We start from the raw sequence: 71533 nt of genomic DNA on the forward strand, positions 1-71533 counted from the left end.
AGCCCGGCAGTTTAAGACCAGCCTGGGAAAGATGGTGAGACCTAATCTCTACAAAAAAAGAATTGCCAGTATGGTGACATGCACCTGTAGTCCCAGCTATGTGGGACGCTGAGGTGGGAAGATAGCTTGATCTTAGGAATTTGAAGTGGCAGTCACCTGTGATCACTGCAGACTGGGTGACAAAGTGAGAATCCCATCTCTTAAAAAAAAGGAAAAGAAAGAGAAAGATAAGGAAGGAAGGAAGGAAACAAAAGACCTGAACAGCCACCTCAGCAAAGAAGATACAAAGATGGCAAATAAGCATATAAAAAGATCCTCCACATCATATGTCATTAGGAAACTGCAAATTAAAACAATAGTGAGATGCAGCTGCATACTTATTAGAATGGCCAAAATCCAAAATATTGATAACACCAAATGCTGCCATGGGTAAGGAGCAATAGGAACTCTCACTCACTGCTGGTGGCAATGCGAAATGGCACAGCCATTTCGGAAGACAATTTGGTGGTTTCTTTCAAAACTAAACATACTCTTACTATTCAATCCAGTAGTTGTGTTCCTTGGTATTTACCCAAATGAGTTAAAAACTTTTATATCCACACAAAAACCTGCACATGACTGTTTATAGCAACTTTTTCATACTTTCCAAACCTTGGAAGCAAGCAATATGTTCTTCAGTAGGTACTTAGATAAACGAACTGTGGAATATCCAGACAATGGCATATTAGTCAGCTTAAAAAAGAAATAAGCTACCAAGCCATGAAAAGACACGAAGAAAACTTATATGTGTATTACTGAGAGAAGCCAATCTGAAAGGCTATGTACCATGTAACTCCAATTATATAACATTATGAAAAAGACAAAACAATGGAAAGAGGAAAGAGATTCGAGACTGCCAGGGGCAAGTGGGAAGGGAAGGATGAATAGGTAGAGTACAGATGATTTTTAGAGCAGTGAAGGTATTGTATATGATACTTTAACAGTGGATATGCGTCATTATGCATTTGTCAAAACCCATAGAATGTACAACACTAACAATGAAACCTAATGTAAACGACAGACATTGGGTAATAATGACGTGTCAATGTAGGTTCTGTTGTAACAAATGTACCATTCTGGTGGGAGATGTTGATAATGGGAAGCCTGTGCACATCTGGAGGCAGGTAGAACATGGGAGCACTGTGTTTCCACTAAGCTTTACCATGAACCTAAAACTACTCTAAAAAATGAAGTCAGGGCCAGGCGCGGTGGCCCACGCCTGTAATCCCCGCACTTTGGGAGGCTGAGGTGAGTGGATCACAAGGTCAAGAGAACGAGACCACCCTGGTCAACATGGTGAAACCCCGTCTCTACTAAAAATACAAAAAATTAGCTGGGCATGGTGGCACGTGCCTGTAATCCCAGCTACTCAGGAGTCTGAGGCAGGAGAATTGCCTGAACCCAGGAGGCGGAGGTTGCGGTGAGCCGAGATCGCACCATTGCAAAAACAATATAAAAACCCTATTATATCGACAAAAAATAAAGTTGGATACTATCCAAGGTTAGTAAATGTGTGGAAAAACACGCACATAGAGGTGCTGGAGGTACAAATTGGTATAAAGTTTTTAGATAGATACCCTGAAGTCTACACAGATATATGTTTAAAGATTATCACTGCAGCACTATTTGTGTGAGCAAAAAGCAAGAAACAAACTAGATGTCCACTGACAGGAAACTGGCACTCTGACATTATGACAATATTGGGTATTGAGGTTCAATACCAATTTTGACTTTGGTATTCAATTTCTGATTTTTTTTTTTTTTTTTTTTGAGACAGTCTTGCTCAGTCGCCCAGGCTGGAGTACAGTGGTGCAATCTTGGTTTACTGCCACCTCCACCTTCTGGTTCAAGAGATTCTTGTGCCTCAGCCTCCCTTGTAGCTGGCATTACAGAAATATGCCACCATACCCAGCTAATTTTTGTGTTTTTAATAGAGACAGGGTATCACCATGTTGGCCAGGCTGGTCTCAAACTCCTGGCCTCAAGTGATCCAACCACATCCCAAAAGTGCTGGGATTAGAGGCGTGAGCCACTGTGCCCAGCCAATTTCTGATTTTTGACCTATGTTATCCCTCTGGAAGACCATCTAGATAAATGCCCACTTCAGAATCTTTTTTGACATTCTTAAACTTGCATGTTATTGTGAAACTGTAAGTACCACATCATACCTAGGCAGCCTGACAATGTCAGGAAACCAACAAGTTCTGTCATTCAGAATTATTGTGACTATCTATGACAATCTATGGAAGCACGCTACAAAAAAGTCAAACTGGAAATCTCACATTTTGTTTTGAAGTTCTATCCTTTCCCTCCCCATCCTCCTTCTCCCAGGCCCCTAGGGCATGTTCTTCCTTGGTGTCTCCCAACTCTCTCCTCTTCCCCTGCACCCTCTGTCTATCTAATATTCTTGTGTTGTCTGATTTCTTGCCAAGAAAGTATGCCCCAGCAAGAATTACTCTACAGGTGCCAGTGTTTCCAAACGACTTCTCCACACTTCCATTCAAACCCCTTCCTCTTCATCTTAGAGTCTAGACCATTTCTATTGGCACCATCAGCAACACCTGGAGGTCTGTTAAGAAGGCAGAATCTCAGGCCCCACCCCAAGTAACTGAAGCTGAGTCAGATTTCCAGGTGATTCACATGCTCATCAAAGTTGAAGCAGCTGCCATCCTAGACAGTTCTCAGTTAGATGTTGACCTGATTATTTGGTTGAAGCAATTCACCACAAAAGCAATAATTTTCAACCCTGGTTGAATTTAGAATCCCCTGATGCTCTTTAAAAGATGCTGATGCCTGGGCCCATCCCTAGACTAATTAAATCGGAATTTGAATGAGGTGAGGTTTATTCATCTGTATTTTTTAAAATACCACAAGTAAGCTCAGAGTTCAACAGAAGGTTTCCAAGATGCCGCCCAAAGGAAAAAGTGGTTCTGGAAAAGTGGGGAAATGGGGAGCAGCCTCTGGGAGTGACAGTGCTGACAAGAAGGTTCAAGGTCCCAAAGGTGGTGGCAATGCAGTAAAGGTCAGACACATTCTGTGAAAAACATGGCAAAATCATGGAAGTCCGGGATGAGATTCAATGAAGTGGCCGCACAATATACTGAAGATAAAGCCAGGCGAAGGGGAGACTTGGGCTGGATGACCAGAGGGTCCACGGTGGGAACATTTCAAGAAGCAGCATTTGCCTTGCCTGTAAGTGGGATGGATAAGCCTGTGTTTACAGACCCATCAGTTAAGACAAAATTTGGATATCACATTATTATGGTTGAAGGAAGAAAATAAAATCATATGAAAGACTGAAAAAAAAATACCACGGGTAAGTGTAATGTAAAGTAAGGGTTCAAAGCCACTGCTTTGAAGATATTAAACATTTTAAGAGGATATTTAGAAACATAAGCAAAACTGCTTTAAGTTAAAAGAAGAAACTGTAAAATCCTATAATGGTTTCCCATAATATGCAGGAGAAATTTCAAATTTCTCACATTAACACCCAAGGCCTTTTCTGATTCTGAATCCTGTTCACCTCTGTAGCCCATCTCCCACCCCCTGACACCCCACACCCTCGGGATGTCACAAACAGAACTTGCATTCTCTCAAACAAATCCTGCTTTGTTTGTTTTTGACACGGGTTCTTACTCTGTCACCTAGGCTAGAGTCTAGTAGTACAATCATAGCTTACTGCAGCCTCAAATTCCTGGGCTCAAGCAATCCTCCAGCCTGAGACTCCCAAGTAGCTGTGACCACAGGTGCACACCACATCAGCAGATCCTGCTCTTTCATACCCTCCTGATTTGGGCCATATTCTCTCTTTTTTTTTTTAATAATCTTTCTCCATTTATTTGACTTATCAAAGACTTGACTCAAGCCTCTGCCTCTGCAAGGCCTTCCTTGTTCCCCTATCTTTGGGAGGAAGAGATATATATGTTTTCAGAATTAAATTTTAGGCTGGGCACAGTGGCTCATGCCTATATTCCCAGCACTTTGGAACGCCAAGGCCAGTGGATCACCTGAGGCCAGGAGTTCAAGACCAGCCTGGCCAATATAGTGAAATGCCATCTCCTAAAAATACAAAAAGTAACCAGGTGTGGTGGTATGCACCTGTAGTTCTAGCTATTCAGGAGACTGAGGCAGGAGAATCACCTGAACCTGGGAGGCAGAGGTTACAGTGAGCCGAGATTATGCCACTGCACTCCAGCCTGGGTGACAAAGCAAGACTCCATCTAGAAAAACAGAACAAAACAAAACAAAATTAAATTTTAAGGTTTTCTTTTGCTTAAGCCTTCTTGCTATTGGCAATGTTAGTCACAACTCAAACCCAGGCTCTCAAGCAAGCTTAGGCTTTTGTCTCCATAAGCTGCTCTGTCTAATAACCACAATGAGAAAATGTTAAACATTAGAATGTACTCATTCAGAGACGGTCCTTGAATGTTTAAACTTCATTTATTTAAACTCCAGCAAATGCAAAGGCCAGTGCCCCTGGGCATAAGAAATAATCAATTTTGCCTTCTACAAAATTGTGTTTTCCTAACATTAGGAAAAGAAAGCCTCTCTTTTACTGGAAAAGAACTTTTGGTACATCATGTAATTCTTACTCATTTGAAATGTAATCTAAAACAGGGATTGCTTTTTCCCCACTTTTAATAGATTTTTAGAAATGCCATGAAATGAACATTTGTTTTTCCATTTATTTCTCTATATTAAGAATGTCCATCCTAGACTAGAAGGTGAAGAAAATTCTGGATTTACTTTTCATGTTTCAGTAACTCACTTTAGAATATGTAAACTTTGGGGTAAATTAAAATGAAAAGTTTAAAGGCAGCTGCAAAATGTCCAAACCTTCTCTTGCATGATTAGTATATCAACTTGTAAAAACGGAACTTAACCCGCCCCAACTGATAAGGCAACTGGACTTGGTAACCCACCTTGGTCAACCTCCAGACTCCAGACCCTAAGACCCACTGCCCGCTTGCAAAAAACCGCTCTAAACAGTAACATCTGTAACTTTCCACTTGCCTACCCCAAACCTATAAAACCAACTCCTATCCCACTCCTATCCTTACGCTGACTCCCTTTTCGGACTCAGCCCACACCTGGGTGAATAAACAGCCATGTTGTTCACACAAAGCCTGTTTGAGGGGTCTCTTCATTCAGACTGGGCATGTTTTAACAGGAAGGGGCTCCAAAGCAGAAAGAGGGAACCCTCCACGTCAGGTAATATCCAGTTACATGCAATAGCTGGAGAAGTCAGTGTCTGATTTGCATAGGGCTCAGGGGATTGGTTTGACCAGGCATGTCATTCATGTAACCCTAGATATAGCTGGCCCTCCCACCCTAGCTTTTAATATGCAAATATAGGGCGCCATGATGTTCTACACAGATAAGGACAGGGCAGCTATGCTGCCCGGTGGATCCAGTTTCTAACGGCTTACTTGCATATTACAGATTGCCGGCGTGACCATGTTGGGTGGACCCAGTTCCTAATAACTGTATTTGCATATCAAAGGTTGCCAGCCTGACTTTAAGAGCTGCGGCTTTACAAGAAATTTTCTGGAGGTGCTTTAAAAAATGAAAACTTCCCAGGGACCACTTTTCCTCTCTATCTGCCTAAAATAATCTCTTAATAACTCCTACAACATAACCTTTTGAAAGACATGAGTAAATACCAATGGTCTGCATTTCTTCTCTTAAATATCCTGCTCTCTAAATTCTTCCTGTCCTATCTGCTCAGAACTGGTTCAAGAAAGACAAAAAATATTATTCTATTTAAGGGGGGGAAAAATGTCAGGACTTAGCACTAGAAAGTCCACAATTGGCAGATTATTTCATTTGTTCCCTAAACATAGATTTATTGAGCAACTTCTACTTGTCAGATTGAAAGATAGATTCTTCTGGGCTGGGCGTGGTGGCTCACGCCTGTAATCTCAGCACTCTGGGGGGCCGAGAAAGGTGGATCACTTGTGCTTAGGAGTTGGAGACTGGCCTGGACATCATGGTGAAACCCGGTCTCTACTAAAATCACAAAAGTTAGCTGGGCATGGTGATGCACCTGTGATCCCAGGTACTCAGGAGGCTGAGTCATGAGAATCGCTTGAACCCAGGAGGTGGAGGTTGCAGTGAGCCGAGATCGCACCACTGTCCTCCAGCCTGGGCAACAGAGTCAGACCTTATCTCAAAAAAAAAAAAAAAAAAAAAAAAAAATCCTGGCGAGGTAGCTCACATCTGTAATCTCAGCACTTTGAGAGGCCGAGTCAAGGGCAGATCACGAGGTCAGGAGGTCAAGAGCATCCTGGCCAACATGGTGAAACACCAACTCTACTAAAAATACAAAAATTAGCTGGGTGTGGTGGTGGGCACCCATAATCCCAGCTACTTGGGAGGCTGAGGCACAAGAATCGCTTGAACCCAGGAGGTGGAGGTTGCAGTGAGCCGAGATCACGCCACTGCACCTTAAACATGTCCAATACCACCTTAAACAGAGCCGTTGACTGCCCACACGCCCTCACACCAAAGTGACTCCTCCCTCAGTCCTTCCCTTTTAGTAAACTGCATCGTTTGCTTGATCAAAACTCTCAGACTTATAGATTGTGTTTAGCTGCACATAATAGAAGCCAAATAACCAGAGAGCTGTCATTTTTTTTTTTTTTTGGCAAAAGAGTGAGACTCCATTTCAAAAAAAAAAAAAAGAAAGAAACAGAGATTAGGCTCTTCTGTAACCAAAATTCAACTCCCGTCAGTGTCACCAATGTCACAGATGATCTCACCGTTCCAAATCTAGTGGTCGAGTCTTTGTTTTCATGATACTCCACCTCTCAATGGATTTCTCTCTTCTCCACATGCTATCTTCTCTAGGCTTCTGAAGCGCTACACTCTCCTGCTTTTCCCTGGCCATGCCTCTTTTGTATCATTTATGGGCTCTTCCTTTTCCTTATAGCAAACCATCAGATGTTTCTTCTTCTCTATCCACATACTCATCTGGAGTGACCTCCTCTAATCCTGTGGCTTAAGACCATGTAGATATGAATGACTCCCAATCTATCTCCAGTCCCCCATTTACCCTGAGGTCCGGACCAGATCCTATATCCAGCTTCCCATTTGAAACCCCACCAGGATGTCCAATACCACCTTACACAGAGCTGTTGATCTGCCCACACGCCCTCACACCAAAGTGACTCCTCCCTCAGTCCTTCCCTTTTAGTAAAGTGCATCATTTGCTTGATCAAAACTCTCAACCTTATAGATTGTGTTTGTAATTGAAGCCAGATAACCAGAGAGCTGTCATTTTTTTTTTTTTTTTTCACATAATGAGAGAACCAGAAGCAGGCAAGTAAGGCTCTGCAGTGGCTCCTCAATGACAACAACGCCCAGGCTCCTTTTATCTTTTTTCTCCACTGTCCTCATGGTTGCAAGATGGCAGTTCCACCTCCAGCCTCACATCCACCTCCAACAACAAAAAAAAGAAGGAAGGAATCAACAAGGTGCGAGACAAAGAGCTATGGCTCCTTGTCTACAACAGCAAAACATTCCCAGAAATCCCTAGCAGCCTTCTGCTTGTCTCACATTGTCCAGAACTGTGTTACAAGCCCCACACCAGCTGTTAGAGAGGCTAGGAAATATGGCTTTTTAATCAGGCACATTGCCACCCTGCACAAACCAGGGTTCTGATACATGGAAGAAAGGATGAAGAGATATCAGATGGGCAAACAGCAGCAGCTGCTTTATCATCCTGGACTTCTCTCTTTTCCTCACACTTAACTAACAATCCATCAGTAAGTCCTATCAGTCCCAGCTCCAAAATACTTAACCAATTCGACTGCTTCTCTTCATCTCCACTGCTGAATTGCTGGCCAGATACACCATCATCTCTTACCCAGACCACAGCAACAGCCTCCTCGCTGGCTGCCCGCCATGACTGCTGCCTCTACAGTCCTTTCTTTACACAGTAGCTAGGATAATCATTTACACGTGTAAATATAATCATGGCACTCCCTTTCTTAAAATTCTCCAGAGGAGCTTTCATGTTTGGGTTCCCCCAGAAGGAGACCCTGAGATGAGGGTTCTTGTGGAAGTCATTTATTTGAGAGATGCACAAAACACAGGGAAGGACTGAGGGAGGAGTCACTTCGGTGTGAGGCCCACCTCAGCCTCCCAAAGTGCTGGGATTACAGGGGTGAGCCACCACGCCCGTCCATAACCTCTTAATATAGGCAAATTTCAAGTAGGGCATATGAGATTAGAATATTTATGTAAAGTCAGTATTTTAAGGAACACATAATTCAATAGTAGCAATTAATTACTAATATATGCACTGTATATTATAGCTACAAATGACATTACTGGGTCTATAGATCTAAAGGGTATAAATGAACATTAAGCATATAACTTCAGATATATTTGTGCCTTTAGATGAGCTTATTACTTATCTTTAGTTTCCTTTCTTCTTCAATTGTTCTACAAAGTAATCATTACAAGCAACTGTCAGAGCTGCCACCATGACCACGAATTCATTAAAATCCACTTTGTTGTCCTTATTGGCGTCCAGGTCCTGCATTATCTTATCAACCAACTGGGGATCCTTTTGGCACTAAAACGAGAAAGGAAATTTCTAACTCCCAGGCTCTGAGGTTCATGATGATAAGTGAAATTGCATCTTCCTTTTATTTACATTAAATTCCTAATTTCCATGTATAGCATCTAAAGACACTTCTAAGAGCCTATTGACAGGTAGGTGTAAACCAGCCACAAACTCTAAATGAGTCTAGTTCCCTGCCCCAGGTCTGTATAATCCTGGCTCCGACCTAGAAACCAAGAAAAGCAAACAGCAGCTAATCCAAGTGAGTGACTGATGCTAAAAACACTTACAGGACATCACAGGTTGAGAGCCACATAGGAGGGTATGAACCTAAAGGCTGTCCTGGAATCTGCACCTCATCTGCCCTCAACTGAATGCAGCAGCAAAGGCCTGACTCACCGAGAGGAATTCCATGAGCTCTTGTTGCAGGAGCAGTTTCAGTTCCCCTTTGCTGAGCTTGAATCTGTCCCCTTCCTTAGAAGAATAGAGATGGAAGGTTCTAATCATGGTGTCCATGGCCGTCTCGAGCTGGGTGGGCATGTCGGCAGCAGAACCGAGCACTCCAGAAGCAGGCCACCAAACTCAGGGAGAAGACACTTGTTCAAAACAAACAGATGAGGAAACACCAATACTTTCATTAAAATAGAATATTACAATCCCCCGAGTCAGCCCGCTGCACAAGTGATGGTTGTCAAAAACATAATAGTCTTTCATTAAGGAGTGTCCCACCCATGCTAGGGCAAGCTGCAAATAAATGCTTTGCAGGTGAATTGTTTCTCCTCTCTAATCCCTATGCCCCCAATAGGTAGCAGCTTCAGCATATTTTGTAAGACAAGCAGATAACAGGTACAGACTCACACTAAAATACAGAATTTGGCTGGGCACAGTGGCTCACGCCTGTAATCTCAGCACTTTGGGAGGCCGAGGTGGGCGGATCACCTGAGGTCAGGAGTTCAAAACCAGCCTGACTAACATGGAGAAACCAGTCTCTACCAAAAATACAAAATTAGCCGATCGTGGTGGCACATGCCTGTAATCCAAGCTACTCGGGAGGCTGAGTCAGGAGAATCGCTTGAACCTGGGAGGTGGAGGTTGCCATGAGTTGAGATCGCTCCATGGCACTCCAGCCTGGGCAACAAGAGCAAGACTCCATCTCAAACAACAACAAATATATATATATACACACACACATATATATATACATATATATATATACACACACACACATATAAAGAGAGAGAGAATTTAAAAATAAATAAAAATAAGAAGGAAAATATCTAACTTTATACCTGTTCAACAGATATACAGCTCTGTCAATGGTTGTTTACCAATAAACTATAAGCATTTATACCTGGAGGAGGGGAGGAAGTCCTCCCCAGCACACCTGTTTCCAAGATGAAACTTGCCAGTGACAAAAGATTCAAATGAAGGTGCCTCTGCTCTATATTTAATCACCAGAATGAACAGGTGTGAGCTGCTGCCCCAAGGGTCATTGAAAAAGGCTGGTACTCACTGGATGAATTAGATGAGAGGGAAAGAGAAGGCAAGAGGAAGACTTCCCTTATCTCTCATTAGGGGAGTGTGGTAGAAATGCAGTTAGTTGCTAGGAAGTTGATGACAGGGAAGAACTCTAAAAATAGAGGAGCAAAAAAGAAACACTGTTTCCAACCTGGAGACACCTCAAGAAAGCCAATAGCAAGGACATGGGAGTAAACTCACAGTAGATTAAATTAACCCAAAGGGCAGTTTCAAAAAAAAATAAAAAAGAGGAAGTACTCCATGCACTGATGTAGAAAGGTAAAAAGCAGTGCTTCCCACTATGAAAAAGAAATAATACATGTGTGTGCCCTTGCAGTTACCCAAGGAGTCACTGAAAGGAAACAAAGTATGATACTTGTTGGGAGCTCCCAAAATTCTGGAATTAAGGGGAAAGGGCAGAACAGACTGGTTGGGAGTTAAGACTTCCCAGTGTATACCATTTTAACTGGTTTTAATGTTTTCGGTTATAGGAATGTTATTACCTAATTTTTAAAAATTGAAATAAACCCCAGAGCAGCTGTGCATGCAGGAATCCACCACAGATTTCCAAGTGAGAGAGACTTAATAAAGAAAGAGACCATGTAAAAACCAAAGCCAGATATTGGCCATTGTGATTTTAAATGCTGCCTGTTCTCTGAGGACTGAAACTTAATTATATGGAAGGCAAGCCAGCATCTCCTTTTTATTTCCCTTCAACAAACCAGTCACTACGTAACCTCGACCATCCCATCTGCCCCTGGCCTTGCTGCCGGAGCACTCCACTGCAATCTCCCTGCAAGGCCCCCAGGAGGTGTTCACTGTATGCCTAACATGCAGTTTTCAAACAGATTTTAGGCTGGGCAGAGTGGCTCAAGCCTGTAATCCTAGCACTTTGGGATGCCGAGGCAAGCGGATGGTGAAACCCTGTTTCTACTAAAAATACAAAAATTAACTTGATGGAGGTGTGTGCCTGTAGTCCCAGCTACTCAGGAGGCTGAAGCAGGAGAATCGCTTGAACCCGGGAGGTTGCAATGGGCTGAGATCACACCACTGCACTCCATCCTGGGTGACAGAGTGAGACTCCGTCTAAAAAAAAGAAAATTAAACTAGTTTTTGTTGTCAAAGTAATAATGTATATGGGAAAGCAATCTTTTGAATACTTGAGAGTATGAAATAGTAAAATTCTCTCTCACCATTCTTACCCTAGTAGTTACCCTTTTGTTAATTTTTTCTGCGTGGAGGCAGTATCATGGTGTCTAAAAGCATGAACAGACTGGCTTTAACTCTCACCTCTGCCATAACTAGTGGTGTGATCCTGTGCTGGTCAGTTAGCACCCTATGCCACAGTGTCCCCATCAGTCTAAATGGGGATAACCATAGCACCTACTCAGAATGCAAAAAACAAACTCTATACAATATTTATTTTCTTTATGTATTTATTCTTATTATTACTGAGGCAGGATCTGACTCTGGTTGCCCAGGCTGGAGTGCAGTGGTACCATCACAGCTCACTGCAGCCTCCATCTCCTGGGCTCAGATGATTCTTCCATCTCAGCCTCCCAAGTAGCTGGGACTACAGGTTCATGCCACCATGCCCGGCTAACTTTTATTTTTATTTTATTTTTACATGTAGTAGAGATGGGGTTTTGCCATGTTGCCCAGGCTGGTCTTGAACTCCTGAGCTCAAGCAATCTACCCACCTTGGCCTCCCAAAATGCTGGGATTACAGGCATGAGCCACCACACACCCAGACTTATTTTCTTTTTAAAGACTGAGTCTTGCTCTGTCATCCATGCTGGAATGCAGTGGCACAATCATGGCTCACTGCACCTCAACCTCCTGGGCTCAAGCGATCCTCCTGCTTCAGCCTCTTGAGTATCTGGGACAGCAGGCATGTTTTACCGTGCCTGACTAATTTTTTTTTTTTTTTTTTTGGTAGATATGGGGTCTCCCTATGTTTCCCAGGCTGGTCTTAAACTCCTGACCTCAAGTGATCCTTCTGCCTGGCCTCCCAAAGTGCTAGGAGTATAGGCTTTAGCCATCTCACATTGCCTCTGTGAAATACTTAAACAGGTTTCTTTTGAGCTAGTGTGAGTGACCATGGCCTAGGGAACTGTCTCAAGAGGTCCTGAGAAAGTGTGCCCAAGGTGGCAGGTTACAGTTCAGTTTATTATTATTTATTTATTTTTGAGATGGAGTCTCACTGTGTCACCCAGACTGGAGTGCAGTGGTGTAATAATGGCTCACTGCAGCCTCCAACTTCCAGTCTCAAGCAACCCTCCCACCTCAGCCTCCTGAATAGCTGAGACCGCAGGGGCACACCACCATTCCTGGTTAATTTAAAAAAAATTTTTTTTAGAGATGAGGTCTCACTATGCTCCCCGGGCTGGTCTGAAACTTTTGGGGTCAAAGTGATCCTCCTCCTTTGGCCTCCCAAAGTGCTGAGAGTATGGGCATATGGGCATGAGCTACTGTACCTGGCCAAAATTTGATTTTATACATTAAGTTGCAGGTGAAGTCATAAATCAATACATGAAAGGTATACATTGGTTTGACTCAAAAGGCAGGGGGTGGGGCTTATAGATCATAAGTGGATTCAAAGATTTTCTGATTGGCAATTTGTTGAAAGTGTGAAGCATTGTCTAAAGACTTGAAGTCAGAAGAAAGAAATTCTTGGGTTAAGATAAAGGGGGTTGTGGAAGCCAAGGTTCTTGTTAGATAGATGAAACCGCCAGGTAGCAGCCTTCTGAGAGAATAAATGATAAATGTTTCTTTTTGGACCTTAAAAATTGTCAAATTCTTAATTAATCTCTCCTAGATCTGGGAAAGGCCTAGCTACGTTAATGGAGATTCTCTATAGATGCAAAATTTCCCCCATAAAAGACGGCTTTACAAGACCATTTCAAAATATGTCAGAGAAATCTATTTTGGGGTAAAACATTTTTATTTCCTTCCTGGTCTGCTATCTGTCATGTGATGCTACGAGAGTGAGGTTGGAATTTGGTATCTTACTGTCATGAAGAGTCTGTTTCATCAGTCTTATGATCTCCATTTTAATGTTGATGCTGGTCAGTTGTGCCTAAACTCCAAAAGGAAAGAGGTATCATGAGGCCTGTCTGACCTCCCTTCCCATCAAGGCCTGGAATTCAGTTGTTCAGGTTTCTCCAGGGTCCCCTGGGCCAAGAGAGGTTCTGTTGAAGAGCTTAGGATTTTATTTTACTTATTTTATTTTTTGTAGAAATGGGGTCTTGCTATGTTGCCCTTGCTGGTCACAAACTTCTGGCCTCAAGCAATCCTTCCACCTCAGCCTCCCAAAGTGTTGGGATTATAGATGTGATTCAGTGCACCCGGCCTCCTCCTCATTTTTTAATGCACTTTCCCCTCTTCAGCTCTTAAATGTTGTTCCCCCTGTGGTCTCAGCTACTCCTATAATTTCAGTCTCTCTCGAGATTATATTTCTTGATCCAGATCTCTCTGCTAAGCTCCAGAACCATCTATCCAACAGGCTGCCGGACCGCATTTCTACCTGAATGTCCCACAAGCTTTTCAAACTCAATTTGGACTGTTCACTAAAGAAAGAAAATATCAAGCTTTTAGAAAGTTAAAACTACTTGTACTCAGAAATCTTACTGAGGACTCTAGACCAAGGTCTACAGCGTGGGAGCAGCCCTTCAGAGGGGTTCTGTGCGACTGCTCCAGGAAGGTCTTTAGACAGTGCTTAACACTTTCAACAAATTGCCAATCAGAACATCTTTGAATCTACTTATGATGAGCTCCAGCACAGTAGCTCAGCCCATGGCTTCTATACAGGCCTTAGGGATTCACTACATACAAAGTGACAAACTTGCAGAAGTTACATTAAAGCAGAATCACATCAAGGTTTGTGTGTAAGACTACATCTGGTTATAGATTACAGAGGCATCATCCCTAACCCTGTCAGACGTTATGTTATGTATAGGAAAAGGCACGAACTCAGCTTATTTATCTATTAAGGAAGGTGGTGACTCAGCCAAGACACGGGACTGTGTTCCGTATCCTGTTTTGTCTTCAAACCATTTTTTCTGCAGAGTCAGGGGCTTGTGAAATTACACTGGCAAGCAGAAACCAGCAAATACGTCTTTTTACATTTGCTCCTTTGTCTCACGGGACTTTAGCAAACCTTATCCCCTCACTCATCTCAAACATCCAGTTCCTTGGTCACACCAGCTTCTGTCATAATTCTTTTTTTTGAAGACAGAGTCTCCCTCTGTTGCCCAGGGTAGAGTGCAGCGGCAGGATCTTAGCTCACTGCAATCTCCACCTCCCAGGTTCAAGCAATTCTCCTGCCTCAGCCTCCTGAGTAGCTGGGATTACAAGTGTGCGCCACCACACTGGGCTACTTATTTTGTGTATTTTTAGTACAGACGGGATTTCACCATTTTGGCCAGGCTGGTCTTGAACTCCTGGCCTCAAGTGATCTGCCTGCCTCAGCCTCCCGAAGTGCTGGAATTACAGGTGTGAGCCACTGCACCCAGCCACAGTTCTTAAATACCAACTAAACTGGTCCACCTCTCTCCACCATTCTTCACCTCCTTCAGGGCCTCATAATTTTTGGTCTCTATTACTGCAGTGGCTTCCTTACCGCTCTCTCTAATTTCCACCATCCCCCTCCATTCTTACCTCTATTCTGCTGTCAAAGAAGCTGATCTTAACACGAATCACCACCCATGCTCCTGACCATTCAAAGGCCTGGCCCTGCCTGCAAACTGACCACGGTGTTGGGAGCTCCTGTTCTTCCATGCCTTTGCAGGTTCTGAGCCCACCGCGTGTAGTGTTAATTCTATCTACTCCTTTAAGATGAGTTCAAATGTCATCTCCTCTTGGACATTTTCCTGCACTCTTCCCAACTACCCACCCACATCCCCCATCTCTGATAGGTGCCTTCTCTGTCTGCTCCTATTCCCTACCTCATCTTTGTCTTTTTCATCATTGCATTTACCATACATTTCCAATATCATGTTTCTTTGTTTGCCCTATGTTCCCACCCTCCAAACGTCCAATGAGTTCCTTGATGTCAGGGTTGGTATCCGGTTCATCTTTGCATTTCACAGCATTTCACACAGGAGCAGACACAGGGAAGTGCTCAGAAATCCTCACTAATGGATGGATTCATGAACAAGTCAGAGAGGGAAATGTAAGATTTCCCAACAGTTGAGCCTTGTCTAGTTTGACTGCCAAATAATTATTTGACTGCCTTTATTCCACATAAAAATTTGCTTCATCAAAGAGAGAAAGAGAAACATACAGACAGACAATAATCATGTCAATTAATATAAAGAGTTTGAGCCAGATGTGGTGGCTTATGCCTGAAATCCCAGCATTTTGGGAGGCCAAGGCAGGCGGATCACTTGAGGTCAGGAGTTCGAAACCAGCCTGGCCAACATAGTGAAACCCCATCTCTCCTAAAAATACAAAAATCAGCTAGGTATGGTGGCATGCATGTAGTCCCAGCTACTTGGGAGTCTGGGCCAGGAGAGTCGCTTGAATTCAGGAGGCAGAGGTTGCCGTGAGCCCAGATCTCACCACTGCGCTCCAGCCTGGGTGTTGCAGCAAGACTCTGTCTCCAAAAAAAAAAAAAAAAAGGGAATTGGAATTTGGAATTAAATATCATTGGGCTAAGTTGTTGAAGTTACAGAAGTTATAGAGGCACTAAAATCAGTAAATCTTACAGAGTACATAGGTTTCAGCAGTATTATATTTGAACCATATTTAACCACAAAATAATTTACTCAGAGAACTCAATTGGCAGGTGAAACTCTTAATAGAATAGACATTGAAAATTGAAATGCTGTAATTTGATTCAAGAGATGAGAATGCGGCCTCTAAATCTTGTGCTCTTCTTGGAGTTTAAAAGCAAGGTAATTTTCTCTTTGTTTCTGCTGGGCTTTGGCGGAGCTAAATATATCCTTTGGTACATGCTGCCCCTTAGTGTCAGGCCCTAGGACTGCATCTGGCAGCCCTCTAATTCCCAGAATGCGCTTGAAATCCCGTTCATAAAGCCCCTTCTTTTGGGGCTTATCGTTATATAACCCAGCCTCAGCCTCTGCCCTGCAGAAGCCTTTCAGGAACAAAGGAGAAATGTCGAAAGGCTCAACAAGAATCTGTCAGGATAGAGACACAAATTTACAGGTGACATAAAATCCTGGAGGTGGGGGGGGGGGGACACACCTATTTATAGCACAGAAGGGTTGTCCTGTACACCTTGCTTGCTCTATTAATTATTTCCATTGTACTTTGTAATTTTGATCTGAGTTATAGCCCTTAGGGCTGAAAGGTCTGAGATAGTGTGCAAAGAATGGGGAAATGATCAAATTTGGGGGGAGCGTAAAAGAACTGTGGCCGGGTACAGTGGCTCATGCCTATAATCCCAGCATTCTGGGAGGCCGAGGCAGGCGGATCACTTGAGGTCAGTAGTTCGAGACCAGCCTGGCCAACATAGTGAAACTCCATCTCTGCTAAAAATACAAAAATTAGCTGAGTGTGGTGGTGCTCACCTGTAATCCCAGCTACTCAGGAGGCTGAGGCAGGAAGATTGCTTGGACCTGGGAGGCGGAGGTTGCAATGAGCCACTGCACTCCAACCTGGGATACAGAGGCACACCCTGTGTCAAAAAAATAAGGAGTAAAGCTATTTGTAAGTGAGGCATTGGTCATGGGGCCTGAAAGACAGGAAGTATGTGAAGAAGAGGCATTCTGCCAACGAGGACCCGGCAGACACCCTCCTCAGACTGACGACACCCCACGGTATCTGACCCAGGAACTGCTCTGGGGCCAAGACTACAGTCATACAGGAGGCTAAGTCGCTTCCTCCTAAAGTCTCCCGAGTTTGTCTTTTTATGTAACTAAATTCAAATGTTCTATCATTTTCCTAGCAATGGCATATGGAATCTGTTATGAGAGGTGGGAGGGAGGGATGTCAGAAGGGTGTGAGGACACTTTTGAGGGTGGTGAGTATGTTTATTATCTTAACTATGGTGATGGTGTCACCAGTGTATACAGATGTCAGACTTATCGAAGTGTAGATTTTCAATATGTGCAGTTTATTGTGTGTCAGTTGTAACTCAAAGGTATTCAGAAAAAGAACAAAGCTTTCCTAGAAGGGTGCAACTATGTTGCAGCAGAGCTGAGACTCCAATCCATGCTTGTCTGACAAAAAGATAACATCATGCAGCCATTTAAAATTAGAATTATAAAGACTACAAAAATATTTCAGGAAAATAGTAAGTGAAAAGAGCAAAGTAGAAATTACACATATGCTGTAATGGACAAATTTTGTGTACCTAAAGAGGGAAAATGAAATAGTCCTGTGTTACTTAATGACAGAAATACATTCTGAGAAATTCGTCATTAGGTGATTTTGTCATTGTGTAAACACCTTAGAGTATACTTACACACACCTAGATGGTAAGCCTAGGCCATACACATCTAGGTCATATGGCACAGCCTATCGCTCCTAGGCTATAAACCTGTACAGCATGTAACTGTGCTGAAAACCGCAGGCAACTGTAATGCAATGGTATTTGTGTAGCTAAATATCATTTTCCTAGCAATGGCATATGGAATCTGTCACAGTAAAAATATGGTATAAAAGATTTTTCAAAGGCCGGGCATGGTGGCTCACACCTGTAATCCCAGCACTTTGGGAGGCCGAGACAGGTAGATCACCTGAGGTCAGGAGTTCAAGATCAGCCTGACCAACATGGAGACACCCCATCTCTACTAAAAATACAAAATTAGCTGGGAGTGGTGGTGCATGCCTGTAATCCCAGATACTTAGGAGGCTGAGGCAGGAGAATTGTTTGAACCAGGAGGCGGAGGTTGCAGTGAGCTGACACTTACCATGAGTGGAGCCTGCAGGACTGGAAGTTGCTCTGTGTGAGTTGGTGAGAAATGTGAAGGTCCAGGGCACTACTATACACTACTACACACTACTACACACTTCATAAGGAGGCTACGCTGAATTTATTTTATAATGCTTTTCATGGCCAGGCGTGGTGGCTCACATCTGTAATCCTAGCAATTAGGTAGGCTGAGGCAAGTGGATTGTTTGAACTCAGAATTTGAAGACCAGCCTGGGCAACATGGAAAAGCCCTGTTTCTACTAAAAATACAAAAATTAGCCAGGCATGGTGGCACATGCCTGTAGTCCCAGCTACAGGGGAGGCTAAGTGGGGGAAGATCGCTTTAGCCTGGGAGGTGGAGGTTGCAGTGAGTCAAGATCACTACACTGCACTCTAGCCTGGGCAAAAGAGCAAGACCCTGTATCAAAAACAAACAAACATTTTTCTTTCTTCAAAATAAATTAACCTTACCTTACTGTTAACTTTTTTTTTTCTTTTTTTCTTTGAGATGGAATCTCACTCTACTGCCTAGGCTGGAGTGCAGTGGTGCAATCTTGGCTCACTACAACCTCTGCCTCCAGGGTTCCAGTGATTCTTCTGCTCAGCTTCCTGAGTAGCTGAGATTACAGGTGCCCACCACCACACCTGACTAAATTTTTTGTATTTTTAGTAGAGATGAGGTTTCACCATGTTGGCCAGACTGGTCTCAAACTCCTGATCTCAAGTGATCTGCCCTCCTCAGTCTCCCAAAGTGCTGGGCTAATAGGTATGAGACACCACACCTAGCCTACATTTTAACTTTATAAGCTTTAAAATTTACATATATTTTTGAGACAGAGTCTCACTCTATTGTCCAGGCTGGAGTGGAGTGGTGTAATCTTGACTCATGGCAACCTCTGCTGCCCAGATTCAAGCAATTCTCCTGCCTCAGCCTCCCAAGTAGCTGGGATTACAGGCATCTGCCACCGTGCTCCACTAATTTTTGTACTTTTAGTAGAGACGGGGTTTCACCATCTTGGCTAGGCTGGTCTTGAACTTCTGACCTCATGATCTACCTGCCTTGGCCTCCCAAATTGCTGGGATTACAGGCGTGTGCTATTGCACCCAGTCTGTAAGCTTTAAAAATTTTTAAACTTTTTGACACTTTTGTAATAACACTTGAAAGACAAACACATTGTACAGCTGTACAAAAATTTTTTATTTATATTTTTATTCTATAAGTTTTTTCTATTTTTAATTTTTTTTTTTACTTTGTTAGGTTTTTCATTAAAAACTAGGTCACAGGTCGGGCATGGTAGCTCACACCTGTAATTCCAGCACTTTGGGAGGCCAAGGCAGGTGGATCACCTGAGTTCAAGGGTTCAAGACCAGCCTGGCCAACATGGAGAAACCCTGTCTCTACTAAAAATACAAAAAATTAGTTGAGCATGGTGGCATGCACCCGTAATCACAGCTACTTGGGAGGCTGAGGCAGGAGAATCATTTGAACCCGGGAGGTGGGAGGTTGCAGTGAGCCAAGATTGCACCACTGCACTCCAGCCTGGGCAACAAGAGTGAAACTACATCTCAAAAACAAACAAACAAATCTAGGACACAAACACACACATTAGTCTACACAGGGTCAGAATCATCATTGCTGTATTCCATCTCTACATCTTGTCCCACTGGAAGGTCTCAGGGATAATAACACTGTGGAACTGTCATCTGTGATAACAATGCCTTCTGAAATACCTTCTGAAGGGCCTGCCCAAAGCCCCGAACATGTAAATAATATGTTGTGTTATGACAGTATGACGGGTGTGACTTCACTAAGCAAGAGGAATTTTCAGCTCTATTATAATCTTTTTTTTTAAGACAGAGTCTTACTCTGTTGCCCAGACTGGAGTGCAATGGCATGATCTCGGCTCACTGCAACCTCCGCCTCCCAGGCTCTAAGCGATTCTCCTGCCTTAGCCTCCTGAGTAGCTGGGATTACAGGCACATGCCACCACACCCGGCTAATTTTTGTATTTTTAGTAGAGATGGGATTTCACCATGTTGGCCAAGCTGGTCTCGAACTCCTGACCTAAGGTGATACACTTGCCTCAGCCTCCCAAAGTGCTGGGATTACAGGCATAAGCCCCCGCACCCGGCCTGCTCTATTATAATTCTATGGGGCCATTGCCATATATGTGATTGGTCCATCATTGAGCAAAACAGCATTATGGGCACATGGCCATAGTTTTAATCATTGTTTCATAGAATTATGGATGATTTAGAAATTCTTTAATGCTGCTGACAAATTGCATTTTCAGTTAAAACATTAATTGTAGTAATACAATACTTAAAACTGTAACCTATCTCCATATTAAGCACTGTCTTTTAAGTATAACGTTGAATAAAGATTTAGCATATAAAATTCTAGACTTAAGTATCCGGTTTATAAGGCTTCTTTCACATACTTAGAGCAACCATTTGCCTTGTGCTGGAGTCTTCAAGAGAAAATATAATTGAGGACACATGCTCAAAATATTATTGAAAATGCATTACAAATTATTATTAAATGCTAAGCAACCATAAGTTATATGATATAATGGGCCTCCTTTTTCACAAATGTACAATGACAGCTTTGGACTAAATGACCTTGACATTCCCTTTCCTTTAAACAATTTTTTTGATGCTAAAATGTATTTAAGGCTCACTGTGTGTGAGCGCTCGTGTGTGTGCACACTGGAGTGTGTGCGCCACCTCCTCCAGCAAGACAATTCAGACAGTGAAGTAGATAGAGGTCAAAGGTCCCTGGAGGAAGCTGGAGGAGAGCCTTGACTACACTCTGTTCCTCCTGGCCCCTACCGTCCAGAAAAACAGGTTTAGAGAATTCGCCCCACATTTCTGCCAGGAAAGTCAGATGTCTCTGCTCCAGGAACTACAGAACTCGTTCTCTCTTCTTAAATGGTATCGCCTACTATGACCAGATAGAAGGTCTTGACTGTGAGTTGTCCAGGTTCATGGCATGTTGAACAAAGAATGGAGCAAAACACGCAAAGCAAAAAAGAAGCAACGAAAGACAAAACAACAAAAGAACAGAGTAGCGAAGGCACGGATTTCTTAATGAAGCAAAAGTACAATTCACAGAGCAGGAATGGGCTTGAGCAAGTGGCTTGAGAGCCCCTTTATTGTAATGCTCAGGGTTTTTGTTGTTGTTTCGTGATGGAGTCACAAGTCTCACTCTATCACCCAGGCTGGAGTACAGTGGCTCCATCTAGGCTTACTGCAACCTCCGCCTCCTGGGTTCAAGCCACACCCATTACCAGCAGTAAGACCAACACAAGTTTCCAGTGGTAGCTGGCATTCAAAATGGCCTCCAGGCTGGGTGCAAGGGCTCCCACCTGTAATCCCAACACTTTGGGAGGCCAAGGCCGGTAGATCACTTGAAGTCAGGAGTTTGAGACCAGCCTGGCCAACATGGTGAAACTCTATCTCCGCTAAAAATAAAAAAATTAGTTGGGCATGGTGGCGCAGGGTCCTGTAATCTCAGCTACTCAGGAGACTGAGGCAGGGGAATCACTTGAACCCAGGGGGCGAAGGTTGCAGTGAGCTGAGATTGCACCACTTCACTCCAGCCTGGGCAAAAGAGCAAGTCTCTGTCTCAAAAAAAAAAAAAAAAAAAAATCCTGGCTTCTGCCTTGCTTCCTCTTGGATCACTCACTCTGGAGGCAATCAGCTGCCACGTTGTAAGGATATTCAAGAAGCCCTCCGGAGAGATCTATAGGACAAAGAACTGAGGCCTCAAGATGATAACCAGCACCGACTGAGAAGGCACATAATGAACCACCTTAGGGGTGAATCCTCAGCCAGGGTCAAGCCTTCGGCCGACTGCAGCACAACCTCGTGAGAACCAAAAGCCAGAACCATAACCAAACAGCTCCTGATTTCTTGTCCCACAGCTGTATGAAACAATAAATGTTTGTTGTTGTTTTTCCTTAAATTTAGGGATAAATTGTTATGTAACAATAGATAATTAATATAGCTTGTTAGTTAAAAGTTTGGAATTCTTTTTACATGACTCTTCAGAAAAATAGTGCAATGTAAACAGATACATTTCCTCTATTAGAATGTTTCAGAAATTAAAATGTAATGAAATCATCATGCGTGGCCTCTCAAAGAGCACACATGCCAAGCTCTTACAGGAGACTGCGCTGTTTCCTATTTTCTATAGCACCTTTCATTACAACCCAGGAAATGAAAATTTATGGAAACAATGAGTTTTCAGCAAATGACCTCCTTGAATATCTTAGCATAATTAATAATAGACTTTTAACAAATCACAGTTTAAACAAAAATTGTTTCTGATTCTGAAGCATCACCTGATATCTCAAAGCATTATTCTGTCATTCTTCAGCATCAGCTGAGCTATGTCTGCTTGGAAGATATCTGATTATTTCCATAATTCACTGAAAATCATTAGCGCTTACTAGTCACGAGTCCGTTTCTGTGATATGCAACATAGAACTCCAAAAGTCTCCCACTAGCTCCTTGTGAGCCTCCCACCAGCAGCTGAGAGGGCAGGGCCATCTCAGAATCTCCAGGAGAAAGGTTTCTTCTCCTTGCTCTATCTCTAGCTCCCTTCAATAAATGGCAACTCTAAAAGTTTTCTGTCTTTGATGCAAGCCCATATTTACCCTCTGTTTTCGGCCGCAAATGAGGTGAAAGTTGCTGGAGTCGAGGTAGCATCTATATTGGCTACGGGGGCAATGGCTGCAGAGTCAAGCAGAATTAACTGTGGCCTCCAGTGCTTGGTGGCCACAGTGGGAGAAGTCTTCTCATCTAGCCAATTCTGTTCTGCAGTTTTGGATATCATTCCTGGAAGAGTCACCTGAAGCTCTCAAAAGAGTTCTGTGAGCCACCCGGAGTTCTTTCTCCACTTCAGCATCTACAGTCAACTTTCATTGCCTGTATAGTTAAGAGCCCTGCCTGAGATACCTTATTTAAGACTGATTTCTGCTAAGCTGGTTGAATCTCCAGGGAGCCCTGCCCTGGTCCAGAAAACCAGCAGATTCTCCACGACGATTGGCCTTGAAAGACTGGATTTGCCAGATACAGGTTAGGTTACAAACCCAATTTACTCAAAGTCACAGAGTCACAGAGGCTAATGATGGTTGCATCATTCTAGACAGACAGTTTCCCTGGAATTAGGAGTTCACCTCCCTGTGATGAAGGTTTCTCACTTTCAAGCAGAACTGGATGTGGTTCTGGGGGTAAAGATCCTGCATTATTTACTTTTCTTGGGAGCTTTAATACTACCTGTCTCCAAAAGACCTGGATTCTAGAAAGAGTATTCTCTTATTTTCATTGTGCTAACTTCTTCTTTTGTCAGCAGTTCAGACATAGTTGTGTGGTGGTAAGAGCTGTTCAAAATCCTAATCTTAGTCAACACTGGGTTCCAAAGTGCTTATAATAAGGATATATTCCTCCTATCTTGATTTCACTCCTAATTATATGAGCACCGTATGCTTTAATATTTACATTTCTCCAGCCAACGCAAACTCTCTGTCTATAATTTAATAATCTTTCGGATTATCATTATTATTTTGAGACAGTGTCTCACTCTTTCACCCAGGCTGGAGTGCAGTAATGCAATCTCTGCTCCCTGGAACCTCCGCCTACTGTTCAAGTGATTCTTGAGCCTCAGCCTCTTGAGTAGCTGGGATTACAGGTGTGCACTACCACATCTGGCTAAATTTTTTTTTTATTATTTTTAGCAGAGATGGGGTTTTACCATGTTGGCCAAGCTGGTCTCAAGCTCCTGATCTCAAATGATCCGACTGCCTCGGCCTCCCAAAGTGCTGGGATTACAGGCCTCAGCCAGCCAACCAGGCCTAAAATTATTTTACAGTCTATGTATCCACCAAGTTGAGCTATTTCTTTTTGGAAGTTATGATGTTACTAGAAGGATTGTTTCTTTTGTATCATCCCTCTATAGGGATGTGAATTGAAAACTCCCAACCTTAATCATTTATAAACACAATTTATTATTGTGAAATAAAAGCTTAGAGTGAGACTCTGTCTCAAACAAACCAACAAAAAAAACAGTGGCATGAGCAGGGAGGGAAATCCTACCCAAGAACGTTCTGACAAACTGCCATCTCAGAGAGTATATGTATGGAAGCAAAGATATCCCTTGACATGTACATCCTCATGTTACTGGGCTGTATTTGACACTGTTCCCTATTCCTACCCTCCTGAAAGCCTCTATTCGCTTGATTTCTGTGACCTTTCACTATGCTGGATTTCCTCCTCCAACTTTGTCCCTTTTAAATATAAGTTCCAGTTTCTGGCCATTTCTTTACTCATACATACGAGCATAGGCTCTTAGAAGCAGCCAGTCCATATCTTGAATGCTTTGCTGCTTAGAAATTTCTTGTCAGATACCCTAAATCATCACTCAAGTTCAAAGCTCCACAGATCCCTAAGGCAGAGGTACAATGCCTCCAACTTCTTTGTTAAATGCACAAGAAAGTGACCTTCGCTTCAGTTCCCATTAAGTTTCCATCTTAGACCGTATCAGTCTGGCCTTCACCATCCATATTACTAACAGCATTTTGGTCGCTATCGTTCCATAAGTCTCTAGGAAGTTCCAAACTTTCCCTCATCTTTCTGTCTACTTCTGAGCCCTCCAAATTCTTCCAACCTGTGCCCATTACCCAGTTCCAAAGTTGCTTTCACATTTTTGGGTATCTTTATAGCAAAGCCCCACTCCTTGGTACCAATTTTCTGTATTAGTCCATTCTCATACTACTATAAAGAAATACCTGGCTGGGCGCAATGGCTCACCTGTAATCCCAGCACTTTGAGAGGCCAAGGCAGGCAGATTATGTGAGGTCAGGTGCTCAAGACCAGCCCAGCCAAAATGGCAAAACCCCTTCTCTACTAAAAGTACAAAAATTAGCTGGATGTGGTGGCAGGCACCTGTTATCCCAGCTACTCAGGAGGCTGAGGGAGGAGAATTTTGAACCCAGGAGGCGGAGGTTGCAGTGAGCCAAGATCCCACCGCTGAACTCCAGCCTGGGTGATAAGAGTGAAGAGTGAACTCCATCTCAAACAAAACAATACAAAACCTGAGACTAGGTAATTTATAAAGAAGAGATTTAAAGGGCTCACAGTTCCACAGGCTGTACAGGAAGTATGGCAGCATCTGCTTGGGGCCTTCTGGGGAAGCCTCAGAAAACTTTCAATCATGGCAGAGGGCAAAGGGGAAGCAGGTACATCTTACATGGCTGGAGCAGGAGGAAGAGAGAAAGGCGGGAGGTGCCACACACTTTCAAACACCAGATCTCACACTAGCTCACTTACTCACTATCATGAGAACAGCACTGAGGGGATGGTGCTAACCCATTCATGAGAACTCCACCTCCATAATCCAATCACCTCCCACCAGGCCCCAGGTCCAACACTGGGAATTAAATTTCTTCCTCAGCCCCCACCCCAAATGGAGTCTGCTCCGTTCCTCATGCTGGAGTGCAGTGGCAGAGTCTTGACTCACTGCAACCTCTGCTTCCTGGGTTCAAGCAACTCTCCTGCCTTAGCCTCCCAAGTAGCTAGGACTACAGATGTGTACCACCACATCTGGCTAATTGTGTGTGTGTGTGTGTGTGTGTGTGTATGTTTTTGAGACAGAGTCTCACTTTGTTGCCCAGGCTGGTGTGCAGTGGGGTGATCTCGACTCACTGCAACCTCTGCCTCCCAAGTTCAAGCAATTCTCTGCCTCAGCCTCCCAGGTAGCTGGAATTATAGGTGTGTGCCACCATGCCTGGCTAATATTTTTACATTTTAGTAGATACAGGGGTTCACTATCCTGGCCAGGCTGGTCTTGAACTCCTGACCTCAAGATCCATCTGCCTCAGCCTCCCAAAGTGCTGGGATTACAGGCGTGAGCCACTGTACCCAGCCTTCTTGTGTTTTAGTAGAGACGGGGTTTTGCCATTTTGGCCTTGTTGGCCAGGCTGATCTTGAACTCCTGACCTCAGGTCATCCACGTGCCTCAGCCTCCCAGAGTGCTGGGATTACAGGCATGAGCCACTAAGCCTGGGGATTACAATTTGACATGAGATTTGGTGGGGACACAGATCCAAACCATATTAGCAAGTAACAGAATAAGCAAATAAAAAGTAGTTCAAGCTTAATAAGGTAATTCTCTATCTCTTATTATAAAGGCTAGTTGTTTCAGTGTTTTGTCAATGCCATCAAGGGCCTTTCTTCTTCCCTATCTTCTGTGTGTCAGCTCTCATCTCTGACTTGTCCCCTCAATCACGAGACGACTGCTGCAATTCCAGGCATCATACCCTTAGACCACCTATGGCTATGGGGGATTATTTGCGGGGGAATCCAGGCATTTCTCCAAATTTTTCAACGTTTCTAAAATTAATATAGCCAGATCAGTAGAAAATTAGGTGCCTGAACTATATCACATTGGCCCCTCCTAGAATTGTTTAAGCAGCTGTGTTTCAAGAGAAATGCTGCTTGAAGCTGCTAGAATCATCAGCCTTAGACTTGAATTGACTCTGGGTATGAATGTCGTTTGAACTTATCATTACCTCTCTATGAAGACTCCCAGGGGAAAATGTCTCTCTGGTTTTTGTATTGAGAAGAGTCTTGATTTGCCTAAGCAGTCATCCCATGGATACGATGAATACCCAGCTGATAAGATAGGTAAGGTATCCTCTACATGAGCCACTTAGGCCCAATAAATGATTTTACCACATGTTGCAAACTCAAATATCAAATACCTACAGCTGGGTTGTGTTCAAGCTTTTTTTTTTTTTGGAGACAGAGTCTCACTCTGTCACCCAGGCTGGAGTACAGTAGTGGGATCTTGGCTCACTGCAACCTCCACCTCCCAGGTTCAAGTAATTCTCGTGCCTCAGCCTCCATGAATAGGATTACAGGTGTGTACCACCATGCCTGGTATTTTTGTAGAGACAGGTTTTTGCCATGTTGGCCAGGCTGGTCTCAAACTTTGGACTTAAGCAATACATGCACCTCGGCCTCCCAAAGTGCTGGGATCACAGGTGTAAGCCAGCACACCCGGCCCAAACTATTTAACAACAGGTACAACAGAGTTACTAAGCAAAATTAAAAGCCGTTGTGAACAGAGAGCATTTCCACAGCCAGGCTGCTAAACAGGCAAAATCAATTAAGAAAAAAAAAAATATCTCTCTACTTATTTTTGTTTGATTACACTTGCTAGAAGGGTGAGTTTAGAGAAACAGTCCATGCTGATAAAAGGACTGACACTGCTTCAGTGCTGGAGAGGCAAATGGAGTGGAGGCCAGCGGGAAACTGGAGCACCCGTGCCCTCCCACGAAGGCAAGATGGCTTCTCAGACCCAGATAATTGTTGCCAGATGGGACAAGGCTCAGTGCTCCTGGAACTTCACATTTTTTTTAGAGAAAAAGTTAGAAATTTTAGTTTTTGAGAACTCTTGAATTTTAAGACTGCAACTCAAGACCAACAAACAAAACCTCCCAAAACCCAACAGACAAACATAAGACTGCGGGACACCGCAGTCAATTCAGCGAATGCTGGCCAGGTTGTGACTTCTGTTTTCTGCTGTATATTTTGTATTTAGCCTCATTCCTCCCTCTGGTTTATAGCTCGTTCTTTTCTATCTGCTTTCTCTCCTACTTAATTTATAACATTTTACTCTATGTTATCTTCATATGTCACTTTAAATCCTACCCAAGACCCAGCGGAGTATAAATAAATGGACCACAGGACATCTCCACTTAGATAACCCATCAGAATCTCAGACTCCAAGCCACAGCAAACTGAACTTCGTATTTTCCAACCCCATGTCCCCTCCTTCCTTTACCCCAGAGAAGATTCCTTTTTCTGCTTCTCCAGTCAACAGCAATACCCTCACTCACCCAGCTGCGTGGCCAGAAACTTGAGTGTCATGCTATTTCTGGTGCCTCCCTCCCTCGTGCAATCAGTTGCCAGGTTGTATATCCTCAGTCTCTGCTCCTTCCTCCTCCACCCTAGAGCCATAGTTCAGGCCCATGTCACTTCTGGCCTCAATTACTGTTTGAGATTCCGCCACCTCCTGCACCTACTTTGCTCTTCTTCAAAATCAGCCTCCCCTGCCTGCTGGGATGCACACCTGAGCTCCTCCCTACCTTAACTTTCTGGACAGGCCCTGCCATCCCGATTAAATCGAAACTGCCTCCAGTGCACCCACCCCATCCCCTCTGCACCATCCATGCTGTACACATGGCACTGCTGCTATGCTGCCCATTCCTCTGATCAGGCGCAGTTCTCCAGGAAAGCCTCCAATGCCCCTCAGCTCCTGGGAGCACTCAGCCTCTGGGTACCTTTATATCACCTCATGCTTTCCTCTAGACCTGCATAGGCGCTGGGTTGAAGGAAAATAATAGTAGCCAACATTAATCAGCACATACTCTGGGCCAAGCACCCTTTTAGGCAGTTTAAATATATTCCTTCATCTCATCCTCACAAATCCTATGAGGAGGCTGGGGGGCAGTGGCTCATGCCTGTTACCCCAGCACTTTGGGAAGCCAAGAAGGGGGCAAATCACTTGAGGTCAGGAATTCAAGACCAGCCTTACCAACATGGTGAAACCCCGTTTCTACTGAATATACAAAAATTAGCTGGAGGGCGCCTGTAATCCTCCATGATGATGCCACTACACTCCAGCCTGGATGACAGAACAAGACACTTTCTCAAAAAATTAAAAAAAAATACTGTGAGGAATGATTAGCTGCAAAGCCTGGACAGAGAGGTTAGGTAGCTTTTCCAGTCACACACTGGTGAAGGATGGACTTGAACCCTGAGACTCTGGTGCCAGAGTAATTGCTCTTCACCATGAGGAGGCACTGGTGGCGGGAGTTTTGGATCACCAGCAATTTCTTTTTCTTTCTGAGACAGAGTCTGGCTTTGTCACCCAGTCTGGAGTGCAGCACAAGCTCAGCTCACTACGATCTCCTGGGAACAAGCAATTCTCCTGCCTCAGTCTCTCGAGTAGCTGGGATTACAGGCACACACCACCAATGCCTGGCTAATTTTTTAATTTGTAGTAAAGACGAGAGTTTGCCATGTTGGCCAGGCTGGTCTCGAACTTCTGACCTCAAGTGATCCACCCACCGCGGCTTCCCAAAGTGTTGGGATTACAGGCATGAGCCACCAAGCCCGGAGCAATTTTTTTAGAGACCCAGTTCCTTCCCATTTCTTTACTCAGATATATACCAGCTTTAGGTACTAAATTAAACCTGTTCCTGCTTTCCCATGTGATGAACGCCGTGTGGTGAGTCTGGACTAGCCTCAGAACAACACGACTCACAGCAGGGCCTCTTGCTCACTGCAGCTCCTGGGAGGAAAAAGGCTTGCTAATCTCCATGCCCAGAAATTCAGACAAGAACATTCTCCTAACCTCATCTCCCCAGAAGGCAGCTCTAAAGTTAAACATTCTTTTTGTGGAAGATTCTTGCTTCTCAGTCTAGTAGTTGAAGTGTGAGCCTAGCAGGAGTTGGATTAGAGAGGGCAACAGGGGTGAGGTTTTTGGGGAAGGCATTTGCCTTAGGGCCTCCACTCTAAAATGTGGCTTTACCTTGGCCACAGAGGGATGAGGGAAAGAGAGAGAGAGAGAGAGAGAGAAAGAGAGAGAGAGAAAGCAAGCAGCCTAATCATAGCTCAGAGTCCAAGGTTCTGGAAAGTTCCTTGCCCTAAAGAACCCTCAAGTTCATTTTGGCTCCTTTCCTGGTAACCATCCTGGCTTCCTGCTTGGCCTTTACCTCACCTTTAGAAATTCAAGTTTTATGTTTCTGTCCAGGCCAAAGACTCAGAAGAACCTTCAAGGTGAGGCTTGTCCTCCTTAGATCACTCCGGGGATTTTGCTTCTATTTCCTGAAGCCTGCTCAGATGCCAGTGTAAGCCCACTCCCAGGAAGTCACAACAGCGATCTGTGCTCCTCCTCCTCACACTGGCCAGTGCTGGGCATGCCTGAACAGTCAGCCCTGGTCCTAATGGCTGCTCTCAGCCTAGAGAAGAAGAGAGGGAAGAGAGATGGAGGGACTGGGGAGAAGTTAGTCAGAGGACACAAAATTTGGGTTAGACAGGAGGAATAAGGGGTTTTCTTGTTTTTGTTTTTGTTTTAGATGGAGTTTCACTCTGTCACTGGAGTGCAGGTTACAGTGGTGCGATCTCAGCTCGATACAACCTCTGCCTCCTAGGTACAAGCAATTCTCATGCCTCAGCCTCCCGAGTAGCTGGGTTTAAAGGCATATGCCACCTCGCTTGGCTACTTTTTGTATTTTTAGTAGAGACAGGGTTTCATCATGTTGATCAGGCTGGTCTCAAACTCCTGACCTCAAGTGATCCACCTGTCCTGGCCTCCCAAAATGCTGGGATTACAGGTATGAGCCACTGTGCCCGGCCCAGGAGGAATAAGCTTAAGAGAGCCTATTGTACATGGCCGGGTGCAGTGGCTCAAGCCTATAATCCCAGCACTTTGGGAGGCCGAGGCAGGTGGATCACGAGGTCAAAAGGTCGAGACCATCCTGGCCAACATGGTGAAACCCTGTCTCTACTAAAAATACAAAAATTAGCTGGGTGTGGTGGTGTGTGCCTGTAGTCCCAGCTACTAGGGAGGCTGAGGCAGGAGAATCACTTGAACCTGGGAGGCAGAGGTTGCAGTGAGCCAAGATCGTGCCACTGCACTCCAGCCTGGCGACAGAGCAAGACTCCGTCTCAAAAAAGAAAAAAAAAAAGATTCTATTGTACAATATGGTGTCTACAGTTAGTAACAACTGTATATTGAAAATTGCTAAGACAGTAGATGTTGTTTTTATCCCCCCCAAAAAATGACAAGTATATGGGGCAATGAAGTCAAATAGCTTGACTTAGTCATTCCACAGTGTATACATAAATCAAAACATCATGTTGTATACCATAAATATATGCAATTTTTACTTGTCAATTAAATAAATACACAAAGAAGGGCAGAGACAGGTCTAGAAGCACTCAATAGAGAAATACAGAGAACAATATATTAAAGAAAGAACTCAAAGATAAAGATAAGTTCTTTTTTTTTTTTTAGACAGTGTCTTGCTCTGTTGCCCAGGATAGAATGCAGAGACACAGCTCTTTGCAACCTTAACCTCCCAGTCTCAAGTGATCCTCCCACCTCTGCCTCCGAAATAGCTGAGACTACAGGTCACGCCACGACAACTGGCTAATTTTTGTACTTTTTGTAGATATGGGATTTCACCATCTTGTCCAGGCTAGTCTTGAACACCTGGGCTCCAGTGATCCTCCCAACTTGGCCTCCCAGAGTGCTGGAATTATAGGCACCAGCCACTGCATTAGGCCAAAGATACATTCCAAAGACTGAAACATCTCTCTTTTCAAAATAACTAATCTCGGCTGGGTGCAGTGGCTCAGGCCTGTAGTCCTAGCACTTTGGAAGATTAAGGTGGGCAGATCATCTGAGGTCAGGCGTTTGAGACCAGCCTGGCCAACATAAAACCCCATCTCTACTAAAAATACAAAAATTAGCTGGGCATGGTGGTGCACACCTGCAGTTCCAGATCCTTTGGAGGCTCAGGCAGGAGAATCACTTGAAACTGGGAGGCAGAGGTTGCAGTGAGCCAAGATCATGTCACTGCACTCCAGCCTGGGCAACAGAGCAAGACTCTGTCCCAAAAACATAAATATATAAATAAATAATAAAGGTTTTAGGTTGGGCATGGTGGCCTATGCCTGTAATCCCAGCACTTCGAGAGAGTGAGGTGGGCGGATCACTTGAGGTCAGGAGTTTGAGACCAGCCTGGGCAACGTGATAAAACCCTGTCTCTACTAAAAATACAAAAATTAGCCAGGTGTGGTGGTGCATACCTGTAATCCCAGCTATTAGGGAAGCTAAGGCAGAAAAATCGCTTGAACCCAGGAGGCAGAGGCTGCAGTGAGCTGAGATCACATCACTGTACTCCAGCCTGGGTGACAGAGCAAGATTCTGTCTCAAAAAAAAAAGAAAAGTTTTAAAAAGATTAAAAAAAAAAAAATTCCAGTTGTAATGGACAGAAACTGTCACTGGAATAAACACCCTCATTTCCCTCCCCACGCTGCAATTTTTTAAGCCATAAATTCTGATAAATCTTTCATATTTTTAATGAGGTCTCCCATTTACACAAATCTCTGGTTAAATAAAAAAGTTTGTCTTTCACCAGTAATAACTAGACTCAGTTCTCTGCAAGAGCCCAGGTGGCCTCTGAAAGAGCTCAGAACATAAGGCTTGCTTTCTCGGGATTAGGTAATTTAGTCTACCCCATGCTACATAGAAGCTATAATTAAACGCTTTCCATGGGCTTGTCATTCACCCCAGACTACATGGTGAAACTGCGGTGAGGAATTCGGACCTGAGCCAGACCCAGCAGTGTTGAGAGTTAATCCCTCACCTGCAGGTGAGCTGGCTAGGGCCCAGGGCTGGGACTCCAGGCTCCTGCTGTAGTGGCTGCTGCCATGCCCTCATGTTCTCCACTAAAGAATGATAGAAAACTCATCAGAGCAAAGGATGGTCCACATGGTACAGACATTTTCTGCAGCCCACCCAGAAGAATAGCTTAGGTTTCCTCTCAGAGCTAATACAAAGATAAATGGAACCAACTTCTTGCAAGGAGGGTCACTGCTTTGGTGGTAAGAAGTGGCATGGGGAAATATGCCTAAAATATAAAGTAAATAAAGGAAGAAAGCAGAGCTCTATTTCTTCCCTGATGCTTATGGTCCTACATTATTATTACACTCAAAATTTGTAAGGTTCAGACTGGCAAATAAAAGACTGAAAATTTAGTATTTACAACACGGTAGATAAACAGACACACATTTTTGGCAAGTGTGTAATTGGTACAACACCTCAGAAGAGCAACTTACCACAGTCAAAATTACACATATCCTTTGACCCAGAAATTCTACTTCTTTTTTTTTTTTTGGACAGTCTTGCTCTGTTGCCCAGGCTGGAGTGCAGTGGTGTAATCATAGCTTACTACAGCCTTGAACTCCTGGGCTAAAGCAATAGTCTGGCCTCACCCTCCCAAGTAGCTGAGACTATACATTTACACCGTCTCCCCTGGCTAATTTTGTTGTGATTATTGTAGTGATGGGGTCTTGCCATGTTGCCCAGACTGGTTTCGAACTCCTGGGCTCAAGAAATTCTTCCACCTTCACTTCTAGAAATACAATACATGCAAAGACATCTCCCTCTCTGCTGAATGAATGACTCTCCTTGCCTTTCTTGCCTCCGCATTCCCTTGCTCCCTTTCACAGTTAGACTTGCTGTAAGGGGTTGCCGCTGACTTCCCTCCTTCTCATGCTTTCTTGAACACACTCCATTTGGCTTCCTTTCCCCATCACGTCACAGAGCGGATGGTCTTGTCAAGGTCACCAACATTCTCCAAAGGCAAGCTTCAGTAGTCATTCCTCTGTTCATATCTCACTTGGCTTCTAAGTGATTTTCACCACGATGGATCACTCTGTCCTTTTTGCCCTGCACTTTCCTGAGAGCATTATTGCTGGACTTTCTTCTTGCCATAGTGGCTGGTCCTTCTTAGTGTCTCTTACTGGCCCTTCCTCTGCTCAAAAGATTCTATGTGCCAAAGGCCTCTGTCCAGGGCCCCCTTTTCTTCATCTATATGCTCTTCCCTAGGTGTCAGAGACATTTGAACCAGAGCAACCCTTGAATAGGAGTTGGGTAAAATAAGGCTGACTTACTGGCTCCATTCCCAGACAGTCACAAGATGAGACAGAAGGTCAGCACAAGATACAGGTCTTGGCCGGGTGCAGTGGCTCACACCTGTAATCTCAGGACTTTGGGAGTCCGAGGCAGATGGATCACCTGAGGTCAGGAGTTCAAGACCAGCCTCATCAACATGGTGAAACCCTGTCTCTACTAAAAATGTAAAAACTTTGCTACGTGTGGTAATGCATGCCTGTAAGCCCAGCTACTTGGGAGGCTGAGGCAGGAGAATGGCTTGAACCTGGGAGGCGGAGGTTGCAGTGGGCTGAAATCTTGCTACTGCACTCCAGCCTGGGCAACAAGAGTGAAACTCCATCTCAGAAAAAAAAAGATACAGGTCATAAAGACCTTGCTGATAAAACAGCTTTCTGTAAAGAAGCCGGCCAAAACCCACCAAAAGCAGATGGCCACCAGAGTGACATCTGGTCATCCTCACTGCTACACTCCCAGCAGCACCATCACAGGTTACAAATGCCGTGCCAATGTCAGGAAGTTACTCTATATGGTCTAAAAAGGGTAGGCATGAATAATCCACCCCTCGTTTAACATATCATCAAGAAATAACCATAAAAATGGGCAACCAGCAGCTCTTAGAGCTGCTCTGTCTGTGGAGTAGCCATTCTTTTACTCCTTCATTTTCCTGATCAACTTGCTTTCATTTTATGGACTCACCCTGAATTCTTTCTTGAGTGGGTGAAATCCAAGAACCCTCTTTTGGGGCCTGGATCTGGACCTCTTTCCAGTAATATGGTAACTTCACCAAGTTCTTTTTTTTTTTTTCCTGAGGCAAGATCTTGCTTGTTGCCGGGGCTGGAGTAGAGTGGCACAGTCTCAGCTCACTGCAACTTCTGCCTCCTGGGTTGAAGCAATCCTCCCAACTCAGCCTTCTGAGTAACACTGGGATCACAGAAGCATGCCACCACACTGGGCTAGTTTTTTAATTTTCTGTAGAGACACAGTTTTGCCATGAAGCCCAGGCAGATCTCAAACTTTTGAGCTCATGTGATCCTCCCACCTCCGCCTCCCAAAATGCAAGGATCACAGGCGTGAGCCACTGCATCCGCCTCCTACTCAGCAGTTCTACTTGGATGTCTAACAGGCATCGCAATCTCAACATGCCATGGTCAAAACAGAACTCTTGACTTTCAGCCTCCAAACGTGCTCACTCCTAATTATTTCACCATTATCCATCAAGCAGAAACTCTAGGCATGAGCTTTGATTCCCCTTTTTTTCACATCTCTTAACTTTAGGCTCCTTCTCTCCATCTGTTACCACCACCCTAATTCAAGCCATCATCACCTCTAGCTTGGATTACTCCAAATTTTTCTTGCTTTCTCTTCTTGTCCTTCTATAATCCCTATTCCACATAGTAGCCAGTGATTTTTTTAAATGGCCAGTGAAACAACCCTATGGCATCCGACCTAGAAAGTCAATCAAGCTCCTTACTCCCTTACAGATCCCTTCAGTTATCCACCTCTTGCCTCTCTCTCCAGCCTACTTGCTCATATTCTTCCTTCCCTTACTCATTCCCATAAAGCCCTTGCTTGGGATCCTCCCATGGCTGGCTTTCCTGCCCTTAACATTGCAACTTAAATTTCACCTCCTTAGAAACCTTCTCTGGTCTCCCAATATAAAATACTCTGAGCATTTACATTTAGCATTTACTACTATTGGATGTTTTGTTTTGTTTTGTTTTCAGTCTTTCTCCAATCAGAAAGTAAACTCCATGAAACAGTGTTCTTGTCTATTTTGTTCTCCACAATATTCCTTACTGCCTAGAAGATGACTTGGCACATAGTGCATAGGGGAAGAATATTGAATTAACAAGTACGTACAAGATATTTACTCAAAGATTATTTCTATAGCAATCCAAGTATAGCATAAGCTGGATTCCATACATTATGACATATGTGAACATGGAGACTGCAGTTTAAAATAATGGGGTTGGTCTGTAAATGCTAACATGGCAATTACATGCAAGACGTGTTTCTGTATGTAATGCGGTAGCCAGCCCCCCGCGTAGTCTCCAGTGATCCTCGCCTCCTGGTATTTATGCTCTCTGTCTTCTCCCAAATTGAATTGGAGCCAGCTTATCTGACCAAGCAATTGGAGCTAGGATGGTGGAAGTGACCGTGTGTGACTTCTGAAGCTAAGTAATGAAAGGCATTGAAGCTTTCCCCTTGTTCTCGTGGATCACTCATTTTGGGGAACACCAGTCTCCGTGTGAAGAGGCCCACATGGAGGGGAACTGAAGCTTCCTGCCACCAATGTGCCAGCCGTGTAGAGGATCCTCCAGCCCTTCACATCTTCAGTAAGCAGCAGCTCCAGCCAGTATCTTACCTGCCACTTCATGAGATCCTCAGCCAGAACCACTGGGCTAAACTGCTCCTGGATTCATAACCCACAGAAACTGTGCAGGTTAGTAAATGTTTACAACTCTTTTAAGCCACTAAATGTTAGGTAATTTATGTATAGTTTAACTAATATATGGTATAGTTTTTATTTTTAAAAAGCATGTATAGGCTGGGTGCGGTGCCTCACACCTATAATCCCAACACTTTGGGAGGCCGAGGTGGGAGGATCAACTGAGGTTGGGAGTTTGAGACCAGCCTGACCAACATGGAGAAACCCTGTCTCTACTAAAAATACAAAAAATGGGCCGGGCGCGGTTGCTTACGCTTGTAATCCCAGCACTTTGGGAGGCCCAGGCAGGTGGATCACGAGGTCAAGAGATCAAGACCATCCTGGTCAACATGGTGAAACCCCATCTCTACTAAAAAAAACCCAAAAAATTAGCTGGGCATGGTGGCATGTGCCTGTAATCCCAGCTACTCAGGAGGCTGAGACAGGAGAATTGCCTGAATCCAGGAGGCGGAGGTTGCGGTGAGCCGAGATGGCGCCATTGCACTCCAGCCTGGGTAACAAGAGCAAAACTTCGTCTCAAAAAAAAAACAAAAAACAAAAAATTATCCGGGCGTGGTGGCACATGCTGGTAATCCCAGCTACTCGGGAGGTTGAGGCAGGAAAATTGCTTGAACCCGGGAGGCAGAGGTTGTGGTAAGCTGAGATGGTGCCATTGCACTCCAGCCTGGGCAATAAGAACAAAACTCCATCTCAAAAAACAACAAAAAAAAGAATTATAAATCACTGGCCAGGCATGGTGGCTCACCCGTAATCCCAGCACTTTGGGAGGCTGAGGCAGGCAGATCACAAGGTCAGGAGTTCGAGACCAGCTGGGCCAACACAGTAAAACCCTGTCTCTACTAAAAATATAAAAAAAAATTGCCAGGCATAGTGGCGTGCACCTGTAATCCCAGCTACTTGGGAGGCTGAGGCAGGAGAATCGCTTGAACCTGGGAAGTAGAGGTTGCAGTGAGCCGAGATCATGCCATTCATTGCACTCCAGCCCAGGCAATAGTGAGAGACTCAGTCTCAAAAAAAAAAAAACCAAAAAAACCAAGCATGTATACATGTTTATACATGCATAAAATACCTCAAAGAATATACAGAGGTTGTATAAATAGGTTCCCATGTTGGGGGTAGGGAGGGTATTCCTTCTCATTATGTACTTATACTTTCAGATTTATTTATTTTAGCCACTCATGGGTTTTAAAATTTGCATTTTTCTAATGACTAATGCCAAGCATCTTTTCAATATGCTTCAATATGCTTATTTGCTATCTATTCTATTCAGTTCTTCTGCTTTTTATTTTTTATTTTTTAGAGATGCTCAGGATGGAGTGTAGTGACTACTCGCAGGTGTGATCATGGCTCACTGCACCTTGAACTGCTGGGTTGAAGCAATGGTGTAAGCAAAGCAGTGGTTAGAGGGGTAAGCCATAGTAGCGGCCCTTCCAGAACCTTCTTGTCTTTCGCGTTTACCTTGACTTTCTGCCACTCTCAAGATCTAGCTCTGGAATAGGCTATGCTTTAAAGGCTTTTGAGAAGCCCATAAACAGGAGGGTTAGGTTTTGGGGGTTTGTGGGTTTTTTTCCTACATATTGATGTATTCTACTGAGAACATCAACCCCTGAACTAGACAGCTGCTAAGGTATAAATCCTAATTTAATCATTTGCATTTAATAATGCAATAATGTTGCAATGAATGTTTGTGGGATTGTGAACCCCGAATATTTGAGACAGGTCTCAGTTAATTTAGAAAGTTTATTTTGCTGAGGTTGAGGATGTTTGCCTGTGACACAGCCTCTGGAGGTCCTGATGACATGTGCCCAAGATGGTGTGAAAGGAAAATATCTTGGGCCCCCAAAATCACTAAGCTAAAAGGAAAACTGAAGCTGGAAACTGCATAGAGCAAACCCGACTCCCGTTCAATTCAAAGTGACCCATCTGTTCACTGAGGTAAATGCGTATCTAATTTTCTTCTTTGGAAAGTCTAATCAGAAACTCAAATGATTGCTACCATTTGTCTCTCACCTATCTGTGATCTGGAAGTCTCCTGCTCACTTTTCTGGCCTTTGCGTAAGTTGACCCGCCTTTCCAGACCAAACCAATGTATATTTTACATATGTTGATGTTTCATATCTTTCTAAAATGTATAAAATCAAGCCATGCCCTGACCACCTTGAGCACACGATGTCAGGACTTCCTGAGGCTGTGTCACAGGCATGTCCTCAACCTTGGCAAAATAAGCTTTCTAAATTAACTGAGAACTGCTTCAAATTTTTAGGGTTCACAGTGTTCATAGTAGCTTGGTTTTATGCATTTTAGGGAGTCATGAGACATCAATCAACATATGTAAGATGAATATTGTTTCGGTCTGGAAAGGCGGGACAACTTTAAGTGGGCCTCGGGGGCTTCCGGGTCATAGGTAGACAAATGGTTCCATTCTTTTGAGTTTCTGATTAGCCTCTCATCAGACGTGCATTTATCTCAGTGAGCAAAGGGGTAGCTTTGAATAGAAAGAGAGGCAGGTTTGTGCCAAGCAGTTCTCAGCTTGATTTTCCCCTTCACTTAGTGATTTTGGGGCCCCAAGATTTATTTTCCTTTCACAGGATGAAGAAATGAACCACTCACTGCTGCTGGGTTCCTGATGGGCTCGAAGGCTTGGGTTGAGGTTTCTGCAGGAGGTGGTCTCTCCCTCTGGTCGGGCTTAATTTCTCACCAATAAAGACAGAGACTGGGAAATAGTCCACAGATTGACCCACTGGTAGAGGCAAGAGCAGCTTGTACTCAAATCACAGAATTTTTCAAACTCTCTCTCTATAAAGCATTCCAAGACTAGCCTGAGTCACTCTAATTACTTACATTTAAGTAGGACAACCCTCTCAGTGAAGTTCCAAGGCTTGAATTAAATGCAGAGACTAGATCCCTGATCACTAAGGGTTTGGTTTTTGTCTTCAGAACTGGGGGTCGGGAAAGGACTGGACATATCAGAAACTTCTCTTTGAGAAGACATCTGATCACTAAAGCAAAAATCCATAATTTTAATCAAGATTTGGAGGACAGCAAGGATTACCTTTGATTCTGAAATAAATTCTAGTCCTCTCAGGGGCCTCCAAAGGGTTAATGCTCCAGGAACAAAGTTGTAATCGCTAAACTATGCATACTGATGAGATTATAGCCCTAAGGTTTATGAAATGTTGATAACCAGGAAATTAATACAAGTTTGAAACTCCTGCTGCAAACCACTGAGGTGACACCCTAGGAAAAGCCCATAAAACAACTCCAGCCAAATCAGTTTATACTTGCCTTTGTCCTGAGCAGCAGGACAGCAAATCTTAGTTTACTTTCAGAGTAAGAGGCCTCACTGTTAGTAAGTAACTGAAAGTTACTTTTAAATTAAGAGGCCTCACTGCTCAAAGTATTTACATTTTCAGACATTTTAGGACTTAGTTTAGAGAAATTAGGCCACTGTGCTGCTTCTTGAATAAAATGAGATTTTTTTTTCCTCCAATCAGATTGGGAAACTTTCAAAAGATTGGTAGCATGGAATGTGTATGAGCATTTCAGGAAACAGGTGCAAATATACTATTTTGGTAGAAGTATACATTAGTGAAAACAATTTGGCAACACTTAGCAAAACTTAGAACGGGCATCTAACTTTTGACCTGGCCATTCTACTTCTAGAAACTTATCTTCAAAAAATATGCTCAAAGATGTCTGTGTATGCAGATATTTGATGCAGCACTGTTTTAATATAAAAAAAGAGGAGGGTAGGGGTGTGACAACTTAAGAAGCCCTTGGTAAGGAAACAATTAAATACATCGCAATATACCTGAAATGTTAAATAGCCTGTATCCTTTTAAAATAATGCAGGTGTGGAAAAAACTCTAAAACACTTAAAAATGAAAAACAGTTGTCACAGAGTTTGGCGTGAGGGTCCCATCATTTCCTTTAGAGGCATGAAGCTATTGCTTCCCTTCTCTCACTCCTTCCCTCAAAACAAACACACAACTCAGAAATGTTGTTTAAAAAAATGTATTATTTATAAATCAATTATACAAGAAAATAATTATTTTTAAAAGTCACAAATACAATCGTTGTATGAAGTCAGTTTGGCATCAGGTGCCTCTTAAATATGTTGCAAATTCATCTATTTTAGTGCTGTTTTCCAAAGAGGTGTGGTCTAAACCCTCTGAAGGCTTTATAATTTTGTATTTGTTAACAAGTGAACAAAACTGACAATAAATACTCCAACAATAATTTTTTTTTAAATACTAAGTAGTAAATGCTATTCTTAGTGGCAAAACAATCTACTACTTAGACTACATGAAAATATCACTAAAGTCAGTAAAAAGTTATACAAAAATACCCATTTAAAATTCTGATTGTATTTTTTTTTAAAGATGGGGTCTTGCTATGTTGCCCAGGCTGGAGTGCAGTGGCTATTCACAGGTGTGATCCCACTACTGATCAGCACGGGAGTTTTGACCTGCTCTGTTTCCGACCTGGGCCAGTTCACCCCTCCTTAGGCAACCTGGTGGTCCCCTGCTCCCAGGAGGTCACCATATTGATGCTGAACTTAGTGTGGACACCCGATCAGCATAGTGCACTATAGCCCAGAACTCCTGGGCTCAAGTGATACTCCCACCTCAGCCTCCCAAGTGGCTGGGACTACAGGCAAATGCCACCATGTCTGGCTTTTTTTTTTGAGACAGAGTCTCGCTCTGTCGCCCAGGCTGGAGTGCAGTGGTGCAATCTCGGCTCACTGCAACCTCCACCTCCCCAGGTTCAAGCATTTCTCCTGCCTCAGCCTCCTGAGTAGCTGGGATCACAGACATGTGCCACTACGCCTGGCTAATTTTTGTATTTTTAGTAGAGACAGGTTTCGCCATGTTGGTCAGGCTGGTCTTGAACTCCTGACCTCATGATCTCCCACCTCAGCCTCCCAAAGTGCTGGGATTACAGGCGTGAGCCACTGCACCCAGCCATATTTTTCTTGAAGTAAAAATAATACATACAAAAACTCAAAGGGTTAATAAAGAAGGAATTCAAAGTCCTAATAAGTCAACAAACAGATTTTGTTATAAGCTGAACATAAAAGAGGCACCATTGTTTGCTTCCCTTTTCAAAAATTATCACAGCACTTTGTCAAATGAAAGCAGCATTCAGATCAATGGTTCTCAAATCTTTGTGCGCATAAACATCACGCAGGCTTGTACCACACAGATTCCCCGACCCTGTTCCCAGAGTCTGAGCTCTCATTACTGAATCTGAGGAATCCCCATTTTGAACAAAATTCACAATGACTTTTTTTTTCTTCCCGAAACAGAGTCTCACTCTGTCACTAAGGCTGCAGTGGGGCAATCTCGGTTCACTGCAACCTCTGCCTCCTGAGTTAAAGTGATACTTGATTCTCGTGCCTCAGCCTTCTGAGTAGCTGGGATTACAGATATGCACCACCACACCCAGCTAACTTTTTATTTTTGGTAGAGAAGAGGTTTCACCATGTTGGCCAGGCTGGTCTTAAACTCCTGAACTCAAGTGATCTGCCTGTGTTGGCCTCCCAAAGTGCTGGGATTACAGGCACAAGGCACTGTGCCTAACCAAGATCCATAATGATTCTGATGAATGGAAACCTGATTCTGGCAGCTCCTTTATCTTAGTTTCCTCATTTGTAAGGTCGTTCAATTGGACTGATCATCTCTGAAGTTACTGAAGCCTTAACAAGTCTATCACAACCCCAGATGTAATATATATATATATATATATACGTGTGTGTATATAATTTCAGCTGAGAAGTGAGTCTTCACACCATGTCTACTTTGTGCAAGTTACTGAGTTTTTGTCTTCACCATCTTCTGAAAAGTCTGCTTCTGTTGGTTCAGTTTCTAGGGACATCTGAGTAGAGAAATTTTGAAACAGACACCAGTGTTAATTTGGGGGACTATTTTTCTCATGTAAACAGAGGAGCTTCTAGCAATCCTAAGAGGTGCTGCATCCAAATGGTATGTGGTGAGACCCGTTTGCTTAGGAAATTACAGACATGTCCCCATAACATTAAATAGGCTCCACATCCTACTGTGCAACTCCCATCAGAAGACTTGGAAAACTCAATAGGAGGTCTTAACACTGGTTGAACTTGAAGAGTAAGAGCTGGATTTCCTGGAGTATTTCTTTGAGGTGAGGGATACTTGCATCTGCTTTACAGTGCGGACGCTTCGGCAAAGGAGAGCGTTCTTTGTGTGATCCCTGAAATCTTGTGAAACAAAATAATAGACAAAGGGGTCAATGCAGCTGTTGAGGGTGGAGAGGCAGAGGGCTACAATGTACAGGGCATAGACATGACTCTGGCCCCGGCTTTTAATCAGAAAATAATGCACCACGAGCAGAAGGTTACTAGGAGTGAAGCAGATCAGGTACATGGCCAGGACAGTGATAATGAGTTTGATGGCCCTCTTCCTTTTCTTCTCTGAGTTTTCATCCATGGCAGAAGATCGCAGCATTCTGATCATCAGTACGTAGGCAGAGGCTGTGAGGAAGGCTGGGAACAGAAAGACCCCAATGGCCAGAGAGAGGAAGTAATTGAACATGTCTCCTACCAAGAGCTGCTCAGGCAAAACATCATGACAGGTCGTGATGTTTAGGGCTGGAATGAAGATGGTCTGCTTCACAACATACAAGGGGATGGTGACCAGCAGAATCAGCAGCCATATTGCCAGGGAGATGCCAATGGCAATGTTTGCCTTCTTCTTGGAGTGCCCCATGGGGTTCACGATGACCCAATACCTCTGCACACTGAGGCAGGTCATGAAGAGAATGGAGCAGTACATGTTCCCATAGAAAAAACCAATGAGCACATTACAAAGAGCTCCCCCATAAATCCAGTTGTTGCCATGTATGTGATAGTCAATCTTCAAGGGGAACCAGATGACGGAGAGGAGGTCAGCCAAGGCCAGATTGGCCATGTAAATCACAGCAGGGTGCTTCTTCTTAGTTCGGAAGAGAAAGACCCACAGGGCCATGCCATTACTTGGCAAACCCACCACAAAGACAATGGTGTAGACAATTGGAAGGAATACAGTGGTCAGTTTTCCAGTGAGGACAGATGCAGAAAACTCATCCACAGAAAAGCCTGGTTCAACTGTAACTCCTTTTCCAGTGACATGGGATGTACCATCAACCTTACCAATAAGACTTCTTCCTTTAGAGGATCTATTGGCTCCTGTACAAGAAAGGAAGTCAAGGGTCATTACAAAAATAAATGTTTCAGCAGTAACGCTGGTTGTTCAAATGAAAGTACATTCATTCATTCATTTTTTAATTGATGAGACAGGGTCTCACTGTCACCCAGGCTGGAGTGTAGTGGAGCAATCATAACGCACTGCAGCCTCAAACTTTTGGGTTTGAGTGATCCTCCTGGGCAGCCAGGCCACAGGCATGCACCACTATGCCTGGCTAATTTTTTACTTTTTGTAGAGACAGGGTCTCGCTATGTTTCCCAGGCTGTTCTCAAACTCTTGGCCTTAAGATTCTCCTGTCTCGGCTGGGTGCGGGGTGCACACCTGTAATCCCAGCACTTTGGGAGGCTGAGGCGGGTGGATCACGAGGTCAAGAGATCAAGACAATCCTGGCCAACATGGTGAAACCCCGTCTCTACTAAAAGTACAAAAATTAGTTGGGCATGGTGGCGTGTGCCTGTAGTTCCAGCTACTCAGAAGGTTGAGGCAGGAGAATCTCTTGAACCCAGGAGGTGGAGATTGCAGTGAGCCGAGATCTTGCCACTGCACTACAGCCTGGCAACAGAGCAAGATTCCATCTCAAAAACTAAAAAAGATTCTCCTGCCTCAGCCTCCCAAAGTGGTGAGATTACAAGTGTGAGCCACTGAGCCCAGCCTCAAATGAAAGTACTTTAGATGAAGACAGAAATATATTATTAGAGGATTCCACAAAAAGCTTATAGGGCCTTTTCTTTATGTAATGAGATCATTAAGATTTATATTGTCTGGTTTAGTTTGGTTTTATGGGATTTTCTTCTTACAGTGAGTATCTTTGTATCAGGGAGCTGTGGAGAGTTGTGGGATGCATGTGGAACATTGATTTCTAGGAATATAAAGACTAACAATATTTCCATTTATTTTTATAAACTACTCACATTCATTAGTCCCTAGCTATTCTTTTTATTTCTTTTTATTTTTTAGAGATGGGGTTGACTAAGCTGATCTCGAACTCCTGGTCTTAAGTGATCCTCCCACCTCAGCCTCCCAAAGTGCTGTAATTACAGGCATGAGCCATCATGTCTGGCTCTAGCTATTCTTATCACATGTCTGACAACAGTCCTTTCATCTATAATTAGTAAAGATCAGTTTGCTGGGCGTGGTGGCTCATGCCCGTAATCGCAGCACTTTGGGAGGCCGAGATAGGCAGATCACATGAGGTCAGGAGTTTGAGACCACCCTGGCTAACATGGTGAAACCCCGTCTCTATTGATAAAAAAAAAAAAAAACAAAACAAAAATTAGGGCAGGGCACGGTAGCTTACGCCTGTAATCCCAGCACTTTGGGAGGCTGAGGTGGGTGGATCACCTGAGGTCAGGAGTTTGAGACCAGCCTAACATGGTGAAACCCCACCTCTACTAAAAATACAAAATTAGCTGGGCGGGTGGCACATGCCATAATCCCAGCTACTCAGGAGGCTGAGGAAAGAGAATCACTTGAACCTGGGAGGCAGAGTTTGTGGTGAGCTGAGATTGTGCCATTGCACTCTAGCCTGGGCAACAAGAGGGAAACTCTGTCTCAAAAACAAAGCAAACAAAAATTAGCCAGGCATGGGTGCCTGTAATCCCAGCTACTTGGGAGGCTGAGGCGAGAGAATCGCTTGAACCCAGGAGGTGGACATTCCAGTGATCCAAGATCACGTCACTGCCCTCCAGCCTGGGTGACAAGAGTGAGACTCCATAAAAAAAAAAAAAAAAAAAATGAGTTTAGGATTGCTCAGTAATTCCTTTCCAAATTCTCAAGTGTGTAAAATAATGATCCCCATCCTGACACCGGTTTTCTAATTTCTCGTTTGGCAATGGCCTTCTATCCCATTCTAGCCCTGAGCCAGGATCCATCCTGGACTATTCATCATACCCTATTCAATGCTTGCCACAGGGAGATTCCCAGGACCACAAGGGACATTCCCTTTTTACCCACAAGGATAGCCTCAACAATAGGCAGGGATTCCCCATGCTCATATGCTGGCTTCCTAGAGAACTTCCCATGGAGGCCAGCTGGCAGGAAAACTGTCTGTCCTGGACAGGTGACTGTACTGATAACAGATTTGTGTTCTGACTTTCAAGCAAGCAGCATGAAAAGCTAACTTATTCTCCCTCTCTTATATTATAAAGTTGACCTAAAAAACACAAACAAATGAATGGCATATCCCTACATTCTGCCCGGAAGTATTCATGAACCTGCAGGAGTAAGTAAGGACAATTTAAGAATACCAAAGAATTTTCCTCTAATGCTAGGGAAAAGTAGACTTTCCCCAAGCAGAGAAGACAGGGCAGTACTTGCACTGCAGTATACCAGGGAGGACACTGAACCCACTCATGCTGTTATTCATAATGTTATGCTTGGTCATCATTTCTCCACTTCTAGCTTTACACTAACGTTCGGCAGAATTTTTCACATCTTAATGCTTCCCTATTTGGGATGCTAGGCTGGGCAGAGTGCTGGAGGATGCAGAGATCAATATTTCATTTTTCACTTAGTGTAGTGGGTTGAAAGGTGGTACCCCCAAAAGAGAAGTTTACGTCCTAATTCCCAGACTCTGTGAACATTATTTAGCAAAAGGGTTTTTGCAGATAGAAATAAGGGTCCTGAGATAAGATCTCCCTGAGTTATCTAGGTGGGCCCTAAATCTAAAGACAAGTGTCTATTTTAAGATAAAGGCAGAGGCCAGGTGTGCTGGCTCACGCCTGTAATCCCAGCACTTTGGGAAGCTGAGGAGGGCAGGTCACTTGACGTCAGGAGTTAGAGACAAGCCTGGTCAACATGGTGAAACCCTGTCTCTACTAAAAATACAAAAATTAGCCAGGTGTGGTGGCACGTGCCTGTAGTCCCAGCTACTCAGGAGGCTGAGGCAGGAGAATTGCTTGTACCTGTGAGGTGGAGTTTTCAGGGAGCCGAGATCATGCCACTACACTCCAGCCTGGGTGACAGAGTGAGACTCGGTCTCAAAAAAAAAAAAAAAGAGGGAAAGACAGAAAGAGATCTGCGACACGTAGAAAAGGAAAAGCCACAGGAGTGAGTCACATGAGAATGAAAGCAGAGATTGGAGTCACGCCAAGGAACAGGCCAAGGAGAATGGCAAGAAATGCCAGCAGCCACTGCAAGCCGCAAAGGGCAAGGAATGGACTCTCCCTCAGAGCCTTTGTAGGGTATGTGGTCCCAGCTCCTTGATTTCAGAATTCTGGCCACCAGAACTGACAGAATAAATGCATTGTTTTACATCAGCAGTATATGGCAATTTGTTATGGTAGCCACAAGAAACTAATATGCCTAACATAGTCCTATTTCTAATATTTGTTTTTTTTTTATAATTCTTCAAAAAATGTTGTTTTTAAAAAAAATTCTACATATTACAGTGTTCTTCAAATATTTGACCATAACCCCTAAAAACCATAGTCTACATAGTAATCCAGTTCCCAATACACATATCCATGGTGGAAAAAAGGTTCACAGAATAATAATTATTCTTATTACATAGGGTACACTGATATTTTCTATTGTATTCTATTATTATAAAAAACTAGTTATGGCCAGGTGCGGTGGCTCACACCTGTAATCCCAGCATTTTGGAAGGCCGAGATGGATGGATCACAATGTCAGGAGATTGAGACCATCCTGGCCAACATGGTGAAATCCTGTCTCGATTAAAAACAGAAAAATTAGCTGGGTGTGTGACCGGCTCCTGTAATCCCAGCTACTCAGGAAGCTGAGACACAAGAATTGCTCGAACCCCGGAGGTGGAGGGTGCAGTGAACCAAGATCATGCATTCCACTCCAGCCTGGCAACAGAATGAGACTCTGTCAAAAAAAAAAAAAAAGAAAAGAAAAAGAGCCAGTTACTATTCTTTAACATTGATTTCACAGGCCACTTAACTTTTCAAAGCTGCAGTGAGGACAGCAACCAATTCTGAAGCACCACAATCAGAGAGTGACAATGTATGTAACAATTAGAAAGTAACACACTGGAAATTAATTTGGTGTTGGATTCAGTGCTTGATTAGTGTTACAGACTGAGTAACTGCTGCAGTTATTGTGGAATTTATCCAACACCAAAGTAATTGAAATGAAAGGGGCAAACTTAACACCACAAGTATAGATAGTAAAATTGAGACTCTGGGAACCGCTACAGGATAAATGACCTGTCTTTTACAAAATATAAATTAAAAGGCAAAAAAATAAGAAAGAGGGCCATGCACAGTGGCTCATGCCTTCAATACCCAGCATTTTGGGAGGCCAAGGCAGGAGGATTGATTGAGACCAGGAGTTCAAGACCAGACTAAGCAACATAGCAAGACCCCATCTTTAAAAAAAAAAAAATAAAGAAGAAAAAAGGAAAAAAAAGGGGTGAAGGTGAAATTTATAGAGTAGAAGATTTAAAAGACATATCAGTCATATAATGTGTGTATCTTGCTTGAATCCTGATTCAAACAAACCATAAAAATAACATTTTATTTTTGAGATGGAGTCTCACTCTGTCACCCAAACCGGAATGCAGTGGTGCGATGGTGGCTCACTGTAACTTCTGCCTCCCAGGTTCAAGTGATTCTCCTGCCTTGGCTTCCCAAGTAGCTGGAATTACAGGCCCACACCACCATACCTAGCTAATTTTTGTATTTTTAGTAGAGATGGGGTTTTACCATGTTGGTCAGGCTGGTCTGAAACTCCTGATCTCAAGTGATTTGCCCACCTCAGCCTCCCAAAGTGTTGGAATTACAGGCGTGAGCCACTGTACCCAGCCTAAAATAACATTTATAAGACAATTAGAAATTTGAACACAGAGCCAGGCATGGTTGTTCATGCCTATAATCCCAGTGTTTTGCAAGGCCGAGGTGAAAAAACTTCTTGAGGCCAAGGTTTGAGACCAGCCTGGCCAACATAGCAAGACCCTGTCTCTAAAAAAAAATTAAAAATACAAAATTAGCCAGACATGGTGGGGCACACCTGTAGTCCTGGCTACTTGGGAAGTTGAAACGGCAGGATCACTTGAGACCAGGAGTTCAATGGTTTAGTGAGATTGTGCCACTGCACTCCACTGTGGGTGACACAATGAGACCCCTGTCTCTATAAAAAATAAAAAATTTGAATACTATTTGATTACATTAAAAATTAATGTTAGTAGATAATATAATGGCATTATGGTTATATTTGAAAAAGAAGTTCCTCATACTTTATTAATACATTCTAAAATATTTTAGGATGAAATTATATCTGAGATTTATTTTACAACCACAGGAATTGAAACCCTCAGACACTGCTGATAGGAATACAAAATGGTGCATGGCCAGGCAGAGTGGCTCACACCTCTAATCCCAGCACTATGGGAGGCTGAGGCAGGTGGATCACCTGAGGTCAGGAGTTTGAGACCAGCCTGGCCAACATGGTGAAACCCCATCTGTACTAAAAATACAAAAATCAGCCAGGCGTGGTGGCATACACCTGTAATGTGAGCAACTCGGGAGGGTGAGACAGGAAAATTGCCTGAATTAGGAGGCAGAGGTTGCAGTGAGCCAAGACAGGAAAATTGCCTGAATTAGGAGGCAGAGGTTGCAGTGAGCCAAGATCGTACCATTGCACTCCAGCCTGGTGTGACAGAGCGAAACCATGTCTCAAAAAATATATATTAAAAAAATGGTGCAGTTATTGTGGAAAATTGTCTGGCAGTTCCTCAAATAGTTAAATAGTTTACTATATGACCCAGAAACTCCACTCCTAGGTATATAAGAGTCCACACAAAAACCTGTACACATAGCAGCATTATTTGTAATAGTCAAAAAGTAGGCCGGGCACAGTGGTGCTCACCTGTAATCCTAACACTTTGGGAGGGTGAGGTAGGAGAACTGTTTGAGGCCAGGAGTTTGAGACAAGCCTGGGCAAAAGAGCAGAACTCCATCTCTACAAACATTTAAAAAAATTAGCCAGGCATAGTGATGCACACTTGTAGTCTCAGATACTATGGAGGCTGAGGCGGATTGCTTGAACCCAGGAGGTCAGAGATCACACCACTGCACTCCAGCCTGGGCAACTCCTGCTCTGTTGCCCAGGCTGGAAAAAAAAAAAAAGTGAAACCAACCAAAATGCCCATCAACAGATGAACAGAAATAAAATGCAATAGGCTGGACACAGTGGCTCACACCTGTAATCCCAACACGTAGGGAGGCCGAGGTGGACAGATTACAAGGTCAGGAGTTCGAGACCAGCCTGGCCAATATGGTGAGACCTGGTCTCTGTTAAAAATATAAGAATTAGCCAAGTATGGTGGCGCACATTTGTAGTCTCAGCAACTTGGGAGGCTGAGGCAAAAAATCACCTGAACTCGGGAGGTGGAGGTTGCCGTGAGAAAAGATTACGCCACTGCCCTCCAGCCTGGGTGAAAGAGTGAGACTCCGTCTCAAAAAAAAAAGAAAAAGAAAAAGAAAAAAAAGAAAGAAAATGCAGTAAATCCATACAATGGAATATTATTTGGCTGTTTTAAAAAATGAAGTACTTGGGAGGCTGAGGCAGGCAGATCACCTGAGGTCAGGAGCTCAAGGCAGCCTGGCCAACATGGTGAAACTCTGTCTCTACTAGAAATACAAAAACTAGTGAAGCTTGGTGGCACAGGCCTGCAGCCCCAGCTACCCAGGAGGCTGAGGCAGGAGAATTGCTTGAACCCAGAGGCAAAGGTAGCAGAGATGGTGCCACTATACTCCAGCCTAGGTGGCAGAGCAAGACTCAGTCTCAAAAAAAAAAAAAAAGTACTGATACATAGATACATGGATGAACCTCAAAAAGATTATGCTAGGCAAAAGAAGCCAGTCACAGAGGACCACATATTATCCCATTTCTATCAAATGTCTACAACAGGCAAATCCATAAATAGAAAGTAGATTACTGTTTGCCATGGGCTAAGACCAGAAGACTGGTGAATGACAGCTAAGGTGTTTCTTCCAGGGTAATTAAATGTTCTAAAATTGTTTGTGGTAACGGCTGAATAATTCTGTGACTACACTAAAAGCCACTAAGTTATACACTTTAAATGGGTGAATTGTATGGTGTGCAAATTATCTGATACGGAATTCTTAGTAAAGCTGTTAAAAAAAAAAAACACAGGCTCAGTATCATACGAAAGGGGGAAAAAGAAAAGAAAAGAAAAAGTAACAGGGAAGAGGGGTGAGAGATGGGTTGGGGAATAGATGAAACAAAATCAGCCAACAGTTAATAATTAGTGAAGTTGAGTGGTGGGTACGTGGCATTCACTGTAATAGTATACTTCTATATGATTAAAATTCTCCATAAAACCAAGTATGTCCCAAGTCGGGAAAGCTCACATAAAGAGTGCTCAAAATCTGTTTTAAATAAGAATGCTAAAATAAAGACCAAAAAAGGAGCAAGGAAAGGCACCATAACATTTTCTTAAAAAATAAACGTTTTCTTAGAATATTCCAATGTATAACCTTGAATGATCTCCATCAAAGCTACATTTGGTATTAACTGTTCTATAACACTGGTAAATGTCAAGACGCTGCTCAGAGGTCCCTGAAGCCCCCTCAGCCCAGTGCATAGGCGGACTCTGTACAGTGTCCTACACTCACCAAAACTCACAGAGCTTGTCTAGATAACCGCTGCTATCCCAGCTCCCAATTGTCGACCAAGTAAAATCATTTGTATTTCACAGCGTTGAGGAGAGGGTAAATGCACAAATGAAGTTTAAACACATATAAAGTGCCTGGCTACAATTACATTTCCATTTCTAGGGCTGTAATAAACAATTACAGCCCAAGTATGTAAAAATACACACTCACAGAAGCTCAAGGCAGCATCCCCCATCCAGCTACAGACAAACAGCTGCTTATTGCTAACTTACCATGTCCCTGACGTAGTCCTTATCACTATGGGTAGACATTATACTAGCCAATAATCTTGACATGATTGGCTAGTATAATGTCTTGACAGCCACAATATATTGTCAATTGAAAAAAAGAAACTGGCAGAACAATGTGCTCCCATTTGTTTTTGTTTGTTGGCTTGTTTTGAAATGGAGTCTCACTCTGTCACCCAGGCTAGAGTGCAACGTGTGCGATCTCAGCTCAATGCAACCTCCACCTCCCGGTTTCAAGCAATTCTTCTGCCTTAGCCTCCAGAGTAGATGGGACTACATGCCTGGCTAATTTTTGTATTTTTAATAGAGACAGGGTTTCACCTTGTTGGTCAGGCTGGTCTCACACTCCTGACCTTGTGATCCGCCCGCTTCAGCCCCCAAAGTGCTGAGATTACAGGTGTGAGCCACTGCGCCCGGCCTTAATGTGCTTCCATTTGTATAATAAAATTATAATGTACAATTTGCAAAACGTGAAATCTAAAAGGATACCCACCAAACAATAAAAAGTGACTGGCTCTGTGGAGTACAGGAGGGGACAGGAGAATTTTTCTTTTTATTCTACACCTCTCTATATTATTTGGCTTTACTATCTCAAAGGAGTATAAATTGGTATAATATTTTTGGTGGGTAATTTGACAAAACATATCAAAATTTTAAATGTACTACCACCAGCACGGTGGCTCATGCCTGTAATCTCAGCACTTTGGGAGGCCGAGGTGGGGGATATGATGTAAGGTTGGGAGTTTGAGACCAGCCTGCCAAACATGGAGAAACCCTCATCTCTACTAAAAATACAAAATTAGCCAGGGGTGGTAGCACATGCCTGTAATCCCAGGAGGTTGAGGTGGGAGAATCGCTTGAATCTGGGAGGCAGATTGTGGTGAGACGAGATCACGCCATTGCAGTACAGCCTGGGCAACAGGAGAGAAACTTGTCTCTAAATAAATAAATAAATAAATAAATGTACTTGCCATATGACCTAGCAATTTACTTCCAGGAATTTGCCCTGCATCTACTAGTTAAAGTGCACCAAGTTACTGTATGTACAAGAATATTTACTGGAACATTGTCTGGCATGGTAAAACAAAGATGTTGATTTCAACATCTATCAAAAAGGGGAGCAGTTAGGGCTGGACACAGGGGCTCACACCTGTAATCCCAGCACTTTGGGAGGGTGAAGCAGGCAGATCATGAGGTCAGGAGTTCGAGATCACCCCTGGTAAATCGAGGCCAACATGGTAAAACCCCATCTCTACTAAAAATAATAAACATTAGCCAGGTGTGGTAACGGGTGCCTGTAATCCAGCTACTTGGGAGGCTAAGGCAGGGGAATTGCTTGAACCTGGGAGGCAGAGGTTGCAGTGAGCCAAGATCACGCCACTGCACTCCAGCCTGGATGACAGAGCAAAACTCCACTGCGGGTGGGGTTAAGGGAGTAGGTCAGGCTAGGTGTAGTGGCAAACTAGCCATAGTCCTAGCTACTTGGGAGCTGAGGTGGTTACAGTAAGCTATGATCCCGCCACTGCACTCTGGGTCTTTAAAAAAAAATGGGGCGGGGGGCAGTGGGGAGGATTAGTTCAATTACCCCCCTATAAAAATTTGTACAGATTTTTATACACTGACTAGGAATTGATTAGGTTAAAAAGATAAATAAACCATAGCACAGTATGTATAGTATACTCCTTCTATTCCTATGAATTATTTGTGCATAGAGAAGTTGAGCTGATGGCCGGGCACAGTGGCTCACACCTGTAATCCCAGAACTTTGGGAGGCCAAGGCAGGCAGATCACTTGAGGTCAGGAGTTCAAGACCAGCCAGGCCAACATGGCAAAATCCTGGCTTTACTAAAAGTACAAAAATTAGCCAGAGGTGTTGGTGTGCATCTGTAATCCCAGCTACTCAGAAGGCTGAGGCAGGAGAATCACTTGAACCTGGGAGATGCAGGTTGCAGTGAACCTAGATCACGCCACTGCACTCCAGCCTGGGTGACAGAGCGAGACTCTGCCTCAAACGAAACCAGCCAGCCAACCAAACAAACCCGAGAAGTCAGGCTGAGAGTGGAGACTGGAAAGAATGAGAGATTTTCACTTTTTTTAGACCCTTCTGATTTGCACAATTTTGGAAAAATCTGCATGTAAAACTTTAATATTTATTTTAAGTATACTCCTCTTGTGGACCACCCTCCCCATCAAACCAAGTGTAAAACAAGTACTTTATTGGCATTAACTCTCTTCCTTTCACTCTCTTTCTCTACGATGCCCTCACCCCAAATGTTCTTTTTTGTTCCCAATCTTTGGGGGCACAGGCTGAAAAATAAAAGGTTTCAATTGTGGGGTGCCCCTCCCTAGCTATACATTTAGTACATTTTCTCAAGTGTTCTTTCAGAATGAACTGTTTTCTTCAACATTTGCCAAGCTAATAAAACCATAAGAAAGACAAATACAGACTTTACTAAAACATCACCTATCAAGGTTACTTAGTAACTACAAGGCAAGCAAAAGGATCACATTTAAAGTCCTATCTTCCAGTTCACTGCAGTGTTCTGTCATATTACAAAACATTGGCCAAGGATGGTGGCTCACACCTTTAATCCCAGCACTTTGGGAGGCTGAAATGGATCACTTGAGGTCAGGAGTTCAAGACCAGCCTGGCCAAAACGGCAAAACCCTGTTTATATCAAAAACACAAAATTCAGCCAGGCATGGTGGCATGCACCTGTAGTCCCAGCTACTCTGGAGGCTGAGGCATGAGAATCACTTGAACCGGGAGGCAGAAGTTGTAGTAAGCCAAGATCGTGCCACTGCATTCCAGCCTGGGCGACAGAGAGACTCTGTCTCAGGGAAAAAAAAAAAAGATAAAAAAATTGTAAATACCACGTCTATCACCAAAGGACTAATTTTTAAATTGATATATCCTCCTATAACATTTTAGAGTCATTTAAAATGTTTTATATGTATTGACAAGATACTGATCTGCTTATATAATCTCATACTTGCAGAAACAGATTTCTGTATTCGTGAATATGTATTTTGTGCATGGATATAATAAAGAGTGAGAAAAGATGTAAGCAGAAATGTTAGCAGTGGCTACTTTGGTACTGAAGTTCAGGGTGATTTAATTAAATTTTCCTCTTCTTTTGTTTTGGCTCATTTTTCCCTACAGCGATCACATATTATTTTTATAATTAAAAAAAAATTAGGCCAGGCGTGGTGGCTCACACCTGTAATCCAAGCACTTTGGAGGCCAAGGTGGGCGGATCACCTGAGGTCAAGACCAGCCTGACCAACATGGTGAAACCCCATCTTTAAATAAATAAATAAATAAATAAATTATAGGTAGGGTGCAGTGGCTCATGCCTGTAATCCCAGCACTTTGGAAGGCCAAAGCAGGTGGATCACCTGAGGTCAGGAGTTCCAGACCAGCCTGACAAATATGGTGAAACCCATTCTCCACTAAAAATACAAAAATTAGCTGGGGGTGCTGGCAGGCACCTGTAGTCCCAGCTACTTGGGAAGCTGAGAAAGGAGATTTGCTTGAACCTCGGAGGCAGAGGTTGCAGTGAGCCGAGAAGGTGCCACTGCACTCCAGCCTGGGAAACAGAGTGAGACTCCATCTAAAAAAAAAAGAATTAGCTGGGGGTGGTGATGCACGCCTGCAGTCCCAGCTAATTGAGAGTCTGAGGCAGGAGAATCACTCAAACCCAGGAGAGGTGGAGGTTGCAATGAGCCAAAATCACACCACTGCACTTCAGCCTGGGCAAAACAAAAACAAAACACCAAACCAATTATAAAGAAGACAGAAATTTCAGTCTCCAAAAGAGATATGGAATGACCTAGGCTGGCAACATGGTGGAAAAAATAAGTAAGTGGCAGAGAGAAGCTGACTGAAATGAACACGACATGGACAGCCAGGGTACTCTGGGCAAGATTTCTCACTTTATTCATTTGCTATTTATTGAGGTCCGGTGGGTGAGGAGACTATGCTAGATGTGATGGAAAGGATAGTAGGGTCCCCTGCCTCCAGGAGTTAATAATACAGTGAGGACACGTTAAACATATTTACCCAAATCATGATCAATTACTGTTGTGAGGGGAAAGAAAGTGGGGCCATGATGGACTGTGTTCCTTGCCTTGCCTCCTCCCCAATTCAGTGTCCCTCACTTGTACCATGAGAAGGTTGTAATCTAGGCTGAGTTCCTTTCTATGAGGCAGTCTTTTGGAGTGAGGCTTTGGGAAGAAAATGAAACCCCAAATCAGCCTTGCAGCCAACTGAGGGGCCCGCAGAAGGGAGTGAGCCAAGACCTACAGAAATCCTTTGGGAAAGTTACCCAGCAAAAGAATAAAAGTATGGTGCGGGGAGGATGAGGAACAAGGTGCAATATTAAATGGCTCTAGTTAACAAGTAACCTGACTTTTCCTTGTTGTTAAATCAAGCTCACCTTGTACTCCAGGGATCTCCCAATCCCCCACCAAGAGGGGTAAACAAGAATAAGCCAAATAATCGGGGCATGCTTCCTAGACAGACCTCTGAATCATAAAGATGTTGAATCATCTATACCAACATGTATTTTTTTTAAAGTTTGCTCTTCCTAACCTTTGCTCCTGAATTTTAAGTTTCCAACTTTAAAGGACATAGAGGAGAGAGGTGTTCATTACAGTTTTCAATACTTCCCAGAACTAAATGTCTTTATTCTGATGCTGATTAATAAAAAATATACCAGTGGTGCACAGTTTTCAAGCTTAAACCATAACACCCTTTCTCCTAACTGCAGAGGGAAAAGGATCACATTCTTCCATCTAATTCCAACCCACCCACCGTGATATGCTCTTTTACATTGTCTTTATGAAGAGGATAAAAGTGAGAAACTGCGTTTTACAGCAAGTCTGCACATTTCTCAGGGAAATAAAACCTCCCTTTGACTGCTACCCAGGCTGCCACAAACTGCAGGGCCTCGGTTAGCATCACAGTGGCGCGATCGCAGGTCAAACATACCCCACGGCCACAGCGAGGCCTGCTGGGCCCGGAAGAACACACTCCCCGCAGAACAAGTTCGAGCACACCTGGAGCAGCACACCCGAGGAAAGCGGCGGCCGGGTGCAAGCGCTGCTCGGCCAGCTCCGGCCTGCAGAGCTGGGTGGCCGCCAGTGGCCGCTCTGGGTGGCACACTAGGTAGGTCTCGGAACCCCAGGCCCAGAGGGTCAACTGGTCAAATATAAGTCAGGGTCCTAGAAGTTCCACTCGTAAATCCTACTGTCTTCCAACTGGCCCGAGCACTCATTACCACGAGAACCCAGCAGGGTCGGCCCTGACTTTCATACCCCCCGCCTTCCACCGTTTGTGCCAGGAGCCACGAGTCCCGGGTGGGTCTCGAACACCGGGGGCAAAACCCGAATAAAGGCTTCCAGTAGTTGGGTAAGGGGCGCAAAAAACAACCTAGAAGGTTGTCGGGCCGCGGGTTCCCACCCACTCTGCCCTGCCCTGTGCTATCAGCTCGCTAACTCCATTGGCCCCACCGGGCCAGCAGAGGAAGTCTCCAGAGTGGGCGAAAAGCTCCTAAGGACTTAGTGTTTACAAAGAAACCAAGCCCGGGGAGGGGACTGGGTCCTCTGGGTACCCTTTAGACACGGTGACTCCTTCCTTCCCTCCTTTTCCCCGCACCCCAGCTGGGGGCTGCAGGTGCCCAGCATGAGAGTCTCTCCGGGAAGCGGAGGTCTTTGGGGAAATCTATACCTCTGCCGGGCTCTGCCGACTTCAGCTGCTCCCCCATGTCCCACCAGGGTGCCTCCTTGGCGCAGAGACCCCCACCATCAAAGCTATCAAGGGGAGGCTGAGGGATTCGTGGAGGTGGGTGCCAGCTGCAGAACACCCTTCGCGTACCTGCCCGGATCCCACCGTCTGCCCGACGTGCCCGGGACCCCAGCTCCTCAGCGGTACGAGCCCTCCTTGGCCAGGTTTCTCACCTTGGATAGTGCCATTGCAGGAGACAGAGGCCGCCAGCAGGACAGCGGCCCCCAGCAGCCACGCCGCGCTTGGGTTCCGCATCCTCCCCAGGCCCCGACGCCGGGCGCTCGGGGGATCAGCCGTCACGGATTCGAAACTCAGAGCTCTACTGGACGCACAGAGAGAAAGTCAGCTCACCCGCCCCAAATCGGAGCCTCTGCGCTCCTCACCCGGGCGGGATAGGTTTCTGGGAAACCCGAGGCGCCGCTGGACTCACCTGCGGGAGGCCACGCCCCGAGACCGGAACGCGCACCCCGGCCCAGCCCCCGGATACCTGCTCTGCGCGACTGCGCCCCCCGCTCCCCGTACGCGCGCCAGATCCCCGAAGCTGCGGGAGCCGCCTGCGGGCGGGGTTGGGCGGATGAGGTGTCTACTTAGGAATGCAAAGAGCCGGAGCGCCGGGACAGCGGGTTATTCCCGGCCTGGGCTCTGCCGCAAACTACCTTTAACCTCCACTCACGTCTAAAGAGCTGGATCGTCTGTCTCCTGTCAGAAAGCCACGATCCGAACTCACCGCAATTATGGTTGGTAACTGATATAAGGTGGCTTCCCGGTGCGGTGGACACTGCAGGAGGAGAGATGTGTTTTTTATTGCAGAGGTAGGTGGGCAGGTGCGGGCACCAGGAAAGCGGTGGGGAGCACAACAGGCGGGGCGGGCAGAGGCAGGGGTGAGGTGGAGCGGGAGAGAAGAGATGGAATGGCTACTTTCAGTGCCAGGTACCAAAGCTTTAGAGTATTATCTTGTTTAATCCCCACAACAACCAGCGCAGCAATAAATACGACTATTCTTCCCATTATACAGACGAGGAAGTTGTCTTCTCCTCACGGCACTATAAATGCGTCCACCGAGGCTTCTCTGCATTGGGATCCCATAGGCTAAATAAATATATAAACAGATTGAAGGGGTGGGGAGAGGAGAAGTGTGGGGTTGGAGATGAGTGCATGAGGCATCATACTGGTAATGTTTTACTTTCCATTTGCTTTTTTGTTTTGTTTTGTTTTTGAAGAAGTGGGTTCTTTGCTACACCTACCCTCCTGACCACTGTGTGTGTGTGTGTGTGTGTTTGTGTGTGTGTGCGCGCGCGCATAGTTTAAAGGTCTCTGAGGGTAAAATAGTGACTAGTGACCAAGTTTAATACATAGTCTTAGCTCAATAAATATTTTTTGTTTCTTCCTTTCTCTCAGGAGTCTTCATACTCCACCTGCATCCCAGCTCTCACCTCAGCCCATGCCTAATTTCCTTCCAGGAAAAGTTGACTTCTAGAGGCAGAAGAGCATTTTTTTATTTCTTGTAGAGAACCTTTGACATCCTGGACAGGGGACAGTTCTCCTGATGGGGATCAAGCCATTCCTGAAGGTCCCTCCCCAGGGACAATAACTGATTCCTAAGATGTCCCTTCAAACTTTTCAAGCATCCATTTCCTCAACTGTAATTTATTAATGTTAAATCTATCATCTGGGAATGATACTAGTACCTTTCTTGTAGGATGGTTGTGAGGAGTCACTTTGCTAAATGTCCGTTAAGCACTTCTAGCAGTTTCTGGTATATAGTAAGCACTTAAGAAATAAATAGGAGCTGCTAGAGAATGCCTTTAACGTGGAATCTTCCTTTCAGAGAACAATACCTCAGGGTCCAGCTGGTTTCGATTTAAATTTTCACTGTATTTTATGGGAATATGCCTTGAGTCATCACAGTTTCCAAGAAAATACTTTATTGAACAATGCTATAAGTTAATTATCTCAAAAATGTGGTTTCTTCCTGCAGCCTGACTACACTCACTTGAGTTCGTTTGCAGGTGTTTTTCAGTAACTCTGAGAATATAGTATTTGTTTTTCAGATGTTGATGACTCTTTCCCTCTGAAGGGATTGGAGTATTGTATGGCTGTGTGGAACAGTACAAAGAAATGACCACGGGCAACTCCAGACTGCCTGGTTTCCAGAGATTAGGATTTTCTGCAATCTTCCACCACCTATAATTCCAAGGAGGAGTTTAGACACTGAGGGGAAAGGTATTTCATTCAAATAAATTATCAGACTCTTCCTGGAGAAATAAAGTCCCTGAATTATTGGGTCCTGATCAAATATAGTTGGAGAAAGTTATACTCATTTATTCACTAATTCATTGAGCACTTACTCTGGACAAGGTTAGCAATGACCTCCATGTGGTAAATCCTATGGTTCTTTCTCAGTTACTCAGCCTAGCTGTTGAATTGACACAATTGATTTCTCCCTCTTTCTGGAATGCTCTGTTCACTTGTCCTCCAGGCTTACTCTTCTCTTGATTCTCCATCTGCAGCATTAGCAATGCAGAGGTGGGTTCTTTGCTAGTTCCCACCTACCCTCTTGACCACTATACTCTGGAGTGCCCCTAGCTTAGTCTTTGGACTTCTTTTCTTTCTTTTTTTTTGAGACAGAGTTTTACTCTGATGCCCAGGATGGAGTGCAGTAGCATGATCATGGCTCACTGCAGCCTCAAATTCCTGGGCTTAAGCTATCCTCTCACCTCAGGCCCTGAGTAGCTGGGACTACAGGTGCATACCGCCAGGCCTGGCTAATATTTTTTTATTTCTTGTAGAGACAGGGTCTCACCATGTTGCCCAGGCTGGTCTTGAACACTTGGGCTCAAATGATCACGATCCTCCCACGTTGGCTTTCCAAAGTGTTGGCATTACAGGTGTGAGCCACTGGGCCCAGCAGACTTCTTCTCTTCTCAAAGTATACACTCATTCCTTTGGTGACTTCATTCAGTCCCATGGTTTAAATACCATCTATATGTTGACAACTCCCAAATTTATATTTCTACTCCTGATTTCCCCAATCCAGGCATATAGCATGTTCATCTAGCTATTCAACATCTCCCCCTGGATGTTTCTACAGGCGGATCAAGCATAAGTCCAAAACCCCAATTCATTCCACGTCCACCTCCCTTTTCAGTCTTCCCCCTCTCCTTAAATTACAATTCCATCCTTCTAATAGCTCAGATCAACTCTTGGAGTCAGGCTGGGTGCAGTGGCTAATGTGTATAATCCCAGAAATTTGGGAGGCCAAGGCAGAAGGATTACTTGAGTCAGGAGTTTTAGACCAGCCTCGGCAATATATTGAGACCCTATCTCTACAAAATGTTAGCCAGGGGTGGTAGAATGCACCTGTAGTCCCAGCTATGCAGGTGGCTGGACAGATGGATCACTTGAGCCCAGGAGTTACAGGCTGCAGTGAGCTATGATTGTGCCATGATACTCTAGCCTGAGCAACCAAGTGAGACCCTGTCTCTAAAAAATTAAAATTAATTTTCTGGGCACAGTGGCTCACACCTATAATCCCAGAACTTTGGGATTACAGCACTTGGAAAGCCAAGGTAGGCAGATCACATGAGGTCAGGAGTTCAAGACCTGCCTGGCCAACATGGTGAAACCCCATCTCAACTAAAAATTAGCCAGACATGGTGGCACAGGCCTGTCTGTAATCCCAGCTACTCAGGAGGCTGAGGCAGTAGAATCCTTTGAACCCAGGAGGTGGAGCTTGCAATGAGCAGAGATTGTGCCACTGCATTCCAGCCTGGGCAACAGAACAAGACTCTGTTTAAAAAAAACTTATAAAATGAAAATTAGGTGGGACATGGTGGCTCATGTCTGTAATCCCAGCACTTTGGGAGGCCAAGACAGATGGATCATGAGGTCAGGATTTCAAGAACAGCCTGGCCAAGATGGTGAAACCCATCTCTACTAAAAATACAAAAATTAGCCAGGCACAGTGGTGGGCACCTGTAATCCCAGCTACTCAGGAGACAAAGTCAGGAGAATGGCTTGAACCCTGGGGGCGGAGAGGTTGCAGTGAGCCAAGATTGTGCCACTGCACTCCAGTCTGGGCAACAGAGTGAGACTCCATTTCAAAAAAAAAGAAGAAAGAAAGAAAATTTAAAAATTGTGGAGCTGGGCCAGGCGCAGTGGCTCATGCCTGTAATCCCAGCACTTTGGGAAGTGGAGGTGGGTGGATCACGAGGTCAGGAGATCAAGACCATCCTGGCTAACATGGTGAAACCCCATCTCTACTAAAAATACAAAAATTAGCTGGGCATGGTGGCACGCGGCTGTAGTCCCAGCTACTCGGGAGGCTGAGGCAGGAGAATTGCTTGAACCCAGGAGGCAGAGGTTGCGGTGCGCCGAGATCGCGCCATTGTACTCCAGCCTGGGTAACGAGTGAAACTCCATCTCAAAAAAAAAAAAAAAGAAAAAAGAAAAAAAAAATACTGAAGTGTTTCCCACTGCCCTCTGAGTAAAAACCAAGATCTATCAAAGGTTTACACATCCTGTCCCCTCTCTTCCATCCACACACACACATCGCCTCCTAGATGTTATCTCCCGTGATTCATATCATCATCCTACTCCAGGCATGTATGCCCCCTGCCATTCCTTTGCACTCAGTATTCTTTGCCTGGAGTGATTTTCCATCAAGCAGCTCTTGATTCGTCTCTCTTCTCTTTTCTTTCTTTCTTTCTCTGTCGCACCCAGGCTGGAGTGCAGTGGTGTGACCTTGGCTCACTGCAACCTCCACCTCTTGGGTTCAAGCTATTCTCCTGTCTCAGACTCCTAAGTAGCTGGGATTACAGGTGCCCACCACCGTGCCTGGCTAATTTTTGTATTTTTAGTAGAGACAGGGTTTCACCATCTTAGCCAGGCTGGTCTTAAACTCCTGACCTCATGATCTACCCCGCTTCAGTCTCCCAAAATACTGGATTACAGGCATGATCTCAGCCTTGCTCTTGACTCATCTCTCTTAAGGTGTTACTTAGAATTAGAAATTATTGACTGGACAAGGTGGCTCACACCTGTAATCCCAGCACTTGTGGAGATCCAAGTGGGAGGATCACGAGGTCAGGAGTTCAAGACCAGCCTGGCCAACATGGTGCAACCGTTTCTACTAAAAATACAAAAATTAGCCAGCTGTGGTGGCACACACCTGTAATCCCAGCTACTCGGGAAGCTGAGGCAGGAGAATTGCTTGAACCTGGGAGGTGGAGGTTGCAGTGAACCGAGACCACACCATTTCGTTCCAGCCTGGGTGACAGAGTGAGACTCTGTCTCAAAAAAAAAAAAAAAAATTATAAATCATTGGAGCTGGAGGGGTCTTTACAAGCCAGAGTAGGCCCTCACTCACCCAGCATCTCTTAGCTTATCGGCAGTGAAGCTGAGGTGTCTGGATAGTAGGCAAGGACTGAGTTGGTCATAGTGGTCTCATCTACCTAAAGGACTTCTAGACCCAAAGAAATAATCTCTCCTGATAATCATTTTAGGCATTAGCAGTCAAATATTATCAACTATTATATGGCCTTTGGGGTTTTCTAATTTTTAGATTTTTTTTTCTTTCATTTGCTCAAAAAGTGGAAATTAAAAAAAAAAAAATAAAGCCTAGGCTGGAGTGCAGTGGCACAATCTTGGCTCACTGAAACCTCTACCTCCCAGGTTCAATCTATGCTCCTGCTTCAGCAGTCTGAGTAGCTGGGACTACAAGCACATACCACCACACCCAGCTAATTTTTGTATTTTTAGAAGAGATGGAGTTTGATTATGTTGGCCAGGCTGATCTCGAACTCCTGACCTTGTGATCCGCCCGCCTTGGCCTCCCAAAGTGCTGAGATCACAGGTGTGAGCCACCGCACTTGGTCAAGAAATATTTTTAAGGAAAAGAATTATAAAGACTCTCAAACTAGGGCTGGAATTGTGGCTGGGTGATGTGTCACTGGGACATGTGCAGACAGAGCTAGTCCTGACATCATGGGAGATATAGCCACAATAGCAATCTCATTTTCTGAAAACTGATACTGCTCTAGGGTGCAGAACTGGCACCTTGCTCCTCATGAAGAGTCAGGCGACAGCATCTGTGCCAGTGATTACTTTACTCAAGTAAGTACAGGATGGGGTGAGGTGTGGAGAATCCTCATTATGCCACATACTAATTAAAGAGATGGGAAAGGTTGATCTGCAGGGCTGAGATGCCCCTATAAGCAGCTCTAGTGGTAGGATTCCAACCTCCTACTCTCCCCATTTTCCTCTTTCTATTTCTTCCACCTACTACTGAGACAGCCAGGTGGGAGGGGTTCCCTGGAGAAACTCCTACTGGCCTGTCCGCTGAGGTGAAGCCTCTGGGAAGTTTGCAGGGAGGAGCCGGGCCCCTCCTCTTCCTATGTGGAATCTGGGATTCCAAAGGCCAGTCAGGAAGCGCTGTAGCAGGGACTCTGGCCTTGCCATAGTCCCTGTTTCCCACTTTTCTTCCTTTTCACCCAATAAAACCATGTCTTACTCACCATTCAAATTGTTGTGAGCCTGAATTTTCGTGGCCTAACACAAAACCCTGCATTTGGCTGAACTAAGGAAAAGTCCTGCAACACAACTGCTACCTGATTGTTTTTCTTGTCGTCCTAGAAGGGTCATCCTTCCAACCACCAACCTCAGTGATATGCAGGAGAGTTAGAAACAAATGGTTTGGCTGGTGCGGTGGCTCACGCTTCTCATCCCAGCACTTTGGGAGGCTGAGGTGGGCAGATCACAACATCAGGAGTTTGAGACCAGCCTGACCAACATGGTGAAACACTGTCTCTACTAAAAATACAAAAATTAGTCAGCTGTGATGGTGCACGCCTATAATCCCAATTACGTGAGGCTGAGGCAGGAGAATCGCTTGAAGCCAGGAGGTGGAGGTTACAGTGAGCTGAAATCGCACCACTGCACTCTAATCTTGGCAACAGAGCAAGACTCCATCTGAAAGAAAAGAGAGAAAATACAAAACAACAAACAAAAATGAAGAAGGAAAGGAAGGAAGGGAGTGAGAAAGGAAGGAAGGAAGAAGGAAGGAAGGAAGGAAGGAAGGAAGGAAGGAAGGAAGGAAGGAAGGAAGGAAGGAAGGACAGAAGCAAGGGAGGGAAGGAGGAAAGGTGGGCCCAGAGATAACTACTCTAAACATTTTGCTGTCTTTCTAGTGAGCCATCATTTTAAAAAGTCAGATTGAGGCCAGGCAGGCAGGGTAGCTCATGCTTGTAATTCCAGCACTTTGGGAGGCTGAGGAAGGAGGATCACTTGAAGCCAGGAGTTCAAGACCAGCCTGGGCAACACAGTGAGACCCTGTTTCTACAGAAAATTTAAAAAATTGGCCGGGCACAGTGGCTCATACCTGTAATCCCAGCACTTTGGGAGGCCAAGGCAGGCAGATCAAGAGGTCAGGAGTTCAAGACCAGCCTGACCAACATGGTAAAACCCCTTCTCTACTAAAAACACAAAAATTAGTTGGGTGTGGCGGCACATGCCTATAATCTCAGCTACTCAGGAGGCTGAAGCAGGAGAATGGCTTGAACCCAGGAGGCAGAGGTTGCAGTGAGCTGAGATTGCACCACTGCACTCCAGCCTGGGAACAGAGTAAGACTCTGTCTCAAAAAGAAAGAAAAAAAGTAACCAGGCCTGGTGGTGGTAGTGTGTGCCTATAGTCCCAGCTTCTCAGGAGGCTGAGATGGGAAGATCATCTGAGCCCAGGAGCTTAGCTGCGATCATGCCACTTTACTCCAGCCTACAAACAGAGCTAGACTCTATCCAAAATACATAATAAAAAATCAGATTGACATTTGCATACCTCTTTTGTTAGTTTTCCCCATTCGACAACATAGTAAACATTTCCCCAAATACTTAAATATTCTTCCATAGCACCGTTTTCAATTGCAACAGAATATTTCATCTTCTCAGTAGATTTTAATATCTGTTGTAAAATATCCAGATTATTTCATGTTTTTATTGTTTTGATAACAGAGATAAACCTATTGTGATGCATACATTTCTTTCTGCAGTCTCAGACTACTGTATGAGAGTAATCATTTGTTTGATAATAATCACTGAGAGCTTTTAAAATAAACATAATTTTTATTAAGCAAATCCAACCTATCCCTTGAAATATTTCTTCCCATTCTGATTGTTATTGCTAAATTAAATTTAAAAAGTAGTCGGAGACTTAGTATCTATTATAAAATTAAAACTAAAATGAAAATTAAAAAGAGAAAATGTGCATAAAATTTCTTTGGAAACTAAAAGCACAACACAAATGCAGGCGATTATTATTACTGCTGTTACTAAACGCGGTGAAGATCAGATTATAGTAGCCAATCTGAAATATACCATATTGTCGTTGTTGTTTTTTTAATTTTTTTGAGCTAGGGTCTTGCTCTGTTGCTCAGGCTGGAGTGCAGTGGTGTGATCTCAGCCCACTGCAACCCCACCTCCCAGGTTCAAGCAATTCTTGTGCCTCAGCCTCCCAACTAGCTGGGACCACAGGTGCATGCAATCACACCTGACTAATTCTTCGTATTTTTAGTAGAGGTGGGGTTTCACCATGAAGGCTAGGCTGGTCTTCAACTCCTGACCTCAAGTGATCTTCCCGCTTCAGCCTCCCAAAGTGCTGGCATTACAGGCGTGAGCCACCACGCCCAGCCAACCATATAGTATTTAAACAAGTCATCTTGTTTAAAGATCTTCTCTCTGCAACCTGGCAGGACCCTATTAGGCTATCATCCTCACAGAATATCACAGTGAGACAAAGCTCAGAGCCACTTCCTAAAAGCCCAGGATCTTAGAGTTTAACACAACAATGACTCCAGGTACGTGAGACATGCACATACGAAAACCGGATGTCAAAGGAGGAACTGAGATCAGGGCGTGCTCTCAATCCTGCATGTGAAAGCTACATGCAGTTAGCATCAAGGACTAACCTCAGCAACATTTTGGAGGGGAGAGAAACTAGGGTGAGAACCTGTGGCCCAGGAGGGCCAGATTTGCGGATTCCCTGAAGTGATTCTGCATCTTGGGCCTCTCATGGACGCCGTTCTCCTTCAGTCTTTAGTTACCTGATTCCTCCTCCAATTAGAAATGTCGAGTCACTGTGATTAGGAGGAAGGGCTTGGGCAGAGTGTCCAATTGGACTGAATGTTTGCTCTGTCACTTAGGATCCTGGTTAAGTTACTTCATTTCTTTGGCTGCCTGTTTTCTTTTTCTTTTGTTGTTGTTTTGTTTTGTTTTTGAGACAGAATCTCACTCTGTCGCCCAGGCTAGAGTGCAATGGCACGATCTAAGCTCACTGCAACCTCTGCCTCCCAGGTTCAAGTGATTCTCCTGCCTCAGCCTCCTGAGTAGCCAGGAATACAGGCACACATCACCACACCTGGCTAATTTATTTTATTTTATTTTTAGTAAAGATGGGGTTTCACTATATTGCCCAGGCTGGTCTTGAACTCCTCAGCTCAGGCAATCCACCTGCCTTGGCCTCCCAAAGTGCTAGGATTACAGGCAGGAACCACAGAGGCTGGCCCAGTTTTCTCTTATAAAATGGGGAATACTGTGAATACTCGAAGGGCTAAAGGGCTATGGGCTCTGCCACTGTGACCCCCTCAAGGGTGCTTAGTACTGATGGGGCTGTTCAGAAGCTGTCGTTTGCCTGCAATCCCTGGGGCACCTACAGGGAAACACAAAGGCCTGTGGGAAGCTGGCAAGGAGAGGAAGCAAGAGTCAGAGGAGCTTGGAGATCTGAAAGTGTCTGGATTTAATAAGAAAGATAACCAAGGGCCACACAGGCTGAGAGAGAAGAGTTATGACAGGTGGGTTCCTGGCAGTTTAAGGACAGTGGTGGGAATGTGGAAGAAGGAGGGTCTAGGAAATCTCTGGGAAGAAGGGTAGGGCAGTAATTTCCAGCTGCTCAGGCCACAGAAACCAGGTTGGCCCTGCTGTTCAGCTTTAGTAACTGTTCATTAGCATATGAAGGAACTGCCTGCAGAAGGCACTCAGGGTCTTCGAGCTGTGCGTGTGCTGGGCTGGGGGTAGGGGCAGGGGTGAAATGGCTCTGACATCAGGCTGATTTCCCGAATCCATATCCACCACTGATTCCGGACTCAAGAAGAAGGGATTGAATCTTGGTTCCTTTCCCAGCTAAAACCAAAATTTGTTCTATTTACAAAACTTCTCATGTCCTCCTCAGCTGCTTCTGTAATTTGTCTAATACAAAGAGAGTAATCATTTTGGAAGGAAAAACATGATCATAACAGGTATGAAGAACATGATGAATGTATTAAGTCTCACTTAATCTTCACTCTGTCTTATGAAATACAGACAATTCATATCTTCTTGTTAGAAATGATTCGGCCGGGCGCAGTGGTTCACGCTTATAATCCCAGCACTTTGGGAGGCCGAGGCGGGTGGATCACGAGGTCAAGAGATGGAGACCATCCTGGTCAACAAGGTGAAACCCCGTCTCTACTAAAAATACAAAAATTAGCTGGGCATGGTGGTGCGTGCCTGTAGTCCCAGCTACTCGGGAAGCTGAGGCAGGAGAATTGCTTGAACTGAGAAGGCGGAGGTTGCGGTGAGCCGAGATCGTGCCACTGCACTCCAGTCTGGGTAACAACAGCGAAACTCCGTCTCAAAAAAAAAAAAAAAAAAAAAGGAAATAACATGATTCAGGCCAGGCACGGTGGCTCACACCTGTAATCCCAGCCCTTTGGGAGGCAGAGGTGGGCGGATTATGAGGTCAAGAGACCGAAACCATCCTGGCCAACATGGTGAAACCCTGTCTCTGCTAAAAACTACAAGAATTAGCTGGGCATGGTGGCATGTGCCTGTAGTCCCAGCTACTCAGGAGGCTGAGGAGGGAGAATTGCTTGAACCCGAGAGGTGGAGGTTGCAGTGAGCCGAGATCACACCACTGCACTCTAGCCTGGTGCCTGGCAACAGAGCAAGACTCTCTCAAAAAAAAAAAAAAAGAAAAGAAAAAAAGAAATAACATGATTCAGAAGGGGCTTCAGGAAACAGAAGCTCTTGACCTTAAAACACAAGCATTTCTTGCCAGTAGCACTAAATGCCTGTGTTATCAGAAGCTTCCCTGAATTTTCAGCATACAAAGAAAAATATTAGGTGCTTATTTCTTTGGGGGGAAAATTCAGGCCAATTTTTGGCTTTAGAGCCTAATGATGGCAGGCATTCAAGTTTTGGTTCTCAAAATATTGCAGCCAGGCACTGCCTGTGAAACTGTCCCACCCACCTTGTCTGAGAGCTAGAAAGAGGCCGTGGAGGAGTGGAGAGTTTAAAGTGCATAGAATATCAGCTCGGTTCTGCCAGCTCTAATGCCCAGTCTCTTAAAACCACATTTCAGCCCAGCTATTCTGAAAGGAAACTCACTTTAGAAATGCAAATGACATTTCGTTTCTGACTCAACGAGACAGAAAATTAATAAGGATATCCAGGACTTCAACTCAGATCCGGAACAAGTAAACTCAATAAATATTTATACAATTCTCCATTTTAAATACACAAAATATTGATCGGCCATTATTAATACCCATTTTTAGAATGAAGCAATATTCCTGTTCTCTTTCCCTCTTTTTCTTCCTTTTTCTTCCTCTCCTTCTCTCCTTTTTTTACTTTTCAACATCCTAGTTCCTCACCTCTACTCAATACATTCCTCTGAACACCTGATTCCTTGTGATTCGCCCGTCCCAAAAAAGAAATGCAGATGACTCACCAAGGAGTGAGGAATTTTAGTGTCTGACAACTGAAGTGTGTGGCTTTGAAGACTGTTTGGGAGACCTCTGTGTTCTTCCAGGAATGCCTCCCAGGGTTGTTGCTGGAGCCAAAGGAGACCAGAACTCTAAATGGGCTTGGTAAAGCGTAAAGTACTAAAGGAACTTTTATTTTTATTGCAAAAGTGTTGAGTCCTGAATAGCTTGGTGTCCACTGAACTAGTCTATGGAAAAGAGGAAGTTGTGCCAGGGATAGTGGCTCACGCCTGTAATCCCAGCATTTTGGGAGGCTGAGGCTGACATATTACAAGGTCTGGAGTTCAAGACCAGCCTGACCAACATGGTCAAACCCCATCTCTACTAAAAATACAAAAATTAGCCAGGCATGGTGGTGCATGCCTGTAATCCCAGCTGCTCGGGAGGCTGAGGCAGGAGAATCAATCGCCTGAACCCAGGAGGAGGAGGTTGCAGTGAGCTGAGATCACACCACTGCACTCTAGCCTGGGCGACAGCAACAGAGCCAGACTCTGGTCTCAAAAAACAACAAAAAACAAAAAAACAAGATGAGGTTGTGTTAAGACTCCATTTCATTGGCCAGAATAGACAATCTTGGTCTAGAGCTACTCCTATTCTTTTTTTTTAATTGTTGTTTTTTATTTTTAATGGAGTATAGTGGCATGATCATAGCCCAGTGCAGCCTCGAACTCCTGGACTCAAGTGAATCCCCCACCTCAGTCTTGAGGTACACACCACGACACCCAGCTAAGGCTTCTAATCTTAAAATCTGATATTCAATCTCTGCTCCCCATTACTCCCCCACTCTCCACCCATATTGAGCAGGTCCTTTCTTGGGAGTGGTCCTGTGCTGGATTGAGTTTAGCCAAGGACACCGCGGCTGCACAGCTCAAAGAAGACAGACCTGCTCATTCCAACAGGAAAGTCCAGGATGTCAGAGTAAAAGCATCAAAGACCAAGTGAGTGGTGGATGAGCCAAAAGAGGAGGGAGCTATGAGGAGGAGGATGGGAAGAGAAACCAAGATGCGAGATACTACAGTAGAACAATGCAAATTTCGTATTACTCAGTGCTCAGCAGGCTCCCCAAACAGTCCTCAAAGCTACATCTGGCTTGTCACATGCTAAAATCCCTTTTTGGTTGATGAGTCATATGTGACAAAGTAGCAAACGTAAGAATCATGTTTGCTCATTTCTGCTGTAATTTCACAAAGCCCCTGACTCTTGTCCATACACAGCTCTCTGGAAAGATGCTTTGAAGACAAAACAGGATGCCTCTCGCCTGAGTCACTATAGTCCTTAAAAGATAAATGACCCCAGGGTTTGCCTTTGCCTACACATAAGATAACCTCTGACAAGGTCAGTGATGGTGCTTCTGTAATCTATAACCAGTTGTGCTCTGACACCCAAACCTCAATGCGATTCTGTTTAAATGCAACCTCTGAGCAAGTCTGATGTGATTTTGAACATAGTGAACCCCCACTGCCTGTATAGGAGCCACAGGATGTGATACTGTGCCCCAGTGGCCTCACAGAACTGCTCCTGGACCACAGGCCTTGGTCTATAGCCCTCCATAAGACTTCTGAATAAAACTAACTTCAAATCTTTAAAAGCTTAATTTTTTTTTTCATTGACAGTCATTTACATCCTCAAAGGGAGTTTTACATTAGAATAACTGAGTTGGACAGAATAAAGAAGGCAACTTAGCCACACTGGCAAAGAGCTGGGACTCCTGGACAAAATGCTTGGGTTGGAATCTCAACTCCACTGTTTATGAGCGGTGTGACCTTGGGCAAATTCACCTCTCTGTGCCTCACCTTTTCTCATTTGTAAATCAGGGTTGATAATAATGGTACCTAGTTCTTAGATTTTTTTTTTTTTTTTCGAGATGGAGTCCCGCTCTGTTGCCCAGGCTGGAGTGTAATGGTGCAATCTCAGCTAACTGCAACCTCCACCTCCTGGGCTCAAGCGATTCTCCTGCCTCAGCCTCCTGAGTACTGGGATTACAGACATACACCAGCACGCCTGGCTAATTTTTTTTATTTTTGTAGAGATGGGGTTTCTCCATTGCCCAGGCTGGTATTGAACTCATGACTTCAGGTGATCTACCCACCTTGGCCTCCCAAACTGCTGGGATTACAGGCGTGCACCCAGCGCCCAGCAGTTCTTAGATTATTATACAAATGATAGGAGTTAATATTTGTAGGGTACGTAAAACAGGGTCTGACACACAGTTTCATTAAAATAGGTTTTTAAAACCTATTATTGTGGCCAGGCATGGTGGCTCACACCTATAATCCCAGCACTTTGGGAGGTCGAGGCAGGAGGATCACCTGAGGTCAGGAGTTTGAGACCAGCCCGACCAATGTGGAGAAACCCTGTCTCTAGTAAAAATACAAAATTAGCCAGGCATGGTGATGCATGCCTGTAATCCCAGCTATTCAGGGGCTGAGACAGGAGAATCACTTGAACCCAGGAGGCAGAGATTGCGGTAAACTGAGATTGCGCCGTTGCACCATTGCACTCCAGCCTGGGCAACAAGAGTGAAACTCCATCTCAAAAAAAACAAACAAAAAAAAAACCTATTACTGTTATTATTTCATTAATGCATCTCCATGACTAGATAAAAGCTTGGAGAGCAGAGGCTTGGTCTGGGTT

The 71533-nt window shown here is 44.3% G+C and overlaps 2 protein-coding genes, 1 long non-coding RNA gene and 1 pseudogene across 6 annotated transcripts; 2 read left to right on the top strand and 2 right to left on the bottom strand.

Moving 5' to 3' along the window:
- The first annotated feature begins 2920 nt into the window (after positions 1 to 2920).
- Positions 2921 to 3321, top strand: LOC118148866 (peptidyl-prolyl cis-trans isomerase NIMA-interacting 4 pseudogene; annotated as a pseudogene).
- Positions 3322 to 4460: 1139 nt separating this feature from the next.
- On the bottom strand, positions 4461 to 57512 carry S100Z (S100 calcium binding protein Z). 4 transcript variants are annotated; one of them, XM_008991913.5, is made up of 3 exons: positions 57284 to 57512; positions 9008 to 9204; positions 4461 to 8620 (listed from the first exon to the last, which is right to left on the bottom strand). In XM_008991913.5, exons 2-3 carry the CDS (start codon positions 9146 to 9148, stop codon positions 8462 to 8464), a joined length of 300 nt encoding a protein of 99 aa, XP_008990161.1. In that variant the 5' UTR covers positions 9149 to 9204; positions 57284 to 57512; the 3' UTR covers positions 4461 to 8461. The 4 variants fall into 4 exon arrangements, with proteins under 4 accessions (XP_008990161.1, XP_054108137.1, XP_078221442.1 ...); XM_054252162.2 differs by lacking the exon at positions 57284 to 57512 and adding an exon at positions 29797 to 29981; XM_078365316.1 differs by lacking the exon at positions 57284 to 57512 and adding an exon at positions 27911 to 27950.
- On the bottom strand, positions 40210 to 57614 carry F2RL1 (F2R like trypsin receptor 1). Its single transcript, XM_002744844.6, has 3 exons — positions 57541 to 57614; positions 57284 to 57432; positions 40210 to 43412 (listed from the first exon to the last, which is right to left on the bottom strand). Exons 2-3 carry the CDS (start codon positions 57363 to 57365, stop codon positions 42301 to 42303), a joined length of 1194 nt encoding a protein of 397 aa, XP_002744890.1. The 5' UTR covers positions 57366 to 57432; positions 57541 to 57614; the 3' UTR covers positions 40210 to 42300.
- A 14-nt stretch (positions 57615 to 57628) lies between these two features.
- LOC144581441 (uncharacterized) lies at positions 57629 to 59387 on the top strand. Its single transcript, XR_013532277.1, has 2 exons — positions 57629 to 57922; positions 59162 to 59387. It is a non-coding gene; the product is annotated as an uncharacterized LOC144581441 (long non-coding RNA).
- Positions 59388 to 71533: the final 12146 nt, after the last annotated feature.

The sequence above is a fragment of the Callithrix jacchus genome, chromosome 2 (assembly GCF_049354715.1).
Source record: "Callithrix jacchus isolate 240 chromosome 2, calJac240_pri, whole genome shotgun sequence".
Classification (NCBI taxonomy): domain Eukaryota; kingdom Metazoa; phylum Chordata; class Mammalia; order Primates; family Cebidae; genus Callithrix; species Callithrix jacchus.

Excerpts from the sequence above, each read along its gene's own strand:
- S100Z (XM_008991913.5), bottom strand. The coding sequence starts at position 9,148 with ATGCCCACCCAGCTCGAGACGGCCATGGACACCATGATTAGAACCTTC. Across the intron at positions 8,621-9,007 it reads AGCTCATGGAATTCCTCTCG|TGCCAAAAGGATCCCCAGTT; the intron begins GTGAGTCAGGCC and ends TTCTCGTTTTAG.
- F2RL1 (XM_002744844.6), bottom strand. The coding sequence starts at position 57,365 with ATGCGGAACCCAAGCGCGGCGTGGCTGCTGGGGGCCGCTGTCCTGCTG. Across the intron at positions 43,413-57,283 it reads CTGCAATGGCACTATCCAAG|GAGCCAATAGATCCTCTAAA; the intron begins GTGAGAAACCTG and ends TTTCTTGTACAG.